This window comes from Micrasema longulum, unplaced genomic scaffold (assembly GCF_059751315.1).
Source record: "Micrasema longulum isolate JH-2025_06_02 unplaced genomic scaffold, ASM5975131v1 h1tg001573l, whole genome shotgun sequence".
Taxonomy (NCBI): Eukaryota; Metazoa; Arthropoda; class Insecta; order Trichoptera; family Brachycentridae; genus Micrasema; species Micrasema longulum.
Genome location: NW_028278756.1, coordinates 84,746 through 156,834, shown reverse-complemented (window position 1 = coordinate 156,834; position 72,089 = coordinate 84,746).

Below are 72,089 nucleotides of genomic sequence, written 5' to 3'. Positions count from 1 at the left end.
CTGAGGAACTGACCGTTGCCCGGCTCCATGTCCTGTGCTCCCGGTACGTCGTCGGCCTAACAAGACATGTCCCAAGACTGACAGTAGAAACGACAGCCGACACATCCATCAATTCCATAACTGGTAGCTCCCGCTCCGTAACCATATTTGAAATGTCACTTTATATTGTGTAATGTAAGTTTACTTTTGTAAAAACACATTATGCAATCTGCTACTTTTTGTTGTTGTAATGTAATGTTTTATAGTTTTTAAAAATATTTTTACAAACAATTCTATTATGACGTAATGATTCATTTTCATGTCCCGACTTACTAGAAAGTTCCACGTTAAGTTAGGATTTTTATGTACAATCGAGAAGTTCAGTCTTTCGAAAATGTATAAAACATCATCCTCATTCCTTTTCCGCACCTAATAGTGCATAGGGCACTGGATTGGCACACCAATCGCAGCGTATCTTGATCATTTTTATTTCATGAAGGTAAGATGAACAGTCTCACGCTTCAGGTGCCCGTCCAGGGACTGTTTTTAGTTTATATTTACACCTGATGATGGGTAATTCAGAATACCAGGGCCCCGATTACTATGGGAAGTTAACAAAGTTATCTTTGACTGAATAAAAAAAAACGGTATTTGTGTGCGAAAATGAGTATTAACAAATTACAACAGGGATGGAGAATACATTAAATAAGGGAATATGGAAGTCTAGGCATTTACAGGGGTTATGACCTGTCATTGGCTGGTTTAAGTGGCCACTTTACACACTGTGTAACATTCACCATTTTGCCTATGTTTGAACATCCATATTTCTTCAATTCTTCCATTTGTTGATTTTAGTGAAGTTAAAGAGCTGAAACCTTTATTGTTGTGAAAAGATTAATCTGACTGAAATATTTCACATACAAGGCAACGCCTGAAAACAATTTTCTAATTTTTAAACTTCTTCTCGGACCAGTTGGTTTCATTACAATAGTTGAGTTTTGTTTTTTTTTATCCCTCGGGGGTCATTAAGATTAATAAATTACAACAGGGGTGGAGACTACCTTAAAGAGTATATTTGCGTGAACATTTAAAGTATCTTCGTCGGTAACCATTGAACATGTTAAGAAGAAAAAAATGTATACTTATTCTGCTTTTCATACAGAAGACTTAATTTTACTTTATAGATAAAATTGAAGATAAATGTAAACTTCCAATTGTAATCGGGGCCCTGAAAATAGTTGTGTTTATAATATATTAAAAAGTGGTAAAAATTACAAAGTGTTTCATCTGAAATAAACCCTAAATATGTGTTATTACACGCCACAAATTACATGTAATTTTGTTATAAATCACATCTAGCGAGCTTTACAGTTTATGGTTAACCGTTCATCTACAAGAATTGCTGTCTTCTTAAATTATTTATAGTTTTTCTTTTTATATGTATTTTTAATATGCATAAAATATTTGTTTTAATTTTGATCCCATGGTAGTGTAAACTCCTGATAGAGGTTTGTTTATTAGGAACATTAGATATTTAAGAATAGTTGACAGTGAACTTTTATGTGTTAATAAAAAATTAAAACGCATTAAAAAAAACGGAAACCTGTTTAGAAACAAAAAATATTTTTATCGATTTTATTTTACATCAAAATATTCATGGATTTCTAGTGAAGACACTATCGATTTGCTTGCCATCGTGACATCAAACTGCTCTCATAAATATACCGTACCGGTAAAACCGGAAATGCTTTGTTTATAGATTCCAGTTACATTTATGAGCTAGCGAAAATAGTTAAGCTTTTTTCCTTCTCAAAATTCCAGCTGCTCAAAACTTGTTTTGATCCGGCGACCGAGAAATATATAATACGTATTTATGGAAATTCTCCTAAATCTTTCCTGCATTGCATACTAATTGAATTCCGAAAAATCTGTGTAAATATTTCAAAGTAAATACACCCTCCAAGGAAGTAAAACAAGAAATCAATACGAATGTCGGAACACTTGGCCATAAAATTAATCATCACTAACAAACTTCTAAATATACGCGTCACTTACGGATATTCTGTGCATAAAATATACATATTTTTATATCTCAATCGGAATCAGTGGAATGAATATACTTAATCATCGCTTTCGTAACGAATTTTGCGAAAATCACTCGATTAATCGATAATTTTATCATGATTTATCATTATCTTTCTTGAACATAGAGGTCACAAAATTATCGAAACAAATGAAAAGATATTTTTGTGATATTTTAATTTCATTATTTAAATAAATTTACATAAGGTATTATCTAATTATAATATTTAATGTACCTGCCTAAAAAATCCGGTTTATTTATAAATACTGTAGAATACTATTTTTGTTTTTCTCATAAGTATATATATATCACATGCTTTATTTTGTTTTTGGCAGGTAAAATAATATATTTAATAAAAAAATGAACAGGGTTACATTCTCTCGTCAGACAGTCGAAACAACGTGATATTAAATCATTCAACATTGATTTAATTTCTTTGTGAAAATTTTTTTTTGTAGGTTCAAATATTTCTATTACCAATTTTTTTTATCGAAATTTTTATAATTGTAAATATATTTTTTATACTTGTTTTTTTTTTAGACTTATTAATTTGTAAATAACTTTTAGAATATTAATTTGTTTTAAATACTCCCTCTTCGCTGGCGCTACAGCCCATATCGAGCTTTGACCTCCTGCAACTTTCGCCTCCAACTCTGTCGGTCCTCAGCCGCCGTCTTCCAATTTGCCACCTGGAGAAACTGCGCTGCATCCTTTCTCACTTCATCCTCCCATCTCAGCCTGGGTCTTCCCACTAATCTCTTTCCTCCCGGGTGTCCGCTCATTATTGTTTTAGGGACTCGTGAGTCAGGCATTCGCTGTACATGTCCGGCCCATCGTAATCTAAGCATCTTCATATGTGCCGAGATGCTCGGGGCCTGGTATATATTGTACAATAAATACTATCTTCTACTTTTAATGTTTTAACCTAACGCTACTTACATGTATGTATATAACTGTTATTGTAACTAATGTGTAAAAGGCTCTAAGTCTCGTTTATTTCAATAAATAAAAAGATATATCTTATGTAATTTTTATAAGACAACTAAATAAACATTTCGTGTTTCTATAAACAATTGTTTGACTTTTATCTACCTACTTATTTATTTTTTTAAAAAGTAAATCAAATATGTATTTTACATCACATCTTTCTAAAAATTTATAATTATACTTGATTTTGACTTATATTAAAGTAAAGAAAAAAGACTACCTAAAATTTACTCACTATCTGATCTACCTATTTTTGAAAAATACGAATCGTAGTTTTTTTTAAATTATTTTTACGTGATTTTTTTCCTGAATAAAAATGACGAATTTCTACAATTCAATGTCGTCACAAATATTGAAATAGTAAATTCTTCCTACTAGGAAGTTGTCTCACGAGACGTCAACTGTATGTCTATATTTAAACAGTTGGCTAAACTTCTCTTTCCTTTGCTCCTTGCCAACAAAATAAATATCATTTTTATCAGTAAGTAGGTAGTTGTTCGAATTCAAAGTGCATTGTTCGTATATAGACTAAACAAATATTATATTCGTTGTAGTTTTTAGTGTCAAACGTTTCGTATTGCGTGCTGTGTTTGACATCATTAATTTATTTCTACATTTCAACTGGACGTTTATATGCAAAAAAGATGCAACTCTCTATATATGTAAGATATTTGTAGAAATATATGATTATCTTTATATAAAATCACAGTTAGCTACCGGATTTCAAAAGTGATTATAAATCACGAAATGAGTATTTCTTTTACCGATGGCATTTAATTCATTCAAAATTGACATTCCACTAATGAGTTACATGCTTATTTATGGAGCTGGATCATTTTTAAATGACAATTATTGTTTAAACAGACTTTAATATAATAAATAAAAAACAATTTTGCTTTAAACAACTTATTTTTAATTTTTTCCTACCGACCAATTTCAAAGTTACACAATCTTCTTTATCACGGTATAATTAACAAATGAATTCCATCCTATTTTATTTAAACAGTGATTACTAAATATTACATCGATTATAGACCTAAAAAGTCATAAAAAAAAAGAAGATAAAAATCCTCTAGAAACTGAAGCCGTGTACAAACTAAGTTGCCAAGGATGTGATAAAGTGTATATTGGACAAACAGGGCGCACAGCAAAGAAGAGAATTGACGAACACAAAAGAGCGTGTAAACTTGGGCATCCAGACAAATCCGCAATAGCGGAACACTTTATAGACACAGGACATTTTTTCGCCTTTGAACCAAAAATTCTACATAAACCTAGTAATTATAGTGCACGAATAATAAAAGAGGCAATTGAAATACACAGACATCCAGATAATATAAACAATGACGACGGGCTTAAATTAAATTCAACATGGTTCCCAGCACTACATATGACAAAAACGAATAGATATGTGCCTACTGCCGGCTGCGACACAGTACAAATTACTAGTACATAAACACAATTATTCTTTCCTACAAAACTAGAAATGTGCCTACTGCTGACTGTGACACGGTACAAATTACTAGTACATAAACACATACATTTCTTTATAAAACACACAGTTTTCCCTGAAGATGGCTCCTGCAATGGTAGCCGAAACGTCGGATCAAATCCAACATACACGGTATCACCCAAAAAAGATACATAATATTGCTAAAAAGTCATGTTGGTAATGTCATTTTGCTCATACTGATTATTGTGGTTTCGGATGTGACAGGGTTTAAAGAACACCTGTACATTTGAGAATGACAAATGAATTAATAATAATTTCTACAAAGTTTTTAAAAGTCACAAAAATACGTTGCTCAGATTTTGCGCGTTTCGAATACCTAAACATACATATCTTACGCAAGTCTTAAATATTAATTAACTCTAAAATAAATCTTACTATGTAAATAAACAACTACATGATATCGAATGTTCTTTTATTTCGGAAACCTTTCTCGCTAACCACAACTGCTCTTGTACAAATAAGAAAAAAATATGACTCCAAATAAAAAAATTGTTAAATAATTATTGAATATGATGATCTGATACAAAAACATATTCTGATTTGTTATCCTACCATCCAAATTTCTTTAAAGATGTTGATGTTTTATTTCAATTACTTTAATTAATGATGTTAATGTACTTTGTTTCTCACAATATTTTACTATGAATTTTACGATTGAAAAAGTCCTTGAGACAACAACAGGATGCTTTTATCGATACGTGAAAAAATCTCCTTTTATATTATTGTCGACAAACATCTTTACCCCATTAACTTCTTCACGTAATCCGAAGTTCCTCTTGCAACGGAAGTTATTGACATTAATGTGGTTGCTTCCCACAATCATATCCAATAAAACGTCTGTAATATTATTATTGCGTTGAATAGATATGTAAGCGTAAAAACTATCAATTTTACGTCCACGGATTTCTAATAAAAAAAGACCATTAAAAATCTTAACAAGTGTGGTATTGGCGTCGATAAAGAGGTTGGATCTTGGATTCGTATATTACCCACATAATTCGCACATTACCCACAGATTCAATATATGTTAATTATTGATTATTTCTCATTCCAAGAAGAATTGAATAACTTATGAAATGTAAAACTGGTCTTATATACGGCATATTCGTTAATACCCGAAGCGTTATCCATTCGGGATGTTTCGGAATCCACCCGAAGTGGCGTCGTAAATAGCACACTTCGCAAAAAGCGGCAGGCGTGTCGGATGAAGATACCTGACGCGATATCCACCCTAATAATAAACGAAACTAATCAAATTATTTAAAGACACATCTATGCCGTAGCCTTTACACTACAATGAAGACGAGAATATTAAGGTTGAGTGACGTTAGCAGGCGCTACTGAGGGGCGATTTCGTGGCGTTGTGAAATTGAACAGTGCTTATAAATAACTAACGCCTAAGTGGTTCCGAAACATCCCGAACGCGAGACGTATTTCCGAGCGATGCCTAAGTATTTATTTATTTATTTTAAAGAAACAAACTGTCGACAACGATGTAATAACATTTTTCTTAAAATACGGTTGAAAGAAAGACCAGCGAAGTTTCTAAATAAAAATCATACATATTATTAAATTGTGTTACAAAAAAGGAGGTGTTTATGTATGAGAGTAAGTGTAGATGTGTGTTTATGTGTATTAGTGTGGGAGTAAGTGTTCAGGTGTGTGCATAATTAAATAGTAAGTTGGATCGTATCGCAGCCAGAAATAATAATTCTTAATTTATTTTTAAATAAATGAAGGGGCATGTAAAATATATCAATAGATGAAAAAAAACATTATAGTTAGAGCAAGAACGATAGAGGAAAGTGTGTTGCGCTTTGGGTATGTATTTTGTATTTACGAATATGCGTTCCACAGTATTGTGGCGAAAACAGGAATTAGAGGTCAGAGGTTTGAAATTTGAACCCCGCTCCACCACCACCGAATTTCACAATTAATAAAAACTAAAATTAATAATTATCTTCGACTTTTAAGAAATGACCTATTAATTAAGATATTTGGTAAAAAAATATATATAAACTAATAGTAATACGAAAATATTTTAATGAAGGAAAAATTTTCAAATAAAATCTAAAATGTTTAGGAAATAAGAAAATGGTTATTTCTTCATTCGAGTGGTCATACTGTGGGCAATGTTTCTCAACCGGAACTCAGCTCGACGTTAATAAATGGGCTTTGGAGCTTATAATAGGATACAACGGAGTCACCTGCGTACTTCCTCACCAATACTTATGTTGCTCTTAAGAAACTGTTACATCCGGACCTAACATCACTGTACGGGGAACTATGTTGAGTGCTGACCCCACAAGACGAGATCAAAATACCATTTAAAGTGGTAATAAAGAAATAAGAAATTTGTTTCGAAAACAAAATTATTCAAAAAAGACTTAACTAAATGTTAGTCTAAAGTTTTTGAATCCTTTTGGGAGTTTGTCAACGTTGAAAATTATTAAAATAAAAAAATAATACTTTTTTAAAAATAAAATATAAAAGTCTCAAATTGAACAGGGTGCAACAGAAATGGTTAAAAATATTGTCGACGATTTTGCAATACCGCGTGATATGTTTTTTTAACGAAAATTATTTACTGCGATAAATTCCTTATAGGGACCAACAGCCGCTAGTTTTAAATAATTGCTATTTATATTACAATTAATTCATCTTTCCCTAAAATTCAACTAAATTTAACAAAAACGTCACCTGAAATACATCACATTTTTTTGTGTGAAACTTTTCTTTGTTTTGTTTTTTTTTCTTTTGTCTGAAAAGTAGGACAGAGCATTTTAAGTAATAAAGGTCTATGAAATACTGTCCAGCAAAAATATATTTTTTGTTTCTTATTAGTTGCATAAAAAATATTTTTTAATTTGTAATTTTTAATACCTGCAAAAACGGTCAATCCATTGGCCACGCCCCTAATACGTCACAATTTATGTTTATTTGTTCCTGGCCATTGAAATTTGAACATGTCGCGATTTTCTAGCAACGTATTTTTATTAAATTTCTTTTTTACATTTCTCCACAATATCCATATTGATTTCAAAAATAAAATTCATTATTTTAAATCCATTTTATATATTTTTATCGATATTCGTAAAATGTGATATTTTCATTTTGCTTTAATTCCTAAATTGCCAAATTCACCATTGATTAAGAGTAAGAAGTTTTTTTTCTATCCAATATCTCACCATCGGGCAATGAATTGAGAAACTATATGCAGTATATCTCGAGCATGTGTTACAGGAACGAAAGGTGATTACTCTTACGCTTTACGAACCAGTCATGAGACAGTGAAATGTTGCAGAGTTTTACCACTTCATAAACAAATATTTCGTGTTGAAAATCTCTGGACCTCAAGCATGCCAGACGAACACGCCAACCACTACACTACGAGTAGGACTTTTCTCTAGTCGATTTCATTTTTCAAGATTTTTACCGGAGAGTAGTAGCCATTGAGTTGGATGTATCTATAGAACTTTGGATGTACGGATGAAAACATGATCCAAAATATATGCAACTCAATTTTTTCTGTGTGAAACTATTCTCATTTTTTTCCTTTTGTCTGAAGATATGACAGTTTATCTTAACGATTCGCAGCAATTTATTTAAAAATGCAATGCCAAATGAACGTAGTTATGCAGAAAGCAGCCAGCCATAGAAAAGTCTAACTGAGATAATAGCACCTTTATGAACGAGTGAATAATCAAATCTACACAACAGTTGGAATGTTTTTGACTTTAACAAATGACAAACAATGAATAAATAAAAAATAAAAAATATTATAAACAGGAATCTTATTATGTATTTGACCAGTTTAAATTAATTTTAAAGTACCGTCAGATTTTTCTAGTGCTGTGGGTGTTTTTTGCAAATTGAGAAATGCCGTTTTTGTGATCGACACTATGTTCAGAAAGTGATTATTACGTTTTTTTTATGAAAAATGTCCTGCTGTTTTCAACAGAATATGTAATTGACCTTACTACACCCGATAACACCAAAATCTATTTTTTCTAAACTACGGACTGTCTGCTTTCTGCATAACTACGTTGAAATGCACCTTCGTATAAGACTAAGTATATTTTTTTACACAATATCTCAATTACTAATGTACCAGTTTATGAAATGAGTCGTCGAGTACGTAAAATATAAAATCGCCGCAACGTATATGTGTAGAACATAATCGTGAATAAAAGCAATCTTAATATTAAATTTGTATCGCTTTATTGTTATTTAATGGGCCTTAAGTGGTACGCTGTTGTTCGTAGTTAGTATTCCAGTCGGAAGTGAAACCGGATACACTCAGGGTCGAGACACAAAGGTTCGTCTTCCTGTTTGGTAGTGCCGAGGAACTGTTCCTTGTCGGCTTAATTGTTTCCTTACAATGGTTCATTCAACGCCTATTTACATCTACCACATCATTTATTCGCTTATCTCGCAAAAGGCGCGATTATTTCACTGCAATATTTGTATCAGTTCTTGTATTATTTATTGTATTTTTACTTACAAATATTTTGTACGGAAATTTTGTTCACTGTCGCTAAGTCGGATACTGTAAGGCTTTAAAATTTCACATTTTTCCTCAAAATTCATTGAGAAATCCTAATTTTCATCAGCATTTTGATGACAACAAATTACCATAGTGTTTTAAATTGATCTGATAGCAAAATTTGGGTCTAAAATTAATTTAAATTGTCAAATAAACGAAAACGGGGTGATGGTTTGTTTGTTAATTTGTTTAAAAGAAACTACTACTACTACCATCACGCTATTTCTCCGTAGAGGTAGGCAGAGAGAATGGACCGCCACACACGTCTATCCTGGCATACATTCCTAGCTTCTTTCACATTCATACATCTTGTCATACATGCCCTTCGGTTCTGTCTGCTTTTGACATGACCAGACTTAAGATTTTGGATTATCTGATCATGCCACGTCTTCCTTGGCCGTCCTCGTCTCACGTTACCGTTTATTTTTGCCGTACATACTTGTTTTACTATTCTTTCGTCGTCCATTCGTTCTACGTGACCAAACCATCTCAGAGACCCTTAATCTTATCGATTATACTTGACTCAGATTTACACTCTCGCCTGGTTTCATCATTCGTAACCCTGTCATAAATTGATTTCCCACACATTCGTCTAAGAGATCGCATTGCAACTGCGTTTACTCGGCTTTCATCCTTTCTCTGCCAGTTCCATTCAAAAGACACTTGATCTGATAAAAACGGACAAAACACAAATATCTGTTTTTCTCAAAACGCTCTTTTTCGACTTAGGCAACTTTGAAAAATCACTCTTCAATTCATTATGGATGCTTTCCTAACGGTTCAAAAAAATTAATGTATTTTATCTTAAAATTAATTCAAGTAAAATTATTAAGTAAAACGCAAGGAAAATCAAAAGAAATATAAAATAGGTGTTTTACTGTTAACTTTGTGAGGAATGAGTAGCAATAAGAGACGCAGCAAACTCCGGTGACTACTGTTGTCGAGCAAAGGCGATACGGTTAGCCAAGCCATATACTGCAGACGCCTCCTGAGAGCCTTCAGGCTCAGGCACGAGAACTTGACTTAGGAGGATGAAAAGGAGTTGGCAGCCGATAGAGATCCATGAAGGCTCTTTTTGGATAACAAAAAAACATTTTCGAGAAGGTTATTTACCTTTGTTTTTTTGTTCACCTCGTGGTCTAATAGTCAGTGCGTTTGCCTGACATGCGAGAGGTCTCGGATTCAATTCCCGGCATGTTTGGCATGATATACTTTACAATTTTTAATTAATTTAGTTTAGTCCTAGGACTGGTACAATATATACCAGGCCCCGAGCATCTCGGCACATATGAAGATGCTTAGATTACGATGGGCCGGACATGTACAGCGAATGCCTGACTCACGAGTCCCTAAAACAATAATGAGCGGACACCCGGGAGGAAAGAGATTAGTTGGAAGACCCAGGATAAAATGGGAGGATGAAGTGAGAAAGGATGCAGCGCAGTTTCTCCAGGTGGTAAATTGGAAGACGGCGGCTGAGGACCGACAGAGTTGGAGGCGAAAGTTGCAGGAAGCCAAAGCTCGATATGGGCGGAGAGAGTCCTTGGACTGGCGCCCTAAAACTTATTATCTTACCTTCATATAACACAAATGATCAAATTACGCAACAATTGGTAAATCAATGCAGTGCCCTAGGAATGCGACTAATGAATGAATATTTCATTGTCTCAGAACTGCATCTGAAGCGTAATACTAATAATTTTACATTCGTGTCATAAAAATGTTAAAAATACTGCGGTTGATGTATGAATGTGTGCGTCTGACGACGGCCGATAAAACTAGGCGCTTTTCTTAATTTTTAGATGGTCCCAGTTCCCATTAGGAACAATTTATCAACCAAAAAAAAGCCAACAGAGACACCCAATGGTAAATATCTATATTGCGTAAAAAAACATTGCTCTTGTGCCATAATCCAAGGAGAAAATACGGGAATACGTTTGTATGGAGAAAAGTGAGACCGCGTTTCCTTTTAAAAACTCCCTATGAAATAAACAATTTCATATATTTAGGTTCTCTCATCAGTGATGGTGGTAGGTGTAAAGGTGAAATCTGACGACGTGTTGGTATTGCCAAAAGTGCTATTATGAGTCAGCGGGTGAAGATTTGGAAGAATCGCAGAATAACCATTTACTCCAAAAAGAGACTGGAGAAGGCCTTGGTTTTCTCAGTGTTTATATACGGTGTGATGTGTTGGACACAGAGAATCTGAAAAAAAAATCTAGGATTTCTAAATGTAGTGTTGGCGGCGAATGCTGCGGACTCCGTGGACAGCCAGACGTACAAATATATATACCCTCCAGAAAGTAGATATAAGAGAAAGACTTCCATCCATAGGTGAGAAAAGAATCCTGCAGTTCTTTGGACGAATTTCCAGGGAGAACTCTGATAGTTTGAAGAAAACTATCCTCCTGGGAAGTGTCGAAAGGACAAGGTCGCGTGGACGTCAACCGACAAGATCTGAATTATCAATTATCCTACAGAAGACTACAAGACCGTTCCAGATGGAAGGAGACTGTCCAAAGATGAGCCGTGGAGTCAGGCGTAATCACCACCCTCAGACATGAGGCACGGATTAAAGAGAGAGAGATATGGAATAAAATCCAGCCTTGTCCACAAAGATTTGGACATACTAAAAATGATGTAAAATAACTTAATTTTAGTGTTTATTTGTATGTTATATATTTCATTTAATAAAGCAGAGAGGGATAACATTTTGTAAGTAATTTACCCTAATTGTACCATCACATAAATATTTTGACAAAAATTACTTCAGGACTCTGAACGACCTCACTAGTTCTCCAAAATCAGCCAATGACAGAGTGTTGTGATGCATTTCCAGCTACCGGAAAGCCAATCCACCAATCAGGACAACTCACCGTAGAGAACTTGTGACGTCACAGGCGGAGTAATTTCAAAAACACAAAATTTAAAAAAATTATTACCCGGATAATACGATACATACTCGTTCATATATATATATATATATATATATTTAATTTGAAAAATATAAATAAATAAGTAAAAAACCATTGAACTTCCTTATTTTAAAGATATACAAAAATCATGGTAAAACATCACTCAATATCAAGATAGTTTTTCAATTCATGAAAACATGAATAATGTCTTTGGTTTTGGTTAAATTTCTGCATGTGTGTGTGCAGTAGTTGTATATAAAAGATACAATACATGTTGATTAGCGTAGCCGCATCCGGTGTTGCCACATTCTTCGTCAGCTAACCGGAACTGCCCGCCGCCGGAGAACCGGAAGGCGCGATGACTTGCAACTGGCAACGTCTTAGACATTCAAAATTACTCACGGAATGTTGTTATTTCCTTTACGAAATCGCACTAAGTAATGCAGTTGAGTTCGTGTTTCAGATATCAATGCGGTGCGCTCCAATTGAAAAATTCTGTCTGCTCTTTCGTCATATCAAATGTAATATGTTTTTCGAACGAAATTGGAAATGCGCAGGACGAATGCGTTCATAATATCAATGCACATAATATCAACTCATAACATTTAGTTACCGGGTATGGAATGCAACTTCGTTTTTTCTTCCGCGTGAATTTATTTTCAACTCTTCTGTGGCTGAATTCATAGGATACAAGACTTAATATATATCTGTCTTATTTATTAAAATAATGAAGTTGTATTTTTGGTAATCTTCATTAAGAAAGTAAAATTACATGAATATCCTGGATTTTAATTCAAAAAATATTTGTTGTTACTATGCGAAGAATAATTGAACGTAGTTATGCAGAAGGCAGTCAGTCCACAATTTAGAAAAAATGTGATATTGGTGTTTTCGTATTCAGGAAAGTCAATCCTTTTTTTTGTTTAAAACAGCCAGGCCTCGCACAAGAAACTGTAATAATCACCTTCTGAAAATTTTACGATGCCAAAATGTCATGAAAATAAATGTCACCTCATACATTTAGAGTTTGTATGAGGTATCATTCAATATTAGATTTGGCTGTCATTAAAATCATTAAATCTAGTCAAATATATATCTCAATTCTTTTTTGAACTATTAAAAAACGAAAGAATGCATTATTTATCATTTGCCAAAGTAAAACCATTACAATTGTTGGATAAATTTAATTACTTACTTTTTTCACTAAAGTGCTATTATCTCTGTTTCACTTTTCTATGGTTGGCTGCTTTTTGCATAACTACGTTCAATTGTACGAATGAAAGTGATGCCGAAACCACAACAAATCTGTTTTACTGGATAAGAATAGAACCTGAAGACAGAGACGCTGTTCTGTGGCCGGTGTTTGTGTGAAAGTGACAAAAACAGAAAAATAAATTCGTTTAATGAGTCGGTTATTGGCGGTCAGAAGAAGTGCACGCGAGTTACATGACCGGCGTATTTATGATTTTAAATTTAATCTGCTAGGTGTAATAAGCGTAAATTATATTACATTTTTATAAATTATTGAAAAGGATTTATTTAATAGTACGTCTCTATACTTTTTTTTGCAAATATCTGAACTTTTTTGAACGTTTTTTGTTTGAGGTAACACAAAGTTACATCACCGCGTATAAAGATTTTTTTTAGCACAGCATTTTAAGAGTAAAAAGACACCACGGACATAAAAACTCTTGCGCCTGTTACACATAAATAAAAATACGAGTATGTAGGACAGTAGATAAAATGCATATGGAGATAGTGATTCTCAGGAACTACAAACAGATCGTCCACATTATCATTTCCCTTTTCACACCCTGTGGTAAATAGGGCACTGCAAAAGATAACCAAATGCAGCGTATTTTAATCAACTGTTAAATAAGGGTAAAGTGATCAGTTCCACCCTTCATTTATTTTTTAAAATTCACTATTCGTGCATAATATATTATGTGCATTGGCGGGCTTTTTACCGAATTGCAGTTTCTTCCAACCAACCAACAAAATAAAAGTTTTATTTAAATGATTTTTAAACACGCATTGAATAGAAAATGAAAAATCTCAATATACAAATACCAGTATTTGTACCAATAAAAAATATCTTAAATTAATGTTAGTAATTAATGGGAAAAACAGGAAAGAGGAAAGGATGATAGATAAAGGAAGAGAAAGAAGATGTTTTTTCAGACTTAATTAGGTGCCAGACAATCTTTTAAATCAATATTTCACGGCCTGCTAGTAATCGAACCCGGGACCTCAAGCATGGTAAAAAAATGCCGCAACCACTACGCTACGGAGTGGCCTTATCTCCTCTAGATTATCCTTTTTTGTTTTTTTACCTGATCGAATCGAGAACACTTGATCGGAATTATGTTTCGATTTCACACACAGATCTGTATTTTTTCTTCTCGCAGACGCAGAGATATATAGAAATAGATAAAATGATCAAAACCACACCTCACAATTTTGCAATGTCGCATTTAAAGTGAAGTATGTGGCTGTTTTCATATTTTTTATCGTAAAAATAAAATTGTCTACTCGAGTTTGGGACTGATGCATCAGCAGTCACCAGCCACCGGTCACCAGTCACCGGTCACCAGTCAGTAGTCACCACACCTGAACTTCTCCGGTGATGGCATATGAAGGAAACCGGTCGAGCAAGAAGCGTCTGTCTAGCGCAGTGATAGATAACCTTTGTAACTCGGCGTGTCAAAATTCTGAAAAAAAAATCGGTTGACCGGGAAATAGAAGAAGACCGAGAAAGACATAGTATGACCAAATCTAATCTACCAACATTGTCGGCAGAATCAAGAAAGGGGCTCTGCGTTGATTTGGGCATGTAGAGCGAATGGACAGCGAAAGAACGGTTAAAAAAAATTACAATGCAAATGTTGATGGATTCAGAAATAGTGTGAAACCGAAACAGACATGGGATGACTGAATTTAACATTTACTTGAAGACGGACACGTCAAAAGTAGGAATAATCGGCGCGCGTGCATTAAAAGTTGTGTGAATATAATGTGTCATGGCGTTCTATCTCCAATTCCGTTATTGTCAATAGTTTATTCTGGGGATCATTATTGATTGAATCTTTTACCAAACTTATCTTGTAACGAGTTTACAATGTACTGATACTTTATATTCATGGGGTCCATTTCGTTTTTTAAAGTTGTGCCGGACACCTCGAATGACTTTTTTAAAAAGATACGTGTCACCCAAAATGTTTTGCCTGTCATAGGCAGCGTTGCCAACCCTACCGATTTTTCAGTAAATCTACCGATTTTGAGTAATTTTTAGTAAAACCTACCGAATTTGATCGAAATTATACCGATTTTTAAATGTTTTGTTTTTTTCTATGGATTTTTTGTTATTATTTATTCGTCCCCAATATAGGCAATCCACTTATAAATTAATAAAAAAAAGAATCTTTTTTTTCTGTTTAATCAGAAATCTACTTATTTTGCCATCTGTCTATTATTATAAATACTAGTTGTCTTTCGGTCGTACATAATACATACGTTGATTAGTTAATATTGATTAATAGCAATTCCCGGTTATTTTCAAAGTTGATTAATTAAAATTATGTCATTTCTCTTCATAATTTCATAGTTTCTATTTTCTTTAGTGGAATGTCTTTTTCTTATTCTTAGAGGTGGGGGTCAGTGCTATGCAAGCTCCTGACGTCACTGCGACCTGTGAAGATCTATTGTGACGGGTTCTCTATATCTAGAAGTTTCGTAAAGGTTATTTCCAGCAACGTGTTGGTTCAATCTGCAGTGCCCTGGGCGAGCTCTAGTGATAACCTTCACTTGATTTTGGCTGAGCTTTATTAGGTCGAAGGCAAATCTTTGCGAGCACCTACTCTTTATGTGGGACGTCAGCAGATCACAAAATAATAATGAAACGTTTTTGTCACCTGTAACTATTCCTGTTCAAATTGAGTAACCTATTTGAGCGATTAGCAGTTATTTATTTACCATTAAACTTGAAATTACGATAAACGTAAAAAAATATATATCTCACTGGAAATCAAATCCGGAACTCTCCGTGTTTCACGCAAGCGTCAGGTATTCTTCGGGTAGGCTTCAAGCTGCCCATGAGACGATGAAACTCCTCAAGGGATCACCCGTTGATGCATTGCCCCTTTTTCAGTTTTCAAAGACAACAGCTGGAGGCGCGATGCAGAAGCCTGGGTGAAAATCTTTGCGACATCCTATCGGTGATGGGTAATAAAGAACTTGCACGAGAGTTAGTAATATAGTGTAGGCAATTGGTAAAATAAACCAAAATAGGGAACAAAATGTCGAACACTCTTCTAGTGGAACGGAAGGCCGGTTGACAACTGTCAATAAGCCGGCTTCTCCTGAAGAGTTTTAAGTGGTTTCCTCTCCACATGAGCAAATGCTGAGAAGTTCCTGATTGGCCCACATTAGTATATCCATCCTGATCCCAACAGATTAGATAAATTAAAATAAATTTAATTGCAAAAAAATCCACTTTTGAAATATAAACCTTGTATATTATAAGCAAGGTAAATAATAGAGCAACTCCTATATAAAAATAAAATAAAAAAAGCGTCAGGTATTAGTCCACGGGAGCCGCCATTTGGTTTGATTTAAAAAAACCCTAGCATGTTAAGCGAAATTTTGTAATAAAAAAAGGTAGGTTAATTTTATTACATCTCCCTTCATCCACCTCCCCGGCCTATATAGGACAATAAATGTACCGAAATTTGTCGATTTTTTTTTCTGCATCTACCGATTTTCGCTTTTTGATGTTGGAGGTTGGCGACGCTGGTCATAGGTTACCTATCACTGGCCTTGCATCTAGTAAAGCGGAGACAAAGAGGACCGTCGAGTTCGGGTGCGGCGCCTGCGCCTGCGCCTAATGTATTCTCGGCGGTTGCGTATTTCGCCGGAGTCACGGGCAAGGTCAGCTGATCTACCTGTTATCTACACACTTCCTATTACCATACGTACCTCCGTATTCACACAGCCGCTGACGTCAACGGGATAAAGACAAAACTTGAACAGAGCCTTCTCGGGGCCTTTGTGTTTGTTACACTTTGCATTATGACCGCATATATTTTTATGTAATAATTCGAGTAGTTTTTTCAATGATGCGAAATTCAGAAAAAATATATATTTGCAGCAAATGATTAACTGAAATGTTAAAAGATCTAATAACAAAACTTTACCTAGAATAATGCACTGTGGGGGTGTTTCTGTTAGTGACGGCATGTCTATTTGCAATAAATTCAATAATTATTTTAATTCTGTATATATATATATACTCGACTTCAAAAAAAAAACTTTTTGAAACACTGTAAAATGAAATATTTGTCAGTGTGTAATAAGTTTATGTTCCTTTAATTATGTTTATTTTATTATAATATCAAAATTATGAATTGGTCAACTATATTATGAAAATCCCTCTCCTCCACTCTATATTCTCATCCCTTAACCTTCTTACGAGCTCTTTGTTTTTCTCATGTCTTATATAATATATTATTTTTCTCTTTACTGTGTAACATGTTCTCTCATTATATTTGTGAAAAACTTTAACTGGAGAAATGTACTATTTTTATGTTTTATATTCTTATATAATAACTGTTGTTTTTCCTTAATAAATAAAAAAAACAATAACAATTATAAGTAATGTAATCATCTGTATTTTGTACATCTGAATTCTAATTTCGAATCAATCAAAACAGTGGTTTTAATATTAATATTTAACATTTTCCTCACAAAGCATGAAAAAATACACATGATCCGAACGGGGGACCAAACGACCCCAGCGCCTACTTGTATATGGAGTCAGCAGAATAAAACGTTAGAAGTGTTTATTACGGTGTACTAATTTATTCATGTTTTCGCGTACTCATTCGTGTATTTTATTTATTTTTGTTAATTTGCCGAATACTTATATACATAAGGTGAAATTGACCCTTGTATTATTTATGCCTTTTTTTGTTTTAATATTTAAAAAAAAAAACAACTCTCAAAATTTAAAAACGAAAACAGGAAAATGCTGCTTTTTATTAATTTCACGAATACAAAAAATTTACGGCAAATAGCTTTTAAATTACTTGAGTTATTAAATTAAAATCGGTGTATGGAAGATTCGAATCCCCCCCCTTCGGTTCGGCTAGGTTAATCGCTTGTGAAATAAAATAAAAATTATATCTTTATTTTAGATTTTATTTCATTTGTAACTGCTGTGTTGAGGTCATGACATAAATCTGTATCTTACAGAATTTTTATTCTGTCGGGAGTCCACTTTTTGACATTTTGAAGTTAAAAATTCAGGAATTATCGCAATATGCTATTTTATACGTGAAAATTCGAAACCGAAATCCACTTTCGTTGTAAAAAAATGCTTTTTAAATTAAAATAAAAACCTGAAGTCCACTTTGTTTAATGCAAGAAACCCCAGTAGTCCCAGATAGGCTTTTTAAATATGTACTATTATTATATTTGTAAAAACATTATTTTACATTGAAAGTTCTTTTTAGGTTCAAATTATCTCATTTGGTTCAAAAGCTAAGATGTTTTGGAAATGGCACTTTCATAAAATCTTGTTTCCTAAACGTTTCGTTTAATGTGTCTCTCGTGGTTTACCCTTTAAGATGAAGAAATCATATCGATAAGATTGTAACCACCAAAATAGGTGCATACATTTATCAAGGTTTATTACATTTTTTGCCAGTCACCTAATTGTATATAGGACACTGCATTTGTACACTAACCGATGCGTATATTGATCATTTTTTATATGAAGTTGAGAATATCATTTATCAGTCTTACGCTTCAGCTGCTACTCCAAAGACAATGAAATATTCTCGTGCAAAAACACTCTTTAAACTAAATATACCGAGAACGCGCGCTGACCATTTGACCAGGAGTGTTATATATGAATAAAGCGAGTTTCAGTCGCGGTTTCGGTTTCGGACAAAAATTTACCGAAACAAGTCATCTGTCAAATGTGCACCGTTATAAGGCGCCCGCGATATGTAGATATAATTTACGTAGAATTAATATCATTGCAAGAAATGTTTTGAAATAAAAAAACCGTATTTATTTATTTGGGAAAAAAAACATAAATTTTTACATATATTACATACAGAAAATAAGAATATATTAAAACTAAAATTGTAAAAACAGTCAATATATTTTTTTTACGGTGATGTAAGCTATTGAATAAGTACATTATAGGTATCAAAATAAAAGCAATTTATAAATTGAGAAATGTTAGACACTTGGAAGTTGCAATTAAAAAATACATTAATATGTATATGTGATATATAGTCATAAAATAAAGTAAATAGAAATAAAATGAATTTAAATTTCAAGAATAAGTATTACAATAGATGGTAAAATTTTATTCTGGAAAATATGTTTTTTTACATTATTCGTACAATTTGTTTGTTATTTACATTATAGTCCGTATCTAAAATCTTAAGTGTGATCCCGATATTTCTCTACTAATTTTATTTGTACTGTGCTTTTTTATAGTCTTTGCTCTTTACATTATGTAAAGCTTTATAATTTTTTACAAAATTAATTAATATTTCGTCAATTTCAGTAGTCCACATCACGTTTGCACTCATTTTGACAGCTTTGACTGCCAAAAATAATCACCACTACACGATAAAAACCGTTCGAATACTGTTTGCCTAAGGCGGCCGTCCTGCAAATAGCGCCACCGATGTTTGACGTTCTGCTCACAATCAACGCTCTCTAAGAATTCAGCGGCATTGATTTGTGCAGACGACGTTTTAATGACGTCATCCACCGCCACATGACGGCCGCTAGATGACAGCATCGCTCTCCTAGAAAAGCATAGCTTAAGAGATGTTAAGAAGGCAACTACCTACGAATTAAAATGCCATTTATTATTTACGCACTTGTAAAGCGTCTATTTCATTGTTGGCCATCGCCTTGAATTTATATATTTTTGAAAAGCGAAAATCTTGTTACAGTCAAAATTTGAAAGTTAAGAAGAATTTCGCCCTATCGGCCCGTATTGTAATGGGGAGCTAAACAGATCTTCAATTGTCTATAAAAAAATAACGTACTTTATTAAAAATAGAATATTCATATAAAATATATTTTTAGACGTGTTCAATTACAGGTTTCCGACAATAAAACTCGAAATTTTCATAACCATACACATTTTCGTACAGGAAATTTGATGTTACTGTTTAGACAATTGAAATGACTGTTAAAACTTCCTATCGTAATCGAGGCCCTGATCAGTCTTCATTTTGGACAGCATTGCATCGTCCAACAATCTTGTTTGACAGTGCCAAATCTCACTCACAGTGAATTTTGCCACTTTGAAGATATGTTTTTGTACGTATTTATGGAAGTCAAGTCTCTCAGTCCTTGATGGACAGTCAATTATGGTCAGTAGAGTGAAAAGAACCATACTTGGTATGACGCGGTGTTAGATAAACCATCTGCTGTACACAGTTCACACCATATCTCGAATAACTAGCTGGTGTAAGGTGTGACAGGAAATTTCCACAATCGAATAACCGTGTAGTTCCAATAGTAATTTATCTAGTTTCCACGCTTTTGTAAACATTTTGATCGATGTTTTTCGAGATATATTTCTACAGGTCTTCTTCCGAACCAAAGTAATGCCTTATTTATTTCTATTTACAATATTTATGAGCCATTTCCAACTAGTCGAAAATTAACAATGTTAAAAAAAAAGTTCGAATCGAATTATACTAGTGCGGAGAGTGATCTTCGGACCACGAACCTTTGACCAGAAGTCCGTTACATCAGCATAAGACCACATCCTGATGTGGTGATAAAAATGATCGATATGTGGCTTAATTTATTAATAGTTGTTAAATCATGGAACGCAATTATTATTTAGTGTTGCACTTCCGTCCGTAAGTTACATATTTTTGGAGTTTGAAATTTATTTCAACAGAAAGGCGAAACATTTTTGAGAGGGTAATATGTAATTCTGGGCATAAACAGTGCTAATGTTCTGTCATTGGCTGATTTCAGTTTACCATTCTGCCTATGTTTCAAATCCACTTATCAACACATATTGCTCATTCTTTTTTGTATGTATTTTATTTTTTCTTGCGTACGTTATGAAACTAAAATTATTTAAACACCTTATTCAATTTTATTGATTGGTTCTAAGAAATTGTCACAATGCACAAATACATATGTAAAAAAAAACAAATAATTAAAGAGTGGACTTTTTTTTGAAAAGAAACAGAGTCAACAAACACCATCTCACCAAGGCAGTGAAAAAATGCGGAATTAAAAAAATGAATATATTTTTATCAATAAATAACTATTTCAAAACTCTTGTAGAAAGTTATAAAGCGTCCGTGTTGAGTTGTATTTTTAAAGGTTAAATTGGTTATCATATTGTCGGTTAAAATATTATATTCATTATTAAATATTACATTGCCAGTGATGCTGTATGGAGTGGAGTGCTGGACTCTTAGAGTCTCAACGATGAACAAAATTGAGGCCTTTGAACTTTGGTTGTATAGAAGAATGCTTCGAATCTCATAGGCTGATTGTATCTCTAATAAAGCGCTTTTAAGCATCATGAACAAAAAAAGAGAGTTACTGACCACTGTCAAAAGAAGAAAAGCTTCATACTTTGGTCCCATATTCCGCAATGAGAAGTATGCTCTTCTTCAACTTATTATGGAAGGAACGATAGTGGACAGGCGGGGTATGAGATAGTGGTTTGGTGTGTTGGATGCAGCAGCGCTGATTAGACTGGTCCAGGATCATGATGAGTTCAGAATGATGCCAACCTCCGGTGGGAGAGGCAAAAGAAGATATATGGAGATATAAAGATGAGATAGTTGGAGATATTTTGGTGGGTTCATGAGCTACCTGCATCGCTTTAAGCTCTCTGGGATTGACAGCTGCCCATGCGACGATAAAACTCCACAAGATGTTCCTCGCCTGTTGATACATTGCCCCCTTTTCAGCATTAAAATACAACAGCTGAAGGCGCGATGCAGAAGCCCGAGTGAAGATCTTAGCGACATCCCATCGGTGATAGATAATAAAGAACTCACACGAGAGGTCGTATTATCCATGGTCAATATAGTGCAGGCAATTGGTAAAATAAACTCAAGTAAGGAACAAAATGCCGAAAACCCTAGTGGAACGGAAGGCATGTTGACTACTGTCAACAGGCCAGCTTCTCCTGAAGAGTTTTAAGTGGTTTCCTCTCCACATGAACAAATGCCGAGAAGTTCCTGATTGGCCCTAGAATATCCTTCCTGATCTCAAAAATTTAACAAAAAATTTTGAGTAATTTAAATGCAGAAAAATAATTTTAAAAAAATATATAAACCTTTATTATAAGCAAGGTAAAAAATAATACAACTCCCATATAAAAAAATAAAAAAAGTTAGAGACATGAAGATTTATAGGGTGAATTTGTTTTATACATTTATTAAAATCTTTAAGGATATACTATTCAAAATTAAACAGAGTACGTCATTTTCATTTTTCTTCTAAAAATCTTGGACAGAATACAACATAGTACAAAATAATCCCACGCGTTCATAAAAAAATCAGTCGATTTCTTGTTATATTGCGTGAAATTAAAACAAGGATATCAATCAACGTAATTTATTCACTATTCAATTATATGATATTGATAGATAGTAAATTCCAAATAATAATTATTCTTACTTAGTATTTTTATCGATATCTCGCTATTTATAATAGTCACCTGCTAGTGACGGTATAATTAATTGTAACTTCGTAACATGTTGCTTCCTGTTAGTTCTTATCGTTTATCTCTGATAAGGAAAGGAATGTTATGAAAATAAACCTGGAAAATGTAAAAATCAGCAAACAATTTTATTTAGATCTGATATAAGATATAAGTCATCTTTTGATAAGATAAATGTTAGAAAATACGATGGAATCATCAAAATAACGTTGACGTTTTTTCATAAAACCATAAATTTTACTTTTATATTTTACGAGTTGAACCAGTCAATGCTTTGCTATTGATTTGAGTACATACTCCCATATATATATAATTTTTTTTTTTTTCATATATACAGGTTAAATTAACATAATAGAAAGTTTCGTATCAGTTATTATATTTAGTTAAAATTAGATATATACATTTTCATTATTATTCATATGTTTTGGATTACATAGTAAGGATATGCAGTGACAGGAAATATTAACAAATAGGTATTTAAACATTGTTTTCCTGTCACCGTTTCGAAGATGCCTTCCCGATGCTATGTGAAAAAGACAACTGTATTTTGGACCTTTTATGCCTGACTAATTCGACGTTTCGCTGTCCCATTTTCCGCTCCTCAAAACTGAACCAATTTTTTTTTTTCAAAAAAACGTATCAGAATAAAATTTTCTGTATTTACGCGTTTTACGTTTTTCAAAAATAGTTATCATATTTGTATACCGAGCGCCCAAAGACAGCACATAAAACTGATTTTTTACGGGTTTTGGTGGTTCTAGTTCCCATAATAAACTATTTTTATAAAAACCAAACAAAAGGACACGCCAATAGTATATATCTATAGTGTATAAAAAATCACCGCTTTGGCGCCATAATCCATAGAGAAGATACAGGAATACGCGTTTCCTCTTAAGATTAAACATTATTAAGTTTACTTACAAAACTTTACAAAAAAAAATATAGTGAAAACCGTTCGGATGAACGTAAGAAAGATGGTGTAACTTTTCATGGGTAATTGGGTACCTAGGTACTTTTTTATGATTGAATTCCAAAACATAAAAAAATTCGTTTTCAAATATTTTATTTAAGTAGGTACCTAGGTAGCTAGGTACTTGTTTATGGTTGAATTCCAAAACTGTAAATAATTCATTGTAAATATAAAATTATTTTTGCAAATGTCAAACTCTGCTCTTCTCACCAACAGGGGTGCACTGGATTTATTATTGTTATATTATTAAAAATCCAGTAAAAAGAAATAAATGGGTAGAAATTATAAAAAAAATAAGGAAGCAATCTGATGAGGATCCATAAAAAACGAATTTGGGTTTTAAACATTCAAAAGAAAACTTTTTTTATATGCTAGAAAATTACATCTTCCCTTTTTTCACATGCATTCACGTCGAATGCAGCACTGGTGATGGATAAAAAAAACACATATGCTTCTAGCTTTTTTTTAAATTTTTAAATCGAAGATTTTAATGGCTGTAAATGTGCTCGAGGCAATGATCTACGTTTCCCTGAAAACTGCACATGAATTGGTATAGTAGTTATTCAGTCCATCGAAAACACACATACAAACATTGTCTATTATATATATTTTATAAACTAAAAAAAGCCAAGGTTTTATTGAAATATTTCATTAATCACATTAATATATTATTAATCGTAAAAGAAAATTGAATTGATTTTTATAGTACTATTTATTTATTGGCTACTGGTTACCCTCTGCAAAAAAACCGAGTGGAATCAAGCTACATGGTGTTTTGGCTAGCGCGTTTAGGGAAACGGCATTATTTAATTATTATTTAATTTTTTGTCAGGGGCAATATGATATATATATGATAGCATGACATGGGCCTACCGTCTAACTTTACATTATAAATGTACAAGTTATCATTTAGTAAAGTCGCAATCTTATGATTTTTTACTTAACCTTTACATTACCTACATATTTTATCTAACAAAATAGTAACATATCTTAAATTTCATAAGACCAAAAGCACTGTGTCGAGTTGGAATACAACGTAATGGAAAGATTGAAAAGTAGAATTATAAATATTTTTTAAAATACGAAAATACAATTTTAAGATAAATAACAATTCCATATCACTATCTGAAATAAGGTTCATGAAATACGTATTTTATATAAGCATTTATTATTAATTATCGTAGTTATAATAATTATACTTAATTAAACTTGTTTTAGGGGAAAAGGTTGAGTTAGTTAGTTACATTTTTGTTTATCTATTACAAAGTATAGAATATATGAATTACATTTTCAGGAGGCTTCAGAGTAGCGCAGGACCGAGATGCTTTTGCTGTAGTGATCGCCAACGTCGGGGGCCCTAAAAAGGCACCGCAAGAATAAGAAGATTAAATATTTCTTTATAATCATTTACCGACTTTTCTGTGTCTGCCGATTTCGATGTGACCCGTCTCTTCGTCAGGATGCCCAAAAGTTGTTATAATTTAGTCAGATGAATCAATTTTACCCACATCAATAAAGGTTTCAGCCGTTAACTCCAGTAAAATCAAGAGATAAAAGAAGTGAAAAAATGTGTATGTTAAAACATAGGCAGAATGGTGAACGTTACACAGTGTGTAAAGTGGCCCTGAAATCCAACCAACGACAGATCATTTGCATAAATAAAATAAAGTTAAATAATTGTTGCGATTTCGTCAAAATGGGCAAATGAGTTCGCACGAAAAAATAAAATAATATAACTCATTTTCCACATTTTGGCAAAAACGCAACAGTTATTTGCCTATTTTTATGCAACTGGCTGTAGCTACCTAGATTTCAATATTCCTTCTCTAAAATGTTCTCCATTTCTGTTGTAATATGCTCATGTTCAATGATAAATGATTATCAGCTACGTCTGTTTTGGATGTTCCGTCCACCGGCACTGCCCGTGTGTCCGTCTGTGTTCTTGTTTCCTTTGAGTAGGTGTTTAGTTCAGCGTGTACTGTGTACTGTGTACAGAAGATCGTGTTTGTATTGGTTCGTTCTCCTCAACCCGGAACTAGAATAAATTATCGGTATACGACACTCCACTCGTGAATACTCACGTAAATACATCTTCATATAATATTTACGTAGGTATAGTCGTATAGTGTGTACCGGTTGCAGGTGTGGCAAATATAGTTTAATTTTATTAGTGCGTACTACGATGCATGCAAGGGAAGCGATTTGCTGATGAATGTTGATAAATCGAACGTGATGATTTTCGAAAGAAATGATTGTACTATGACTAAATGTGTATATCACTTATTTTTTGCTGCATGTCAATTTTTCTCTTTTAGTTTTAAATTATTTCCTTTTTTTCTTAGTCATAAATATATCTAGGTTATTTCTATTATTTATTGTTTAATCAGAGTAATAATTAGAGATGAAACGGATATCCAGCAACTTTCCGGTATCCGGACTATCCGGCCTAATTATACTACCCGGCCTGGGCCCTGATTACAATGGGAAGTTAACATATTATCTTCAATTTTATTTGCAAAGTAAAATTAAGTTTTCTGTATGAAATGCAGAATATGCATACATTTGTTTCTTCTAAACGTGTTTAATTATATGTTACCGACGAAGATACTGTAATTGTTGATGTAAATATATTCATTTTGGTACAAAAATATCGGTTTTTCTTTATAGAAGTCGAAGATAACTCTGTTAACTTCCCGTTGTAATCCTGGCCCTGATATCGGATAGTAGCTTAATATCCGGCCAGATCCCGGATAATAGCGGACACGTAATACACATTGGGAAAATTTCATGATTTAAACGCTACTTAATTGATTTATTGATATCGACTGTGTTTGGGAAAAGGGAAGTGATCCTCATTATTTGTCTTTAAAAATTGTCTTTTTCACATAAATACGTTCGTCAGTGTTCAGTATACACTTTAGAAAAATAATTTTATACGGAAATAACAAATCTTTAAGAAAAACGAGATTTTTTCATTAAAAATATTTTTGCCTTAAAAGAGATACAATTGGCTGTATATCCGGCTTAGGAGTTTGCCGGATATCCGGTATTCGACCAAACAACTATCCATTTCCTCACTAGTAATAAGTCATAATGAGCTACAGCTGTAGAGATGGCATTTCGCTTTATTGCATTTAACAAAAGCATTGCAAATATTTGGTTTGGTTTTCGATTTAACAACAGACGTTTAACGGACAGTTTCGTCGCTGCGCTTGCGATTCTTGACCTGAATACCTACGGCCCATTTTTTTGCTGTAAACTATAGTTTACTTTGTGATTGATAATCCTAGAAAAAAAATTGCTTGAATTGTGTTTAAGGTGCTTTCGGTAACCCAAGGATCTTCAAACAAAAATTAATAATTGTTAAATATATTTCAAATTAAAAAAGTTATTTACTACATATGAGACGTTTTGAATTTTCAAAACCACTAGTAAAATAAATTAATTAAAAAAGAAAATAAAAAAAAAACAATATTAGCATAATACCTTTATGATATTTTTTTAAAAATTATTTATAAAAATGGTGGTGGCAGTGCTTAGTTACGCCTATTATTTTAAAATAAATAATTTATAATTGGAGTGATTTTAAAAACGTAGGTAATATAAACGAAAAGTTAAAATCAGTAAAAACTTTACAGCATCATTAAAAACATCAACATAAATCATATTTGAAGCAATTCTGGAACAAGAATCAGCCGTTTACCATTTCTGATGCAGACGTGATCAGTATCTTGGAGATATGATTCACTATAATTTTTCTGAATTTTAAATACATGCGTACATTAAAGTTAACTGAGTTTTTAAATGGGTATTTTTCGAAGACCTAAAATGCGACAATACGAAGGAAAACTGTTTTTTTATGGGGTAAACAGCCTTATATATTCATCATTGTATCACCTAAAAGATCATTACTTGCCTTATAAATAATGCCTACTATTTGTTTAAGATAATTCTTTTTTTTTTTTTTTTTATGCCTCCACTCGTTTGCGAGTGATTTTGGAAGATAATTCTTATACATTCACAATTATTATACTACTGTCATACGAAGAAAGGCCGTAACTACATGGCAGGGGCGAACCGTGTACAGAAGCGATTATGCGCAGCTTACTATTATATTTGACTAACCATAATAATGTTTTATTGTAACGTTATTTACAGAAAAACAAATAAATAATTAAAATTTATTTAAAATCATTTCCACCGTTTGTATTTTTATCCTAATATAAATATAAATTTTAATAAAGCGCGCCCAGCGCCTGCGGTGAGCCAAGAAACTAGCCGATTATTCCAGCTTATTTTTTCATAAAAATAAGTATACCATATTTTGAAAGTATTAACCCCGGTGCGGGTTTTTTCTCCTGGATTAAACTTGCAGATTACACAAATTATTTGAAGATTCTTAATTTGGAAAACAGTATTTCAAACATTGTTTCTTAAGGACCATTTTTCTTTGAGATAGTACTTTTGACATATGACCATAATTACTTTTATGCGTCATATAGCAGGACATAAAGCGCTCCACGCGGCCGTTTTTAGCACTATTAATTACAAGAACAATTCGCCCAGTTGACATTTAAATTGAATACCCGATATCGACTGAATTCATAGTGGTATTTTTTTATTTATTTTTTAATGAATTATATATTAAAGTTATGCATAATATATATATATAATATAATATATCACAAAGTTACATAATTTGAGTTAATTTCATGGGCGAAAGTTGTTGTATCACACAGAACCACATAAAATTATCAATTTATAGTATATATTACTTACAATATATTATGTACCTCCTATGTAGGTACAAATATATATTATTTTTTATAGCTTACCTGTAAATAAAACCACCCTTCGCCATTGCTACATGGATAGGAATTCTGTGAAAACTAGCGTTTTGTTAATAGTCGGATTTGAGCTTATCGTAGCTTTATGGACAAAGATACCTTATTTGTTACACTTAAATGTTTTATTTTCAAAAATATGTATGTTTTGTTTTTTTAATAATATGTATTTTTGGCACATGATCCGTTGTTATTTTAAATATAAGTTTTGCCTTTCATTTTCGTAAAAACTATGAAGTCTATCAAATGAGGAAATTCAGTGCTACGGGAAAAAACACGCGGAAAAAATTAAAACATTTGATTGAATTGTGAAGTTTCTTGAAAATGTATGAAAAAATTCATAAAAGAGAAGCCAACTCACCAATCAGCTGAACTCTACGACGAAAACTTTTGACGTCACGAGCGGAATATTTCAAAACTACAAAACAAGAAATCATGGCGCTGATAATACGGAACATAATTTATTTTTCTTAACTTTGGCTCAGTTTTAATAGTAGTTTAATAGTATTTATATAAAAACCACTGAAATTCGTCATTGCGGAATTTGTCGGGTGAAAATGCATCCTTTTATCTTAAGGTATTTTTATTTTAATGTAACCGATTTGGACTTTGTTACATATAAATACCAATTGTTATATTTTCTTGCTGATTCCAGATATATACATAACTCATTTTAACTAAATAAATAAGTTACGGCCTTTCTCCATATACGACGGCAGTATGCGTCGTATAAGTTATAATTAACATGTTTGAATTATGTTTTTACGCATTGCGTCACGTCGGTAATTTCATAAATGTATTGTATTAAGATAGCTGGTAGTACAAATTTATGTATGGAATGTAATAATTACATAATATTCTAATTTTAACGTAAACCTTGTAATTTAAAAAATTTACTCGTATTATCTTAAAAATACTAAAGGAAATAAAATACGACGCGCCTGCTCGGCGACATTTTGGACAATTTTCAAGTTAAAGACACGAAGTTTAGGGTTTTTCCATCAAATGTGTATTTTCCAATGCATTATCTTCAAATCGTTTCAACAAATCTTACTTAAGTCCTTCGTCTGTATATGAGTACCATAGTCAGTCCAATTTTCAAGATATATAATCTGCCGATCATCGAAAATGATTGACTGTCGAAAAATAATTATATTTCAGTTACATAAATCTCTACTCGTCTAGGTCTTAATATAAATACCAAAAGACTGAAATTATGTGCAACGAATCCTGACCTGACCTTGATCAGTCTCTCTATAATAATAGAAAGAGGATCGAGAAAGTTGACCACTTTAAATACTTGGAAGTTATTCTGGAGCAACGTTTAACATGGTACGTGTTGTCTGAAACTCTAGCCTATACTCGGTCAAAACGAAATGTCGATTATTCAACTCTTGTGTGATGTCAGAATGGGTGCGAATCTTGGCACGTTACCAAAGCTCAGAAGCTTTTGAGAGTATGTGCTTGAGGAGGATGTTAGGCATAAGGTGGTTAGATTTAATAACTAACATTGAAGTCCGAGAACGGACGCAGAAGCCTCCTATGGCTGGCTTGACGTGCTGCGCATGCCTCGGGAGATCTAAAACCCAAGATGCCAGTTCTTTAACCCCGCGGGCTCACGCCGTCCTGCAGCTTAAACACAAATAACTATCGACGTGATAACAATTTCTCACCGTGGTTTTTTATCGTATTCGCGACCACAATGAAACATCTGTGGACACCTAATATTAAATGTCAAAATATTTACGTTTCGCAGCGTATAATCCTGCTGCGCAATCACATATTTGAATTTCACCGGTGTAAATATGGAAAATATTCCAAAACTGCTGTTTTTATTTATGTATTTATCATTTATAATGATATGTATTGCATTTAGCCGGCAGTTGGCAAGCCAAATGTCAAAAAAAGCAGTCGCCATAGTAATTGTAATTAAATTTTCACTTTTTTGTATTTGATACTTAAATGCAAATGCAAAATATTGCAATATTTTTTATAGTAATCCAAAAACTTAATTAAACCAAAAACCAATCGATACGAGCGTTGACTCAAGAGATTACACACGCGTCAACTTATGACTGCGATAACTTAAGCATGGTTATTATTGCTCATTGAGATCGCTCAAATGCTTTGCATGATTTTTAAGCACGTCGATAGTTATTTGTGATTGAGCTACTGGTGATGTCCACATGCTGTACTTAGGAGCGGATGTGGAAAAGAAGAAGAAAAGAAGTTACATAAAACATAAAGGTATATTTTTTTATCAGAAATACATGAGAAAACAATTGTTTTTATCTCATGTTTGTTTACTGTGATTTTTTAATAGCGCGACTTTAAATGAAAGTCCATTAAAATAGCAGAATTGTATGATTTATTCGCTTTTACCATGCTACGCTATTTTCGTTTCATTCGCACACCAGCGCAAAGAAATGAAAAAATAGCATAAATTTTCTTGTTGAAAACAGATTATATATATTTTTTATTTATTTTTAATATGTATTATAAAGTAATGCCTTGTAGCAGAAGACCCGTGCTGCTAAGGCAGACTATTTATATTGTGTGTATTCACTGACCACCTTGTGGTTAAATAGCGCGTTCGCCTACCTTGAACGAGGTCTCGGGTTCGATTCCCGACATGGTTGACACGTAATATTAATTAAAAAATAGTTTTACAGTAGCTCTGTGTCCCTGGACTGGCAACTGAACCGTATGACTGATCACGTAACTTCCATTTATTTTCGTTTAAACTTTATTGGATTTGTTTTGTGCTTTCATTTATACATATTTTGTAATCCTCTTTTATCGCCAATAAACAAAACAATGAAATTAAGAACATTTTTTATCAAGAGACGTTACAGTTGGTTTACCAATACACTAGTACCCTGTGCATAATTAAGGGTGGAAATAGAATGATAATGACAATAATGTAATTTTGAAAAGAATAGTAATTTTTTTTATTTGGTCAGTGTCTAAGAATTAATCGAATTTATTTTATTTTATCAAATTAGTAGATTAACTTGGGGAACTCTACAATGTTATCTTTAAAGGCATATACTCTAATGAATTATATTATGAGCATATGCATATTGATAAATATGCGTTTGCGTATATTAATGTGCATAAAAAACATAACAATAATTACAGAGCTGTTTATGCAGACGAATAATTACTTTTATATATATGTAGATGGATGAGTTAGATTGGTTAACATCACAATCTTCCTCTTGGCGTCAGATATGCGGAAGTCTATTTGTGTTGTGTTCACACACTCGTGTATCGTATAATCATCCGCACATATCATAATCTACTATACTTCTGTATCAAGCATTTAGCAAAATGGTAGCACATCAGATTTCAACTCATTTCGTCAAAAGCCCAATTTTAACGTACACTCAATAAAGGTTTCAGCTCTTGCATCTACAAAACTGAAGCATGAATAAGATAATTTTTAATGTTTGACTACATAATGAATTGTACATAAAGCCTCTTCTTTTAGGTTCTATTTCTCAGATGAAACATATTGTTTCTTTAGTTCGTTTTTGTCCAACAGACAATTTTTAAAGAAACTGAGAAAACTTTTATTCATAAAATTCAAATTAAAAAAAATATATATTTAAGGGGTTTTTAAACGAATTCTGTCTTAAGTTGTAGTCATTATTTATGCCTATTTCGTAAAAAAAATACTTTAAAGCTCTATTTCTGCAGATTTGCGTTTTTGTCTGTTGAATAAAAACGAACTGAAGCGACGGTATATACTAAAACTAAATAATGTAAAAATAAGGTATTTTAAAAGGAATCGGGTTGTAATCCCGTGGCTAGTGTTGCGAACTCACGGATCAAAGATCCGAAGTTTGAACCCCACTCCACCCCAACTTTTCAACATTTCCATTTTCTAATAGAAAGTTATTTACAACTCGTTGAAAATTGTCATCAAAATTAAAATATTTGGGTAAATTATAAGAACGCCTTTATATTTATTTTTTTTAAAAGTGTTTACGCACTTAGAAAATAAATTAGAAATCTTAGCAGTTCATAAAACTGATGAAAAAATCCATCTTTACTTGATTAAAATGAATATATTCTTTTATTTTTCATTCATTTGTTTAATTTAAAGTCCAATAAGATTATTTTTAACAAATCACGATTTTCTCTACATTTCCTTATTAAATATTTTTTGCCATGCGAATGTTCATGGATTTATTACAATTATATTTTGAGAGTAGCTATTGAGTCTAAAACATCCGTCAGAAATATTTATATTTCTATTTTACTGACAGAATTAGTAATTGTTTAACTTTTTTTTCTTAATAGAATATTTTTTAAATTATTAATTGACATTTTAGAAATGTAAAACAAAGACACATACAAATTAGATGGCTGACTCGATTGTTTATCGATTTTTCTTCAAAGATTTGTACGTATGAAAAATATTAGTGATAAACCAGTGTTTAATTGAGCCAATTTTACATTTAAGCTTAATTTTAAGATGTATTTTTCTAAAGTGTATTTTTGTAATTATATTTCTATGTAAATAATATGTATATTTAATCCCACATTTATTTATTTTATTTTATGAATTTATTGCGTAGATAAATATACATATTTAATACCAAGGAATCTATATAAAACAGGTGAATTAGAAATTGAATACCGAGCGTCCTCTGGTTAGGATAGTCTCCAGATATGATTATTATCATTCAAAATCTAATATTTGAAGACAAGTGCTAAACTCATTCATTTTAGATCAACATCTCACTGGATACGAAATTAATATAAAATAAAAAACTCCCAATGAAAGATCATAATCTATTTTATCATTTGTGATTCGTAATACTAGCTGCAGTCGATCTTTTTTAAACATAGATAAGAAATGAAATAAAATGAAGCAGGTGTTCAACATGGCATTTCCGATAGGATGTATTTGTTTTATTCGATTGACGCAAATCACAAGCGACTATAGCAACTGAAAATTATACCTATCATGTAATATAATACAGGTGTCTTGACAGTGAATCAGAAACCGGTTCCATCCGCTTATTATTATAATTTAAGTTGTTTAAGAATAAAGTATTTTTCACACACAACCGTAGCCAGCCATTTACATGGAAGTCCCATTAGCCAAGCAGATATTTTAAAAATAATATTATACAGAAGAAAATTAAATAAATAAATGTTTTTTCAACAATATTTTGGGTTAGTCTGAATTTTCGGATTCAACTCCCGCGAAACTGTTATTATTAACATATTCAAACAGAAATTATAAACCTTTTAGGGAATGTAATATAGAAGTCAAGGCATCTACGGGCCTTATGAGCTGTCATTGGCTGGTTTATTTGGACAAACTCAAAATATTGTTGATAAATCTACGTGGTTCATGAAGAAGTATAAAAATGAAAAAAAAAAAAAATTAGGCGTTGCCTAGTATTTAGGTGAAACAATTCAATTAGATTGATCTCACCCGTATAAATAAAAGTTTCAGCTCTTTAACTTCACAATCATTAATAGACGACAGAATTGAAGGAATATAGATGTTCAAATATGGGCAGGATGGTGAATGTTACACAGTGAGTAAAGTGGCCACTTAAACCAGCCAATGACAGGTCATTAGCACTGTAGATGCCTTGACTTCTGTATTACCTTCCCTAAAATGTTCGTAATCTCTGTTGTAATATGTTGATAAATGTTTTTTTGTATTATAATGCGCCGTTTTTTAAAAAAATTCAATTATTACCACCACAAATAAATGCCTTTAGCTTTGGATAATTTTTGCTTTCTGAGCATGATAGTTTGTTTATCAAGGATTTTTATATTGTTTTTGAGGCACAGCCATAGAAATGCATATTTCTACAAATTAATAATAGAATAATATAGTGTTACATATATTTTTAAGCCTACTATTCTACGATTTTTTAAACATTTCCCATATGCTAAAGCTATTTTTAAACCGTTTTATATTGTAAAAAACCCCGTGAATATTTTATACCCTGTTAAAGATACATACAGATATACATATTACATTTTAATTCACATTAATGAAAAATATTTCAACTGCATGTTTTAAACAACACACTTTCTCTGATAACAGGGAAATCCGAGACAATTGTACCAAGTTAAAGCACTTGGTGCACTATTTCGTTTGATCCCAAATTCCTTAATATTTTCTGAACATAGTCATTCGACCTTTACCTATGTTTTCTTGTCAAACACCTACTTGTAATTTTTAACGTTAAATCAAGAAACAAGTCAATTCTTGTTTATTATTGATTTCTCACTTCTAAACATGATCTGTATCCTAAGCTGTCATTTACATAAATAAATCAAAATTCACTGTAAAATTATTCGTTTAATTCAAACTAATCAACTCATAACAATACATGTGCCAGCCAGGATTTGTAGACAGTACCACCTGTTTCATATACCAATAAGTAAAGCATCGTGTGTTAAAAATGCTTTTTTTGTAGGACTTTTTCAGTGTACAATACAAAATTTAAAGACAGATTACACAAACATCACTCTGTCAGATTTAAAATTTACACTAAAAATGAATTATGTAACTTGGTAGAAATTATAAAAATAAATATGTACATCTCCCTTCCCCTCCTTATACTCTTTTCAAGCATCCTTGTTCTAATCCCGCCCAATATTCAATAACTTACTGTTCTTAAAAATATATAAATAAATTCTTTGATTATTGAAAAATATTTACGAGTACATGAAAATAACATTTTTATATGTATTTATTTATTATGTTATATATTTTTATTAAAATAATAAAAATACTATATAGTTTTATTCCACTTTTATTTATAACTTTTTTACCAGTGACCGGGTTTCGTCGTGACCGACATCGTCAGACTGGTGATGTCGGTCACGACGAAACCCGGTCACTGGTAAAAAAAAATATAAAATTATTATAAATAAAAGTGGAATAAAACTTGAAATTATTTTTATTATTATAATTAAAATGCAGCTCCACCGAGAAATGTCAGTAGAAAATTTTTAATATTTTCTTTACTAACTTTGTATACTTTGTGAAAATCTGTTATTAGTTCTGAGTTTATACACTATATCCGTTTTTTACTATAAATATGTATGTAGAACTGTTGGTTTCCCAAATAAAATAAAATAATAATGTGATATAAAATGATTAAATTTTGCCAGTCAGTTTGCAAAAATATTGGCAAATTGACGATTTACGTGGAAAGATTGGCAACGGAAAGTACCCAAACAAGACAAAAGTATCAGGAGATCAAACACAACGAAGAGGTGTTTGAGTTTCCCGTGGTTTTTAGCGTTGCTGTTTGGCTACATATCTACATAAACAACGTCGCGTCGGACTATTTGCATTTTCATTACCGGCGCAAACATCCCAGTCCGCATTTGCCCGAGTGTACTTACACCGCATCACTGAGAGATCGCGATCTCGCGAGCTTAGGTAAGACTCGAAATAAAAGTAATAGGTAATATCTCATTTGATAGGTTTTTTAAAACACAGTTGTTAAAAATATTAAGATCTAAGAAAAGCGGAACCTCCAAATTTATAAAAAACTAGCGGACCCGATAGACGTTGTCCTACCCGAACGTTGGCTTACCTGCTATTAGCTTGGAAAAAGACTTTTCATTGAAAAGTAGGTACTCAGATACTTGTTTGTGATTAAATCCCAAAACTAAAAATTGTCAACATTCAAATATTGCATTTAAGTAGGTACTTGCTTATAGTTGAATTCTAAAAAAAAAAATATTGTTTTTTTTTTCAAATATGGCATTCTTTTTTCAAACTTCAAACTTCGGTCTTCTCACCGACAGAAGGATGTACTTATGTAGAAAAACGATTTTTAAAAATGTGTTGAATTTAATATTATTTGAGTATTATCAAAAATCCAGTAAAAAGAAATAAATGGGTAGAAATTTTAGGGAATTTAGGGGAATGATCTGATTAAGATCCACAAAAAACAAAGGCTGTTCTCAAACATTCAAAAACAAACTTTTTTAATACACAAAAAACAACATCTTTCCATTTTTTTGTAAATGCATTCTCCTCGAATGCAACCCTGGTAGATCGATAAATAAAACATTTATGCTCCTTACTTATTTTTTACATATTATATTGAAGATTTTAATATCTACGAACACGCACAGCGCAAAGATCTATATTTCTCTGAAAACCGCACGTAAATCGGTTAAGCCGTTTAAGAGGAGTTCAGTGACATCACTTGTTCAGCGGAATTATATATATAAAGATAACAATAGAAGATAACGGGAATTAAAAACAAACTTTAAAAAAAGACCAAAATTACGAATGTTCAAGAGTAGGGCGAATGGCGAATGTTATACACGGTGTAAATTGACAATCAAAACCAGTAAATAGCCATTTATTTTTATATTTTCAGCTCTAAAAATAATTTCTACTCCTCTGTTGAAACATTTAATTTCTACATTTACTTAGTTATGGCTTTTTTGTTGTTTGGTACAGCAATAAAGGACATTATATTTTCTTACCAGATAAAATATAAAGTATAATTCATTCACACATTTTTACCCATTACCGAGTAAAAATAATTGTGTAAATATCACATAAAAATAACGCAAAATTCAATGTACTTTGATTATATTTTTAACCTAACTAAATTTAAAATGTATTGTCAACGATCGGTCGTGATAACTGTCGTACCTCAAATTTTCTAATATTAAAATTAACTTTATACGAATGTAAGTTTTTGAATTATTTATTTTTATCTAAATCGAAACTGGTATTTCCTTTTTACGCGAAGGTGATTTATAAATGTTTTTATGGTGCTTTTAAGTCGGACGTATTTCCCATATTAATTAAGCATCAATCTATTTTAATCACACCTGTTTTCATATCTGCTAAACGTTTCGTTAATAACTACTTGAGTATTAATCATTATTTAGTGGTTTAATTATCAAAAAGGAAAAACCTTAGATTATTTTGTTTTTGTCGATTTTGTCGATTTCGTCGATTTTAATCAGGCATAATCAGTCCGACGTGCAGTTGTCTATTTCGCACAGTATCGGAGAGTGACAGAAAAACAATGTTCAAATACCTATTCATCGAAATTGTCTGGCCCCGCGTATCCTAGTAACGGTTCACTACGTAATATTTTTTTTGATAAAAACGATATTTGCGTTTTTATAACTAACCCAATGATTGAGGGTGGTGAGTACTCAGAACAGGGTAAACGATACACAAAAAAGATCAACTTCGGCAAATAAATGTTTGTCGCAGGAGGCGAAATTAGCAATTCACAATGGAGTCCTGGTCCCGACCCTTATGTGTGTAAAAACAAGAATGAAAGTAAGCTAAATGCTGTTAAAATGCGATCTCTCGGGCGAATATGTGCTAAAACTGTATATGGTAGGTGCACAAATTAGAGATCCCTGAATCACGTAAGGCTGACTGACATAGGTATTTTTTTATATTTTCTTTTATTTAGGAAACATACAGTACAGTTACATAGTTTTATATTTTACACAGTTAGACTTAACTCTAATGGACCAGTGAAGTTTTCATATTATAAAGTAATTATATGTAAGGTTATTAATTAAAGTACAAAAAGAGAAGGAAAAAAAACATAAATAGAAGTTGTTTAAAAAATAAAATAAAAGTAAAAAAATTATGAAAAATTGTAAAAGTAATTAAAAGTTTAGAATGAAAATAAATAATAAAAAACATGCTCAGATGTAAAACTTAAATAAAATAATAATAACACTTTTTAAAAAGGAAAAACATAAATATCCACATTCATATTTTAAGGGATTCAAAGAAACGATGAGAAGAATCTTTAAATAAGACAATAAATTTAAGTCAATTTAAAAACATCTTAAAAATTAATGAAGGTATGTGTATGTAGTGATTATTGACAAAATCAAGAAAGCAGTTTTGCGTCATGTTAACATGTAAAGCGAACGAACGGCAAAATAACTGTTAAAAAGATCTACCATTCGAGTGTTCATGGATGCAGAAAATGAGGATGACTGAGAAAGACATAGCATGACTAAATCCAACAAATATTTGAAGATGGATATGTCATAAGTTGGACATGTCATAATCGGCGTGAAGCATTATAAGATGTATAAATGTAGAAGAAGCGAGGTATAGATGCAAAGACAGAATGATGTAGCGTTCTGTCTTCGAAAAAGGACGTGATGGTATGTTTGTTTTATTTTGGCGTAATTTTCTTTTAGTTGTAAATTATTTATCCATATTTATCCAGTTGTTTTGTGAGTATTTATTAATTCAACCTTTATTGATGTGGGTGAGTGAATTATACCACCTACTTAAAAACCTTTAGACAAAGCCGAAAGATACACAGTATGCAAAGTGATTACATGAACCAGCCAATGCTAGATGAGGAAACACTTAGATACATTATATGTGAAAGTGTCGCTTTTTATCATAAAAGAAGCTGCGTCCTCGGGCGTCCACTAGTTAAACCTGAGGATGTTAAAGAGCTCACCCCTTACCTTATAGCCGGATACTTTATGGATTTGGGCTTGGAGGGGGAGATTTAGTGAAATGAGAACTCTCGTCTTTCACACCTTTAAAGTTCTGGGCTTGGAGGGCGAGAGCTAATTCGTGAGGACCCGTCACATAGATCTTCATAGGTCGCAGTGACGTTAGGAGCTTGTAGCACTAACGCTCACTTCAAAGAATAAGAATAAACCAATGCCAAGCCAAGGCCTAATCGCCTAATCGTCAAAATTATCTTCTCGAAAAAGTTCTCCATTTATGTTGTAATATCTAACAAAAATACTATTTGATTACGTTTATTTCGTATAAATAGTGTTTTATATTTAACTATTATTTGATAAATAAAATGTAAAAAAGTCTATGTCCTGGGTTCTTTTCCAAAACTGACTATTCCCAAATTTAAATTTTATCAAGAATCGATAATTTTTTTTACGGATTGTTTGAAATAAAAAAATGATAACATGTGGATACAGCTAAGAAGGCATGAAGAGTATCTTTATTTCTTTTGAAGTTAGGCCGGTCTACCAAAATACAAAAAAAAAATAGATTTTACTCAAAACTGATTAATTTCTGGAACTAGGTTTGTGGAAATTTTATATTTACATTTTTTAGTCCGTTTTGGTGAAAATAAATACATGTATCAACATGTTTTGCGTGTTCAAATACTGTGATATAAATATACAATACACGTGATATAAAACTTGATTTTCCATATTTTGGAAATAGTCTACTTGGTAAAAGTACCCAATATTTATGATAGATGATCTCTATGTCTACTGGGTGCTTGTCAATAGTACTTATCAACTTGACTCGCGCTTGTTATCAAAAGGTTAACTGATAATAAGAGCTATTTTTATACGTTTTGCAAATCATAACAAACTTTGTACTTGGTACCTACTTATACAACCGCTTACGTCATATTTATGCCAGGTTTTCGTGTACGTAACGGTGCGTAGAGGAGCACATTAGTACAGTAATTACAGCGTATCAGTCTTATGATAAAGAAATAGCGACTTGAAAAAAATCATTTCAAAAATCTTTTTTTTTTTCAATTTCAGTGCTGCAGAGCAACGTTTGTTTTATAATTAAATAATACATACAAAAATTTGTTACCCACTAAGTCTGAAGACTTTTCGGTGTGACACATTTTTTTTATGATAGGTTTATATTACATTTATTTAATTTTATTTTACAAATTTATTTATGAACAGGCACTATAAAGTATCTAGAAGATACTTCTTCAGTTTTTTTTTTTATTTGAAGATCTTTCATGTCAACCTTTTCGGGAGTCGCACTCAGGATCTGGGATCTCTTGTATCGTAGCCATTAGCCATGTAGCCAGACGCGCTGATACTACACCGCGGGGCACACATAAGTTTTATATGATTTACCAAAAAAATAAAATCATAAAAATAATATACAACTTACCTTACAGGACTCTACGACTGTAGTTGTACTAACATATACATATATTTTGATGCAGCAATGTGAGTATGTAAATGAGGATTCGAGGTTTTCAAAATTAATAAAACAGAAACTGCAGATAGTAAAACTTCAGTAAATGTTATGATACCAGAGTCACCATTTCCCTCTAGTTACCATTAAGATTTAAAATATATACCTCAATGCTAGTTACTTAAATAGTCTTTAAAATGTTTAATGTGTGCCTGAAAAGCGAGTTGGTAATGAACAAAAGTAGGTCAAAAGTTATGGTATTTGAAAGAGGAAGTGAGGTTACTGAGCTCATAATAAAAATGAACAATGAATGTTTTGAACAAGTAGAAGAATTTGTGTATCAAAGCACGTTTTCTAGTGGTGGAAGAGTACAAAAAGTTGTTGAAAGGAGAGTGAATGCAACAAAATGAACGGCGCACTATGCGTAGTGGCTGCTAATAAAGATATGTCAATCGAAGCTATACTGGCTGTACACAGCGGGGTTTCAGTTCCAACACTCATGTATGGAAGTGAAACGTGGAATCGGCAGATGAAGGATGAAAGCGTGCCAAATGAATGTGTTGGAAATCAATGTATGAGAGTCATGTCAAAAGCAGACCCAACCGAAAAGCATGTTTGACTGGATTTATGAATGTGGAAAAAGCTAGGAATGTATTTCAGGATAGACGTGTGTGGCGGTCCATCCTCTTTGCTTACCCCTGCGGGAAATGACGCTATGGTAGTAGTGTTAGTAGGGTCACCAATTCTGCAAGGTTTTAACCCCTCACTGCTTATGCTTTCTGTTGATGTTAACTTTTATGTAGATAAGGAATAGGAACAGACATTTTTAAACTTTTAAATTTCGCAATTTACTTAAATTTAACAACATCAATATATTTTTGTATGTTATTCTCCATTGATCCATCCGTTCTTGGCCAGAGTATTGTACTACAATACAGATGTAAAACAGCTAGCCGTGTATATAATATGTATAATGTAATAATGTATAAGTTCAATTAGCACTCGGCTCAATCCCCGAGCTCAACCGTCTGGTGTATTTAGGTATTTACGAACTTCCTCAAGCCGAGTGTTCACATTACATACATATCTTCGTTGTGACGTCACCGCCTTCTGAGAAAATGGCCGCAGATCCGGCAGTGACATCATCTCACAACACAGGAACAAATCTCGAGATCTTGTGAACAACAAAACAACGCCTGACCGCGCCATGTTGCCGGGCGCGAACACAGTACACAGTACTAAGGTACGGACTAAGGACTCTGCGGTTGTACAAACTATCTACATATATGCAACGCTTGAGTATACTAATTACAACAAGAAGCATAAAATTATAACAATTATTGAAAACTTACGAAACGCCACTTTCCTAATATAATATTTCTAGGGTGATTAACAAAAGCGATTCTATACCGTTTTGAATTTAATTTAAAATGTGAAAGAGAAATATGCATGCGTAGGATCTGGCTAATAAAATGTGTCCCGGCAGATTTAGAATACAGTTATGTGTTTAAAATAGAACTAGAATCCTGGACGAGTGCTTTCAACTCGATAACTACTCTCAGGTAGAAATCCCAATGAAAAAAACCAAGTGGAGATAAGTCCGCATCGTAGTAAAGTAGTTGGCGCATTTCCCTATCCGGCCTGAGGTCCTAGGATCAATTCCTGGAAAAATCGACATGAAATATTGATCGAAATAGTGGTTCTATACTGCAATATTTCATGTTCCTTGACTGGCACCTGAATCGTAAGACTGATCATCTTACCTTCATGTAACAGGTGATAGATATACGCTGCATTTAGTATACCAATACATTGCTCTATGTAACATCGGGTGCGGACAGGGATATGATGACGATGATAAATATAGTGTACAGGTATTTTGTATTAATAAATTATGTTTTTTAAGTGAAAAAAATATATAATATATTGTATTTTTTACTTATTTATTTATTTCATTTGCAGTATACATATTTATGTTACATTTATTTCATTGAGATACAAATCCTAAATCCATGGAACTCAAGTCCTGTGTTGAGTTAGGACGAATATACAGATGTTCTTTAAACTCTGTCACATCTAAAACCACGATGATCAGTATGAGCTAGAAGACATATTATACATAGAAATTAACTTTTATAGGGGAGTAAAGCTTTTATGAATCTTAAAAATACACCTCATATGAGTGTGTTCCCAAACGTATACTTTCGAATCAGCATTTTCCAAGGTTTACAGGAGAGCCAAAACAAGGCTTAATATTTTTTTTTATAAGCCATCAGATACTGTAGAATTGTCAAACATATAACCCCGCAAAATGCAAATTCTATAGTGTACGTAGAAACCGTCAAAACTTTCCAATTTAAAAAAATAAGTTACCTTGTTTTTCCTATTTGCCTATCATTTGGTTAGATAGAAAATTATTTAGATAGAAAACCTCTTGGAGAAGCGAATTTAATGGAAGTCTTGACAATTACAATCTATTACCCGGTTTCAATGATAATTTTACAACTGTATAACATTGGCCATTCTTCCCATGCTTGAACATCCATTGGACTTGAATAATAAATTAAATAACTTTAGCAGAGCAGGTTGTGGTAGGTATTAGGTATCCGGAACCCATTAGATGGAGATATACACACAGATGTATTATTAGAAGATAAGCGTAAACACTCAAATCTATGACGTAGATATTGATGATAAAATTATTTTAGATCGGTATTTCTATTTTCTTATCGACTTGTCATTAATATTATCGATAATATTACTATCACAATTAGACAATTAAGTATTTTCTAATACAAAACTTTTAGATATAATACGAGTCGTAAAAAATCATATGTATCTAAGTAGAAGGCACATCTACATTTCTTTCACGATAACTTTATTTAAACTGTTAAATTTTATATTTCGTTTATTATTTATTTAATAACAATTTTTTATGTCTTTTTTCGGGTTGTGGTGCCGTGGGTAGCGTCGTAGACTCCGAATCAGAAGGTCCAACCCCGCTCTATCCCACTTTTTTCCCATTTTCTAACATGGTTCTTCTTCTTATTTTCCGCTCATGCTCCTAAGTGGAGCATATGGACATCACCAGACCCCTCAAGGAGCCCTATCGCCAGCCAGCACTCTCGGCTCCTACCACGTCAATCCCGCGTACCTTAGTTCCGCCGAAAGATCGTCATTGACGGCCTTGCAGGATGGCGGGAGACCGCAGGTGTAAAGAAGAGGCAACTTGGGTTTAGGTTCTCACGAGGGATGCGCAGCACGTCTCCAAAACAGGTCCATCGCCTCATCCTCGAGACGCTCGTTATAAAAGGCTGCTGTGTCCGTTCTCGGACTTAAATGCTAATTATGAAATCAAACCACCTGATGCCTAATATTCTACTCATGCACTTACTATTATTTTGATAACTTTATTATTTTTAATATTTGTTACGTTCGACTTATTATTAAATACCAGGCAAATTCACTTACTAGTACACCGTGCAATCCATTGATTTACACTCGATTTCTAATTTCACCTAAGAGTAGACACTAAATAAATAAATACTTATTTTTTTTATTCTAGTGGAAATCAATCCATCCACCTTAATTTTACCTTGTCACGACCGATCACGACCAGTGTGAGGTGTAAAATCGGCCTTAAAGTTACGTTGGGGCTTCTAATACTACATCAAATTAAAACAATTGATTAAATTGTATATCGGCATTCCATTTACTTCTATAATTAAATTCTTAAGTGCGTACCAGTGATTTAAAAAATAATTTTACGTCCTGTAAGTACTGTTACAAAAGATAATCATTGGCCAACATCTGAAAGACTACATAGATTGATGTTTCCGGTTCCTATCCTTTCTCTTTATCTTGATTATTTCCGGCGTCAAATCTTTCTCATCAATTATCCCGGAAACGGATGTATGTATGCTAATACACATATATTTTCTAGTACGAAGGTATAGAATTATCACTTGCTTTATTTAATTTGATCGGTGCCACAATGATACAATTTCAAATACTTCAATAATAAATTGTTTTTTCAAATTTTTGTAGACAGAGACTGGATTCAATTCCCTGGGGAGCTGTTTATATTAACATATTACAACAGAGATGAAGAACATTTGAGAGAAGGTAATATATTACCTATATAAATATATTATATTATAGATAAATTACCTAATCCATTAAGAAGTATAGAAATGGACATAATAAAATTTTCAGGCGTTGCCTAGTATGTAGGTGAAATTATTCAATTAGATGAATCTCACCCGTATAAATAAAAGTTTCAGCTCTTTAACTTCACAAACATCAACAAATGAAAGAATTGAAGGAATATAGATGTTCAAATATAGGCAGAATGGTGAATGTTACACAGTGTGTAAAGTGGCCACTTAAACCAGCCATTGACAGGTCATAAGCCCTGTAGATGCCTAGACTTCTATATTACCTTCTCTTAAATGTTCTTCATGTCTGTTGTAATATGTTAATAATAAATTGTTTTATTTACTATGTACATTGTCTCAGAACTATGACCAATTTTATATCACGAATAACAAATATATTACCGGTGTAATATTACCGGTGTAATATTTTTACGAACAGTGAGTTAAAACTTTGATAGTTTTTAATATGACTAATTTGCAGATAACGTAATCAAAAACACCGTAACGTTTTTTATAGAATAAAATTTATTAAAAATTCACCAATTCAGAAAAGATTGGCCGCGTGCGTTTAAGATTTTGCAATTTTTTTATTGTTTTTTTATTTATTTTATTTTATCCATTACATAAACGGATTAAATATGTTACACAGACACAGCTTATAGTGCTATATCCAGAAACGACATATGTCTGTGAACTTAATTGATCTTTAAATAAGCTTTAATTTTATCAACGATGACAAATTACCATCGGACTTCGATCTTCCATTTTATAAACAATTAATATCGTCTATAAGATGGATAAACAAAAGACAACATTTATATAATGGAGAGAAAAATATTTTCATTGAGTTTGCCAGTGCAATGATTTAAATTTTTGATATTTTTTTATTTTTTATTAACAAAGTTCATAAAAGGTACATTTTTTTTAAATCTATACAGATCTACTTTTATACTTCGAGTAAATGTTAACACTGTAACTGAGTTTATATAATTTACAATATACGAGTACACGAGAAACAAAATAAAAATATAGGATATATAAAGAAAAAAACATAAAACAATTATAAATTCATACTTATTAAAATTGAATGTAGTTTTTACACGTGTTCAAAAAATTTCTTTGGATTTACTTTAAATTTAATTATTGATATATTATTTTTAATAGTTTTTAGTTCATTGGAAGATTATTATAATTTTTTATACCTTTGAAGACAAAGCTATTTTGACCATGACTTGTGTGGAATTTAGAAATTTTAATATTATGTTGGTATCTGAGTGACTTATTCATCTTAATTTCTTTTATTTTTTCTTTATATATTTGTATAAAAGAATTTATTTTATAAAGAGTGTCTACTGTATGAACCTTAAATATTTTATATAGACTTTCCTAACTTGTTAACAGCACTTAGATCCGTGTTTTTATTTTTTTTAATCATTGGTTTCTAGCTTTAGGATAAAGCAGAAGATAATCGTTATTACTAGGTACAGGTATTCTGCATAATACGTACTCTTGCGTACCACTGTCATTGCTGTCAATTTTAAATAAGGTATACTCGAAGTATTAACGAAAATCGCATCAAAATAAGAACACTCATTGCTATAAATATAAAAATAATCTTAGATTAAACAGATCAAACAGTGATAAAAAATAATTGATTGGCAGGCAAAGGTAAGTAAGTACTTTAGTAACATTTTTCAAATTGATAATACCATTATGATAATGATTCTGGTATTTATTGAATGAAATTTATACACTGTCGTTTCCGATTAATACGAATAAATTTAGGTGCAAACGTGGAATCACGTGGAAAAATTCGTTTTATTTTTAAATATATTTATTTTTGTTTTCAACAGAATAACGTGAGAACAATTATCATTGAGTTTAAGTATATCCCATCTTGAAGTGAGATACAACACATTTTGTAATATGCCTGTAATTTAATACTGATTAATAAAATATTAATCGGCTACAAATATAAAAAAATCACACGAAGCTTTGTAATATTTATTTTCGAAACTAATCATTGGCGTTAAAATGAAAATAAAAACAACTTAGTTTTTAATAAATTATTTTTTTCTATTTTCGTTTTATTTAATTTACCGACCGGTATTGAAGCCCATACTAGCTTTCTTACCAATTTACACTTTACAAATAAATATTTTCCCAATTTATTTTTTACAACGCTATTAGTTTCAAAAAATATAAAATCGAAGCACAAAGAGGTTATAATTAAAGTTTTTTTTTTTTTTTTTTTAATAAAAGAAATATTTGCGTTCTTATGATTTACCCAAATATTTAATTTTGAGGGCCATTTTCAACGAGTTGTAAATAACTCACTATTAGAAAATGGGAATCAAGTTGGGGTAAAGTGGGATTCGAACCACAGACCTTTGGACCGTGAGTCCGAGACACTAGCCACAGGACCACAACCCGATTAAACGTCTTTTTGTCTTTTTGGGAGATGGATTATTTTTATAAATCTCAATTTTTCTGACCACTTAACATAAACTTTGCATTCTAAACTAATATAAAATAGGGACATTGTTAAAAAATTACGAAGATAATTAAAGTTGGCGTATACAAATTCAATTTTAATTATTGCGATTCAATTTAAATTGGAAAAACTAAATTAAACTTGGATATATAACGAGCGCCAGAAACACATAATGTCCCGCAATATTTTATTTTTTTATGAATTTGCAAACCATTTGATAGAAAAAAAATTATCAATTGATTAAAAAAAATAAGTTGAAGGTTCTACACGTTGAAAGTAAAATATTAAAATTAGGCAACTCATGAACATAAGAAATTAAAAAAGGGAAAAATAATAACAAAAATATAATATATTAAATAATCAAATAAACAGTATGTCATTTACAAGTAATACCACTGCTAAAATTGAATAGGAAAATATTCATGAGAAAAGTATACCTTGATATCGAAGCTCGTTCAACTTCGAAACCAGTCGGTAAAAATGTTTTTTTTTTTCATTAAGGGCTTAAAAATAAAGTGTTTTTTTTTATATTTTTGAATTATTATGAATAACCAAGGAAGTGTTTCAAATATAAAAATATAATTTTTATAAAACCTTGGAGACTTAGTTTAATAAAAGAAAAATTCTAATGGAGATTTAGCGTTATTCGTGAATCATCAAGTTACGGTACTGAAGTTAGTAAAGTATATTTAAAAACTAAACGAACAAAGTTGAAGAGATGTTTTTTTTATGAATATATCGTACACAAGAATCAAAATAAGAATATTTTATGATATCAGTTGTTTTTATTGCTTGTTGCCTGAAAATACTTTTTAATTATTTTATAATTCTGATTGGTTGAAATAAATAATTGCTTTAAAGCAAATGACTAGCCGAGTACTTTGTGCGAAAGTTATTTATTAAATAAATAAAAAAATATGCACTACGTCACTGTCATTGAACCTGTAACAGAAAAGTCATGTTTTCCAAAAGGGAGTTAGAACATTTTACAACATCGTCTCCATTATTTGCCTATCCGCACCTAGTGTTTCATATAGCACAGCATTTGAACGAGACAGAAGATAAATTTGAAGCGTATTTAGATCTTCTGTCACGCGAAGTTAAAGTGATCAGTCTTACGCCCCAAGTTCCAGTAAAAAAACAGTGAAATATTACAGAATAACCTTATTTAAAGCCAATATTTAACGTCCGCCTCCCAGAAATTAAAATCAGGACATTTTAAACATGTCGTTATAAGGAAATTAATCAAGTCATTTAATATCTTAACAAAGTGACAGTTTTGTTCCAAAATGCGTATTGCAAGTAGGATTTCCAACTAGGACATTGGAGTGACTTTATTTTCTTAACGTAACATCGTGACGTAGATAATATTTTCAGATTTCATGAATTACTGCCCTTAACGTTGAAAGCCTCCCACCCTGTTAACTTCCGCCACCCTTGTATGGAACTTCCGGTCCCCACTCCATTTGGCACTGAGTTCGTTTCATTTCCTTCTTACCTTTCCGTTCTCATTTCCGGTGCCCACATTATTCTTTATCCGATTCCGTAATGTTTCAGCAGTTTTAATTGCGCAGATAGCCTTTCTAAATAAAAAAACAAATTCAATGATACACGTTTTAATGCATTATTAAACTTTTTTAATTGAGACAAAGAAATTATAATTGTTGACAGTTATCTCAAAACTCAACAGAGACGAAGAAATTATTTATCGGAGAATACTGAAGTCAATGTATTACATACTAATTACTACTAACGTAGAGTCTAACGATAATCTACTCAAATGTACATTTTTTTAAAAATATTATTACGTAAAACAAAGTGGTTATAAAAACAGAGGTATAGTATACACATAAGGCTAAAGGTCCTGGATTAAGTCAAGTTAGAATTTGGGATATGTAATACTTAAAATCGAAATTGGAATCATATCGTTGGCCAAACTTGTAAAACTCGCAAATCCCAAACTTCCTTTTTTTCAGGGGAGAGTGAAATCAGTTTTTTTCTCGGGTTCAATTCCCGCCAGTTGCAAGAAAGAAATTTGAGAAAGATTTTTCCTCAATTGGTTGTTGTGGTATTTTTTTTAAATATGCTTTTTTTTCATTTATTTTTAAATTGGTACATTTTGTTTATGTACGTATGTGTGTATGTACGTATGTTTTAATGCATATATATATATGTATGTATGTTTATATATGTATGTACATTTGTAACATCTTAAAAATTTGTTATACGTCTTTTTTTTAAAATTTATATAACTTAAAATGGACTAAAAAAGTAAAACAGTGTAAGCCGCTCTCCAAGCACAAAATCATTTTTTTTTCTTGGAATGTTACAGCTTTAAGAAGATATATATATATAAATGTAAAAGTAGGTCGTAATAGGAAAAAAACATGTATCATTTTATGTAATCATATATAATAAATAAAAAAATAATCATTGCATTTTTAAGCAACCATATCTTCTGACAACTGTTAATAAATTAATATTACAAGTTGAATGAAGTAATGATGCCTAATGTTTATGGCTACAACATTTTTTTGTTTATGGTGAACGGAATCGGAATCTACGAGCGATTATAAATGCCAATCAATTTTATACATCCTGGTATGTTCGTTAAATAGCTAAATCACCAATACTGATACTTCCTCGTTGACCGAATATTAATAATTTAAACTTGACATTTGCATAGCTTCACAATTTAATCGTTGTTATTATTGTTTTTTTTTTTTTTTTTAATTCCCACTATCCATTCTAAAAATAATAATAATTAATAGTCCAGCAATCTATCTTTTTCCTCATCTTTTTTCAATGTTTTAATAGGTCATCAATAATTTAATCAATGATTATAAAAATACGCTTTCATCCATAAATGCTAGTTCAGAGATATCAACAAGTCACAAGGTATATACAGTGAGTTTAGTTTTTCCTGAATGACTCTCACAAAATCTTTTAGCAACACCCTTTAAAAATCCTTAGTGAGTCAATTAATAAATAAAAACAAAGCCATAGAGACACGCCAATTGTAAATACTCATAGTGTGTAAAAAAAAAACACTGTTTTGGTCCATAATCCAATGAGAAAATATGGAACACGTTCGTATGAAGAAGAGTCAGACCACGTTTCTTCTAATGATTGAACATTAGAGTGGACCGATGATGTATGAGGTTTTTTATTTTTTTAGACATCAAAGTGAAAGGGGTCTAAAAAGTTGCATTTTAAATCACATTGAACGTAAAAATTATTTAAAAAAATATTACATACTACTTTTGGCCCTCAACCGAGGTTTGAAGTTTATCACTGTCTGAACATTTTGTTAATTATCTATATTGATAAAATTATTTTTTGTCAGTAAATTGATAACTTAATTACATTGCAAATTCGAACACGCTTTAAAACTACCGAAATGCAAAAAGTTTACACTCCGCCAAACTGATTCCGTCGAGCGCCTGACGAAAATAATGGTCCATTAAAACATTGCTACCCATTTATTACAAAACAAAGTGTAACTCACGCCCTTAGATGCTTATTTAATAAGATTTAATGCACATTATAAAATTTAATTGGACTGATTTACTTACTCAAATTCGAAATGACAGCCGGCTTAGAGCAAAAAATCGACTTTTTTGAAAAAGTCAAGCTCTGGTTGAAGGCCAAAAGTAGAATCGAATATTTAAAAAAATATTGTTTGCATTCTGAGTAATCCAAAAGGCATCTTTTTAGACCCCTTTCATTTCTAAATTTAAAAAAAATATATCGACCCACCCTGTTGAACATTATTAAGTATACTAATAAAACTTTACTCGTGTAAATTTTCATTGGTTAGTGGGTACCTAGGTATTTGTTTATGATTGAATTCTTAAATTTGAAGTAATTCATTTTCAAATTAAGAATTATTTTTGCAAAAGTCGAACTCTGCTCTTCCTACCGACAGCGGTGCACTTTATGTAGAAATATGATTTTCAAAAAAAGATTGAATGTTTTATTAGTAGTACCAAAACTCCAGTAAAAAGAAACAAATGGGTAGAAAAAATAAGGAATTTTAGAAAAGCATATAATAATTAGGAGTCATAAAAAACAAAATAATTTTGTTTATAAATAAATGCAGCCCTGGTGAACGATGAATAAAACATTTTCACATTTACCTTTTTTCTACATAACAAATTATATAATAAAAGATTTTAAGAGTGAGGAAAATACCCATGGCAAAGCCCATCATATTATTAAAAACCGGACGTAAATCGGTCCAGTAGTTATTAAGACCATCGAGGACACACAATTTTGCAACAGATTTGATGTTTAATCATCAACGTAGCCATATATGAAGGAAAGCGTATTTTAATTTGTGCATTTGGTGTACCAATACAGTTTCCTATGCACTTATGGGTGTGGCTAAAGGAAATAATAATAATGATGATATTTCAAAGAAGTTTCACAGTACAAATTGAAGGTTCGTATTGTTTAGATGTTTAGAATATAACAGAATTAGAATCTGAACGAAATAAGAAAACGACATCAACACGTGATAAAAGGGAAGAACTAGAGTCACCGACCATATTTCTCAAACAACAATCAGTTAAATTAATTTAACTCTTTGTTTTGAGTAATGGAAGCGGGGGATATTTATTAATCTGCTGCTTAGATGTTTTATTTGAGAGCGAGGAACCGTCGTGTGGGATTGAAACAAAGCTGGCAGCCACAGTAGGTACTCAGGAAGTTATTTCTAGAACTTCCGCGTTAGGCCTAGGGACGCGATATTTTCGAATTATCGATACACTGTCGAAAACACCTAAAAAACAAAAAATGATAATATTTAAACTGTGTATTCGCGGGCGAATCATCCATATAAACGATTACGCGCAGCTTACTTTTATATTTGACCATCGATGGTAGTATTATTCATGGTAAAGAAACAAAAGACGAGTGATACTTAAAGTCACAAATTTGAAATATCCAGTGACCTGTTTTATCGCTTTCGCGACATCTTCTAAGGAGTTCAATGTACTTATACAAAACAGAGGTAATGATAGAGAATTCAAAATTATGTGAAAGTAAATTAAATGAAATTATTTTTATCTTAAGGATCATTAACATTTTTTTCCGGGTTAACTAATGCGTTGATATAATGCTATTTTATTTAGTAAGTATTGAATATATGTTTATTATTTTTAGTGTCCCATCCTTCGTGAATGTGATTTTTGTTAATTATGATTTCTGAAAAACAAAGGGTAAAAAGTCACTAGTAAAAATATTACAGTGGGTATAGTAATGATATTGCACGTGTGTTATCTGTTCATTAAGTAATTCTACGTCGGGTTTATTTTTTAATCTGTTAATTTCGAGAATTTTAAGTTTGTCAAGTTTATGGTCTTTAGGTGCAATATGAATTATTTTTACATTGGTAAATCAAAGAAATGTTGATTTTCTATTAAATGATTGACATTGATTGTTTCTTCAATAACAGTTCAATTAATTTTTGTTAAACTGTTCCAGCAGCGACTAATATTTGAATTTATTCAATGAAGTGCATATTATGTGCTTCTGGATTACCTTCTTTCAGCCCGAAGATACGAGGCTACCAGGTTACAGAAAGCTCCTTCGTGCAGCTTTTCTCGTTTGGCAACGAACAAATTTTCACCGCCAAGGAGACTTATGTCCTCAGATGCGATGTGCGGTATATGGGGGGCAAGCTGTATTTGATTTTATGCTTTCGCTGCTCTAAACTTTTATTTTAGTAACAGTTTCACAAAACAGTTGTATTGGCAAAACAGCAATTGTTGCTGCTACTTCTTTTAAATAAACAAAACGCCCATCCCTAGTTCAAAGTAGTAGTTTTTAAAAAAAACATTTTTATGATTTTTTTTCGAATTAAATGCTCAAGAAAACATTTTTTATATCCAATTTCTAGTAGCGCTTGACTTCCTCATTAGATGTTTGGTTTAAAATGTCTTAAATTTTTAGTATGTAAATGTCTTCCAGTTAAGGTGTAGATATATATGTTGGGTTCGAGAGACCAACTACTGCAATGAATTACAGTGTCTATTGGGATCTCACTAAGAATCGCTACAAAAATTCGCATACAAGACAAGCGTATTAGCTTTTACCCTCAACCGTTTTATGCGAAATGCCAAAGATTTTTTTTTAATTTCTTGGAATGTTGATACTTTAAAACATCGATGTCTCAATATATCGATATTTAGGTAGGCGGTGTTACATCACTAATAATTTGTCCGCCCCCCGACTGCCTCCAGCCCCCACCCGCCTCACCTACTCACCCATACGCACACAATCCCGTGTTGTGACACGTCCGGACGAACTAAAATACTCAACACTCTTAATATTCCTAGTCAAAACACGGGTAAATGAGGCGCCGATGAAAAGAGGGGCGATTAAATCAATCCATCACATCCACGTGCGTATCACCTAAAATCGCCTTTGATGACATGCTTTTATATTTCAGTTCACATGGAATTCTGAATTTTATGTCATATCTTTTATAAATATTCTACAAATAAGTATAAAAGGCACTTTTTTACTATGATACTAAATTGACAAGACCCTGGACCTAGTAAATACACCTACAAATTTATTAATTGATCTATTTGACTATTTTTGTATTAATTCATTCAGTGGAGTGTAACTACCAGTACATTTACTGCACAATTTATTACAAAATAATTATTTTAAGATATTCTAGGCGCTTCACAAAAATAGTTTGATAAAAAATATTTTAAAAAGCATTAATTTCGCCTACTTAATTACATCAATAAAAATTTGTAAAGGTGGAATTATAAAAGAAATGTACATTTTTAAGCAAATGGAGACAATATTCACAGTTCGTAAAGTAATCGCGTGATGCCTTTATATCGACCGTTAATTTTTTTTTCTATTTACCTGTGATGATATTTGTATACTTTTTAAAATGCATTTTACACACTCTCCGCCATATTTTCGCCACGCGGTCAAATGGTCAGCGCGTTTGTCTAGCATGCAAGAGGTCCCGGGTTCGATTCCTTACATTTTGGAAATGAAGCATTTATTTTTAACAAATTACAACAGGGATAAAGAACATTTTAGAGAAAGTAATAAGAAATTTTAAAAAAAAATTTACACCATTTTTTATTTATTGAACTTTTTGCACATATTGTGTTACATGATAACTGAAAATTGGCGAGTTTATTGCCAAATGGCAATCTTTTCCAATCTACCAATAAAAAAAAAATCATTTTTATTTTTCAAGTTAATACATATTCAATAGAAAATAAAGATAGAGCATTGTATTTGTATATAAATAACCTCAAACCAATACTATTACTCAATGGGAAAAAACAAAAAAGAGGAAAGAGGAAAGGGGGAGAGATTAAGGAAGAGAAAAGAGATGTTTCTTCAGAAGTGATTTAAGCAGAGATACTGTAATAACATCTTTGATGGTGGATGGGAGATGATTCCACAGTCGAGCGGCATGGACACTATATGAGTTAGAAAGAAAGAGGAATTTTGGAAATGTATTAAGAGAGTGTTTTGAGAATTAGAACGATGAGGTTTTTGTTCATTGTTTTTATTTTATTATAATGAACTGATAAGCATTGAAATTTTTCATGCGGGTATATAAGAGCGTTGGGACTATGAAGTACATTGAACAGAAGTGAGAGGGAATGATAGTCTCTCCGTTGTCTAATTTTGAGCCATTTCAGTTGCCTACGATAATCAGAAATGTGGTCATATTTCCTAAGACCAAAAATATACCTTATGAAAGTATTCTGAAGTTGTTCAAGTTTATCGACTTGCTCACGGATTAAATCAGTCATGGAACCATCAGCGTAATCAGGAATAGTGCATATCACTGATCGTCCTACGTTTATGTAAAAAAAATAATCAAGATGCACTGCAAAAATAATGAATTGACAAATGAATCAGATCCAAAATTAATCGTGTTCAAAGTTTTGGATAGCGGAGAGTGTATTTTTGTGTTAAGAGGAAACGCAGTCTGACTTTTTTCACACCAACGTATTCCGTATTTTCTCCATGGATAATGGCACTGATTTTTATACTCACTATAGATATTATCCATTGACGTGTTTCTGTTCTTTTGATATTTTGATAAATAATTTGTTATGGGAACTAGGACCATCCAAAACCGATTTATATTGATAACGATTTTTGTAAAACTAATAATTTACTAACAGCAAATTTTATTTTGACAATCTTTCTTTTAAAAGTCAGTAAAATCCGTGTAGTTTTGGGGTATGAAAAACGGGATTACGAAACGTCGATTTTGTCGATAGGCATTTTTGTATTTGTTACTTGCATAATCAGTCCTACGTGCGGTTGTCTTTTTCGAACAGTATCGAGGAGGCAATGTTTAAATTCATCTTCATCAAAACTCTCTGCTATCGCATATCATATCCTTTTGATACAAATTACAAATAGGCCTTTATTTTAGCCAGGAGCGATCTAAACCAGTACGGAATCAAAACAAAGTAAATACTACGGACGGTTGATACTTCATACTAAACACAAGTCGCCCACACTGCATACCCGCAGGAAAATCCCACAGAAACGGTTGACCGGAAATGACGATGACGCCCAATAGAGTGGCAACAAAAAAACCGCGAAATGTCGGCTTCTTCCGGTGAGTATGTCTTTGAGTCAGCCATTTGCTGACTGACGCTGATAATTGCAACAAATTATTGATTATTACCGAGAAGAAACGTTAGCCATTTTGTTCGGTATTTTATATCTGTCCTATTCAGTGTCAAAGAGTTATAATAACAGTATGAACCCCAAATCGACTCATGTAAAACATTCACATTTATTTCATAAAAATATATACAGACATGCCTATTTGAAAAATTAAAATAGTAGTGCATACTTGGCGTAAGCGTCATAAATCACATTTTACCCACATACATTTTTAAATGTTAAAATGTATTTTAACACATAATATGCGATTCCAGGCAATTTTGATGAAGAAGAATTTTTCTGTATTATTTTTCTGTCGCTCTCTCACAAATTCCTTTCCAATACCGTGCGAGAAAGACAACTGCCCGTCGGACTAATTTTGCCTAACTAAAATCGACGTTTAGTAGACCAGTTTTCCGTAACTTCCTCGACGGCAGCTCTCTCACGCCTTAGAAAGGTACAAATGCTGCACCTACTTTGCCGTTCAAGAGACTGCCAGCAGTGAAGATCCTCAACTCCACCTCCACTGCCTCAGACAGAGTCTGATCATCATAGCTATGGTCTATCAGGTAGCGTTCCGTGTATCTTGATTATCTATAGCTTGTTGAGGGCAACCCAATATTTGCTGAATCTGAAATGTATTATGTAAGGAAATGACGGGTTTATTCAAAATCTACGTCGATTATGAAAATATACAGAATAACCACAAAAAACATCTTCCTCGTGTGAACAAAGGATAAAATGTAGTCTTAGTCCGTCAATTATTATCATCAATTAATATTAACAAATATTAGTATTTATATCATCAATTTTATGGCATTATTGCTAATATATTATTATATACAATAAAAAACATTCTAATGATTTTGGTGTTAAACATAAGAGATGAAATTTACATATAAAAAAACAGGATATTGAAACATTCTAAAAGTTTGGTTAACATAGTAAATAACAATAATGTTCAGTGTATAATTAATTGTAACATTTAAGTATCGTTTGCATCTTCTTCGCAGTCTCATTCCTAGGGATTGATTTGCAGCAAAGTCCTGCATCTCGTCCTCCATTGGTCTCTATTTTCTGCAGTCCTCTTCAGCTCGACATATGAGGCGCAGTTTAAATCTTCGCTTCAAATATTTCCGTCGGGGGTGCCCTTTATAATTTGTCCCCTCATTTATGACAGATTAGATTTAAATTTAAATTTTAGAGTTATTTTATATCTTGTTTTGGTTGCATTTATGAGCACCCACAATTTTTTTCTCCAAAGTTTTAAAAGTGTGTATTTATTCTTTAATTTAATTGTTTTTTTTCTCTTTTTTGACCCTTTACTTATCTACTCTGTTGTGTCAATCAATATTTCTGCGTGCACAATAAAATTTTAGAGAAATAAACAGATTGATTTTATTTTACCTTACATTTGTGTTATATTTATATTTTTTTTCCACAGTGCAACATTACGCGGCGCCATCACGAATGCGTGCGAAAGTGAGGCATAGAGGGAGAATTATTGGACACAGTCCGATGTATTCAAATATGATTCTACGCTCCTTCTGGACTATTCTTAATTCTATGACTCTATATTTAAAAAAAAAACTGTTGTGTCCCAGCTCCGTGATCAGCCTCGACCACGCAGGGCAGAACGCGGAAACTATACAAAAATTCAGCCGTAGTTCAGACGTGAGCGCTATGAAAATGAAAACACCGCGACGTTTGGTACGAGCGAATTTACGAAAAATACTATTTATTTTATACCGAGATTTATTGTAATTGTTAAGAAATGAACTAAATAATAAAAAAATCGAGCGAATCGTTATTGTCATAAGGTCTTGTTGCGCGGTAGAAGGGGTAATCATCGTTCCGCGGAGATAGCCTGCTCTCTGTGACAATGTCTCTAAACGATGTTTTCCCCTACGAAACGCTGTTTACACGTAGACAATGGTCGATTTCTGGGAAAAAACCTCAGAGTAATAATACGTAACCTAGAGAGGAGCCCAAACGTAGGAAAACCATTCTATGACTATTGGGTATTAAGTTAGCTACAGTTCGCAGCAAAACAATAGGCCGTACTCAGGTCGAGAATTGCCAAATGGATATTAATTTGCATTGTAATTACTTTCAAATATGTACCTGTGTATTTATCATTGCAGGGTTATTCCAATCTATTTTTTATAATTCACCAATATTTATTTTATAAAACTGAAAATACATGTTTGTGTTGATTATTTTATTTATTTATTCATTTTATTCACAATATATTTATTGAGACATAAATCCCAACTCCATTGAACTAAAGTCCTGTGTTGAGTTTGTTTGTTTGTCCGTCACATCTTCGAAACGGCGAGTCGTAGCAGCCTGAAATTTGGACACGTCATTTTAGATGCGATTTTAAGGTTAACGTTGCTATTTTTGAATAAAATTTTAATCGACCTCTACTCGATAAAAACTCAAACTTTATATGGATGCCTAGTGCGGCCTTGACATATTGCCCATAATCAACTGTCATTATCAACAGTAAACATACTCTAAGTCACAAATTTATCCCCTAAATTCAAAAATATCGTATCTGAAGTAAATATGTTGATTTAAGGAACATAATTCATGTGTCGGGACAATAAATGCCAAAAATCAATGTAAATCACGGGAAAATATTCGGAATTAATTTTCGGATTTTTATTTATTATAACGTAAATATCCAAGTTATTTACAAACAAAGCAAAGCACAGCTACAAAAGCATCCGATCGACTCGTCATGTTTATGTTGTCAAATAAAACAAAATGGCCACCAATTGGTTGCTAACCAAGAAACCAACATTGCTTGCGTTTTATGAAACATAGTGATAGGGCTTCTTTCTAGGTTACGCATTATTACTCTGAGGAAAAAACCATTATGTATTGTCCACGTGTAAACGGCCTTTTAGAAAGCTGAGACAGGAAATTTCGTTATCATGCTTAAATCCATTAGATTGACGTTTTTCTCTAAAATAACGTCTTATCTAAATCCCCAATGATTTGTAATAAAAAAATTGGTTGGTTTATCTTTTATCTGAAAAGGTGTCGTAATTTTAATAATTAATTTATACTTGTAATTTGTAATGCTATGTGACGTGCGGATGAGCAAACAAGAAATGTTTTTCCAATGAAAACGCAGATATGTTTTGATAAGCTCAGATTAAATCTGATTAAGATTATAACACATACAATTCGAATTTTAAAAAAATGTACAATGAATTATCGTGTATCTGAAACATGTTATATGTAATGAAAGTTAAATCAAATACCAAGTATATGTATGATGTTTTTTTGCATTAAAATATATAATATGATTACGTCTACAAAGTATACTGAAAGTATCATAATCCAGAGAGAAAATACGGAAATACGTTTGTATGAAGAGAAGCGAGACCGCGTTTCCTCTAAAACATTGAGTCATCGTTTTATATTAGAAAAAAATAATTTATCCATTGGCATGCAAAATTAATCTGAAATGTTTAATTAAACATGATCTCCAATATCGTCTAAATCCTAAAGATGACCTTTTAAACTACCTGTTTTACAAAGTTCGAGAATGTATTTATTTTATGAAGATGTTTTAGTATTTTTATGATTTTCGGTTTTTTAATTACTGAATTTATGAACCAGTCAGAAAAAAAAAGTTTTTTGTTATCTTCTTCTAATGCCTGTTTATATTTAAATTTGCAATGCTTTATGAAAACTGGAAAAATCATAAAAAATCAAACCACTTATATTATATCGATTATAATTTTGCATGGGTATTATTTGACTGAATCGTTGATCTGTGTTCAATTACGTTTGCACAATGATGGCAGATGCGGAAAAGAACAGTGTGCGGCCAAACAAACTACAGCAGACAAAAATCCTACTTTTAGGAAGCCAGGAAAGAGAATCAGGGACAGGAATCCGGATGCTATCTTTAAGTCCTGGCTTCTGGGTAGTTTTTCCCTTTTTCGGTGAACGTTATTTGGAAAATATAAAGATGAATGTGGCGGCGCGGCGGTCAGAAAATGTAAAGGTGTTTAGATGCAGGCAGATGATTAAAGGACGAGCAGATGCGGGCAGATAAAAATATGAACATGCGGCGGTTGACAAAAATGATCAAGAAGAAAAATGGTGATTGTTGATGTTGGTTACTATGGATACAGAAAATTGTTCTCATAGCAACCGTACCTACCCATGGCCATAGAGATGAGGAGAATAGACAAACATTGAAAGTTGGGAAATCACAGGATGGGTAGGATAGGTGGACCTTCACAACCCTACCAACCACTCGTTCAACCAATAAGTACACGCTGAAAAACAACTTGTAACCCTATGCACTCACAAAGATCTGTTCCTGATAATGGTCTGTATTTCTTAAATATGTGGGGTATTTCTCAAATATTGTTGACATTATTAATTTGCGCATTTTCGAAAAAAGAAACTAATCTTTTCATATCCATCACATTATCTGCCTGTCAAATCAAAGAGAATTCTATTTTTTTTATTTTTTGTGCATACCTAATGTACTTTTACAATACTCAAATACCTACATAATAGTAATATAAAAGTATTTCTTCAGCACACTTTATTGACATATAAAACATAGACGTGGTATTTATTTACTAAACGCATCTCAGTTTCTGCATAAATTGCGTTGCTTTCACAGATATAAGAGTTGCCCACAACAATTTGAAAAAAATATGTAAAAAATCACTTTATAAATGCAAAAGTTTATATGAAATCGACATACAAAGGAGGCATCTAATACGCGCTTATAACGTGCTATTGGTTATAATTATCTAACATTCCTTTATAATTTATCATTTTTATTACAATGAGGAAGTTCGGTGTTTTTTGAATATGTTTTTATTCGTTAATAATTTAACTAAGCCAAAAAAATAAAAATATTTTTATGTATCGTTATATTAACACTATGATTTTTTTAAGTTTTGTATTTCTGAAATACCGCCGCGGTGATGTCAGAAGTTCTTCTCTGTCAGTTCTCCAGATAAGATCGTTTACAGTACGCACGCCGGATATCCTTCACACCTCTCATATCATTGGTTGGTTGATATGAACCAGTGACGTCGTTCAAAGAAGTGCGTTTTTATTAAAATATTTTATTTTTCGCGTACATCCTGAAGAGACTTTGCCGTATAATTTAATGATTTAATTTTTACCGCGCGTAAGAAAACATTTTTTGTATCCAATATCCCGTAGGGCTGAAGTACCTCATTGTGAATTGTGATGTAACTCTTTACAATGGCTGAAGATAAATATTTGTGGTGTGCTTCCCATTAAACCTCTTTTTTCCAAAGGTTCTAATGAGCGTATACATTTTTTTGGTAAATTGGCACCCGTACCGTACCCCCAGACCTCATTTCTAACCACAAATAGTGTTAAAAATAATAGATTACAAAATTCATAAAATTTCCGAATCGTCTCAACTTAGCAACATTGTTAGCGAATTTAGACATTAAGCCCATCATTTAAAGTCGTTAAAGTAAATTTATATTATTCGCAATGAGTAATTTCTAACAACGCGCAACGGTCCTCGGGAATTCTTGGCTGGTGATATATAACTGTAGTAAATAGATGGTGCAATAATTAGGGGGCTAAGATCTGGTTCTCTTTGCAAACCAAGCGTCCGAATACAAATGCGAAATGTCGCACAGACAGGAGGAAGGAAGCGCGCAAGATTCCTCAGGTCTGTAAAAATGGCGCGCCGAGCGAAATAGGCGGGAAAAATGCCCGCGAAAATGGGCGCAGGGCCAATTCGCGTACGGTGAAAAACTTTGCCCGCCACAACAAATACATAAGAAAATCAACCGCTAAATCGAACACATGTTACAAAAAAAACATAATTTCTAACATAACACGAATCTATAATGTCATTAACATCCGTTACTTTTTTATTTGGCGCCTGGGACTTTACTTCGGAATTTATTGACGCATTATTCTTATACCTGGATCATAGCGGTAGCCATCTTTTTCAAGAATGACGTTTGATCCGCATCAACTTTTATAAACCTCTGATTATTTATTTGTTATTGTGGTAAACAGTTATCGTACTGCGCTACATTTCTGCATTAATTAAACGTCCGTGCAATGTTGTGTTAAGAATACCCGTGCAGGTTTTATTCTCGGAGGACAGTTATAAAGTGCGCCAGAAAGATTAATTATTATTGCAAGATCATGTACATGTACTCGCGCCTTGTTTATGGATGTTTTTTAAAGAAAGAAATTCCTTTATTTATGTATCGCTTATTTTCCGAATTCATATGTACAAAGGTTATATTTACTACAACAATTAGAGGTATTATTGTTATTCTTAGTGGTGGGGGTCAGTTCTGTGCAAGATTCTTACGTCACTGCGACCTATGAAGATCTATTGTGACGGGTCCCCGTGAATAGTTCTCGCCGTCCAAGCCCAGGTCTATAAAGAGCCTGGCTACTGTGTGGAAGGCGAGAGTTTATTTGTTGTTATAGTTGTATTTTGCTAAATCTCCCCCTCCCAGCCAAGATCTGTAAAGTATCGGGCTATTAGGTAGGGGGTCGAACTCATGCACATCCTCAGGTTTAACGAGTGGTCCCCTGAGGATGAGACTCCTTTTATGATGCAAAGCATCACATTCACATATATTGTGTTTAGGTGTTTCCTCATCTGCACAGCAGAACCTACATCTAGAAGTTTCGGAAAGGTTCATTCTAGCAAGGTGTTTGTTCAATCTGCAGTGCCCTGTAAGGGCTCTAGTTGTAATAATAGAAAATAATATAATTGGAGGTATGTACTTCCTATTTCGTTTTGTTTTGACTGTTGTGTAATGTGTAAACGGGATAGTCACATTCGCCTGGGGTGGTTATTTTTCAACATATGTTTTTCATGCACTCGATTTTTTTTACAGCTTTTGATTGAAACTTTTCCCGTCTTACAGGGGCACATTAACCGTTCTAAGCCAGGCAATTCCATTTTAATAATTATTTATTAACATAAAAATTTACTAAAAGAAAAAGCAAAAAAATAATTAAAAATGCATTAACATAAATAATACGCATTTTCAAGATTGTTTTGGGTATGTTCAAATGTTTGCAGACAGACTGGATTTCTTCCCTAGAGAGTTATTTCGATCTAAATTTGTTGCAACAGACAGGGAAAACATTTTTGAGAGGGGAATGTGGAAGTCTAGGCATTTACAGGGCCACTTAATCCTACCAATGATATGCCATAAGTCCTGTAAATGCTTAGACTTACATATTACCTTCTCAAAATGTTTTCCCTCTCTGCAACAAATTTTAAATACAAAATTCGTTTTATTTTAATTTCCATCAGAACGTAAAATTCCAATTCACCACATACATGACCAATGTCATGAAAGAGCGAGGTCAACAAATTCTTCAACTAACAATACTAAAAAAAATCTACTATTAGGTCAGCATTTGATTCAGGAAGAGGAAAACTTTTCGAAATCCGGCGCTCCCAAACACTGGATTTGAAGATCGTGCTTTTGCCGTTGCCGGCCCCTCTGTCTGGAACCAATTGCCGTCCCAGTCAGTTCAGATCCTTACTAAAATCTCACTCCGGATATCATACCCTCAATTTCAAATCGGAAAATATAATATCTCGCTTTAGTTAAGTAAGTTTTAGTATACAATTGTAAAGCGCTCTTGAGGTGATCTTTCACAAAAATAGCGCTATATAAATCAGCCAAATATTATTTTTACTATTACCACTTTTCCACAATGAGGAAGTTCAGTGTTTTTTTTTTTTTTTAATTGTGAATAGACTATTAAACTAAGCCAAAAAAATTTTTCTTCAATTTTTATAAATCGTATTATCAGCGCTACGATTTCTGAAATAACTCCGCGTTCGACGTCAGGGGTTTTTTTCCGCTTATTCTCATTCTGTTCTTCCCATTGGTTCATCCATGGCATGCAAACCGGAAATCTTCCATAGCTCTCATATCATAGGTTGATTAATCTGAACCAGTGACGTCATTCAAAGTAGTCCGTTTTTATTTAAATGTTTTTTTTCATACATTTTCATGAAACTTTTATTAAATTTAAAAACATTTACTGTATATAATTTCCCGTAGGGCTGAAGTTCCTCTTTCCGGCAAAGGATCATAAACCCTTTTACCAACGTAATAGTGCTGTTCTTGTACTAAAGCAGTTCAACCCTTTTTCCTAATATTTGTTTACTTGGGAACATTCTTCCGATTGCTTTTTGGAGGAAAATCTGACATTTTAGTTTCTAGCGCCACACTTAAAGAATTTTTGACCGACGCGACGCGACGGCTTAGTTGATAACGGCCGCGCTTTATCCAAAAGTATTTATTAAATTTATTGTAAACTGAAAAAATGGCGACATGTTGATCGATCAAGCAAAACCAGATATGCACTCGTTTTATGTTGTGATATATTCGTGCAGAACAAACGACATGAGTCACGATTTATCATCCATTAGTATTAGTGGTTTCGCACATTCACAGTAGGTACAAATATTATTGTATCATACGCGGTGACGGGATTGCGCAAGCGCAGACGGCAGGATTTATAACTAATTACCAGTGTTACGAATAAGTTTTTTTTAAATCTTAGGACAATATTTGGTATGGCAAATCTCTATCATTTTGCCAATAAAATATTAGGCGCCTAGTAGCTAATAGGTACTTTATAGTTTAGTGCCGATAAACGGCGTTTATTGGCAACATAAATAGTAACTAGTAATAAATAAAAACAAGTGATAGTATAAAACTAACTAAATAACTATGCACGACATTCTCCGATTCCGCGTTTACATTCCTTAGCCAACAAATTTATTTGTGAGATAGACATTTTTAATAAAACAATTATTCATTTATTTATTTTTTTAATATTTGCGTTCTTATGATATACCCAAATATTTAATTTTGAGGGCCATTTTCAACGAGTTGTAAATAACTCACTATTAGAAAATGGGAATCAACTTGGGGTAGAGTGGGATTTGAACCACGGACCTATGAGCCGTGAGTCCGAGACACTAGCCACGGACCACAACCCGATTCTAAAACGTTCTTAAATACATTGTTTAAAGCATTGAGATATAAAAAATAGAGATGACACTCCATACGAATCCGGGCTAAAAAGTCGTTCCCAAAAGGAAATGGAAAGCGGAGGGAACAAGTATCGTCATGTCATATCACGTCGGCTTTCACAAGCAAAACGTTCGAAATATGGTCCCTCAACCTGCGGCCAAATGGCATATGTTTGAAAGAACGGATTTTATTCTGTTGTGAGCGGTCTCCGGCTACTTTTCAGCGTTAGTCTCCTTCCAATTAGTAAAATGCCTTTATATACTTACGCTAAGATACGCTAAACAGATCTGGACAAGCGATGGTATACCTTTTTACCGGTAATCGTGTTTTTATCTTAATCAATACTTGTTTTAAATAACTATTTGAATCTTAAAAAAACTGTGATTAATATTTTACCAGTACTTATACCTCATGTCTCTGTCCTGCTCAGTTAGCCGGGCGTAAAGTGAAACGATAAACAAAATGACGCGTATGGACGGAAGGGAGCGACATACTGAATAGAACATACAGTAAACCGTTGTAAACAGTCCGTACTTTTTACTGTACTACGTATTTTACTTGCCAAAGTCGACGTGACGACACTTGCTCTCTCTGCTGGGCATTCCCTTTTCTTTGAGGACGACTTTTTAGCCTGGATTTGTATGGAGTGTCATCTCAATATATTATATCTCATTAGCCGGTCGCATAAAAAAAAGTTAGAAAAAATAAAGTGTAAAGTTAAATAATAATAATAATAATTGTTGCGTTTTCGTCTAAACGGACAAACGAGTTCGAACGAAAAAGTCAAATAAAATACATTTTACACATTTGGACAAAAATTCAACAATTATTTCAATAATATTTTTTTTTATGCAACTGGCTCTTAGACAAAGGAAATAATAAATTAATAGCAATTTTACGAATTTAATTTTTATATTGGTTAAGAAATAATCGTTGAGATGAGCGGTTTTTGTGTTTTTTCCAGTTATGAAAATACATGCAAATTAAAAAAGTAAATACCCGATTATTCCCAAATCCTTCGCGTAAACCAATCAATTATTTTAACCATAACTACGAACAATTTTTTTTATTCCCATCAATTGGTTATCCGCAAAGAATTACTCCTGGAGACAGTGGTGACAGTTGTGGCTGGCGACTAGTGACTGGAGATTGGCGATCACAATGCCGCCATGACAAATCATAACTTCCTTCTTGTGATAAACTCAGCACCGGAACTTTCATATTATGTTTGTTGTTCAATCTACGAATAAACCGTCACCGCGATAAAACGGTTACTTCTGCCTCCAGTTTCACATGCATTTTTCCCTGTGTCCGGGCGGATTAAAAATACAATTCTGTTTGTGAAATAGAACCAGAATCCTGGAAAAGTGGTTTTGACTCGATGGCTTTCAGATAAAAATCCCGACCGAGAAAATCGGAAGGGGATAAATCCGTCTCGTACTGCAGTGGTTAAGGCGTCCGCCAACCATGCTTGAAGTCCCGAGTTCGATTCCTAGGAAGGTCAATATGACATTTATATTAACAAGTGGTTCTATTGCAGTATTTGTTAAAATATTTCTACGCAAAGATGCTATATTTCATGTTCTTGGACTGGCACCTGAAGCATAAGGATGATCACCTTACCTTCATGTAACAGATAATCTATATACGCTACTTTTAGTGTGCCTTATGCAGTATTAAGTGCCGCAGGAATACGATGATATCAAACACTACAAACGGCGGTCTCCGTGGTGTAGTGGTCAAGACGCTTGACTCACGCTCGGAAGGTTCCGGGTTCGATTCCCGGTGAGAACACAAAAATCAAAATGAATTCTTCTCAAGCCTGGGTGTTCTGTGATGTAATTCACCACTGTAATTAGGCCTACTGGCCTGTAGTGGTGCAAAAATAAATTAAATGAAAATGAAATATATATTTTTTTTCATTTTATTTGTTGACTTATCAAAAACATACAAAAAGTAAAATGCAAATTATCAAGTCCTATTGAACTGCATAAAACGCAGTTCGTCAGCAGGAGTGCTTATAGTTAAGTTCTAATATATAAATACATAATCTTATAAAAAAACTCTTATTACTATGGAAAAAAAGAAAATATATATTAAGAAGTATCGTATATAAAAATATGACATCATTAATATTTTTTCTAGAAGTCACTGGAAACGGATGATGGTACACCACAATATTTATACTTTGAACATTACCGTCCATTTTGAATCACATTGTATAGAAATAATTTCACGGTGCGCATAATTATTGTATAAATGTACTAAATACGTACTATTTGCGAAAACGATGAGTAGCCTACAAATGTTATAAAACGTCGGTTTAATAATATTAATTTAGTTGCAATTGAACGTAGTCATGCAGAAAGCAGCCAGCCATAGAAAAGTTAAACTGAGATAATGGCACCTTTATGAAACGAGTGAATTATCAAATCTTCACGGCAGTTGGAATGTTTTTGATTTTGTCAAATGATAAACAATGAATACATTTTTTTTTTACATTACAAACGAGAAAATAAATATGTATTTAACCAGTTTTAATGATTTTTGAAGTACCGTCAGATTTTTCTAGTGCTGTGGGTGTTTTTTGCAAATTGAGAAATGCCGAACAATATCCAATTTTTTCGAAGTTGTGGACTGGCTGCTTTCTGCATAACTACGTACAATTATTGTTAACAACAACAAACCATCACGTCGTTTCCCCGCGTAAGGGTAGGCAGAGATGATAGAATGCCACATCACCCTATCTTTGCGTACATATCTCGCTTCCTCTACATTCATACATCTTCTCATGCACGCGCGCCGATGATAGACTTTTGACATGTCCATTGTCCATCTTCAAGTATTTGTTGGATTTGGTCATGCCATGTCTTTCTCGGTCTTTCTCTATTTCTGCATTCATCAACGTTCGCATTGTAAATATTCTTAGACGTTCTTTCGCTGTCCATTCGCTCTACATGTCCAAACCAGCGCAGAGCTCCTTTCTTGATTTTATCGATAATGCTTATCTCAGTCTTACATAATGCACGAATCTTAACACTTACTCTCAATACGTAATAATAATAATTATTATTATTATGGATAACTTATATAGCGCCATTTTCGTAATATAATACCTCAAGGACGCTTTACAAAGTGATATAAAGATATAAATTTAATTTTAACTTTTTAATTTAAGAAAAATAATGTACTTTTTCATACTTCTTTTCCACCACATGCTAAGAATTTATTCAAATGATTTAGAGAACAAGTGGGTTTTAAGTTTCTTCCGAAACATCACTTCACTCTCACAGTTTCGGATTCCTGCTGGGAGACCATTCCATGCCGTAGGGCCTGCGACCGCAGATGCACGTTCGCCGAGTTTAGTGCGCTGTTTGCGTAGAGGTATAATAACTTTTTCTTTCGACGTAGATGTAGCTGATCTAAGCGTAAGACGTCTGTCAGCTAGTTCATCTGGAATGCAGAGTTCCCTTAGATATTCTGGAGCAGAGTTGTGCATTGACTTATACATAAGCCAATAGAGTTTGTATTCCACCCTCTGTGGAAAACGTAGCCAGTGCAATTCCTTGTGCATGTATCGTACATATGTTTACCACACATTTGTGTGAGATGCATTCCGACAGCATTCATCTCTGTTTTTCGTTATATATTTTTTTTAAATAAAATTATTATGTCAACTAAATTCATTAAAAAAAACAGACGTTTGTGATTGGCGAACTAATTTGCGAATGATATTAAAATAAGTCTTAAGTTTTTATAATTTGTTCGTTCATTTGATTCCAATCAAATATTAGCGTTTTTGTTATGAGCAACAACACGTCATTTAAAAATACGTATTTCCCGAATGATACACTTTACTAAATGTTATTAAATATTTGTAAATAACCACTTACCGACTTTTCTATGCCTACCGGTTTCGAGACGTACCCGTCTCTTCGTCAGGACACCAATTAAACCAACATGCAAACTAACATGCAAAACCCACTATACACCTTCTAACAAATATTTAATAACATTTAGTAAAATGTTTGACCACAAAGTTAATGCTTTAAATATTAATAATATTTTATCAGCGGATACACTTTATATAACCAATCTAATACTAGAATGACTAATTTAGTGCATAAGTGCATATAGGTAAGCCTTTACTCATCACTTTTTAAATTACATAATATAAATATTTTAAAATATTGAGCAGATTTTAACCTCTAGAGACGTGGAAACAAAAACGCAAGTGACAGTATTATTATTTGTTAAGCTTATCGCCCTTGTGACCGATAAGGAATGGGGAATGGTAGTCGGTAACTCGTTATTTGTTATACTTTAGCTTATCATCTCCTCGTAATTACTCTATGTGAGAGGTAATGGAGGAACTTACACAGAATTCATAACATACCGTTATCTTATTTTGAATTTATCCGCTGCAATGACTCCCCGCAAATGATATGCTGTTCAAATTGTCACTACATTGTTTTTGTAATAACTAAATATTAGGTTAACATATTACAACAAAAGAACATTTAAAAGAAGGTAATATATAAGTCTAGGCATCTACAGGGCTTATGACCTGTCAATAGCTGGTTTAAGTGGCCACTTTACACACTGTGTAACATTCACCATTCTGCCCATATTTGAAAATCTATATTCCTTCAATTCTTTAATATGTTGATGTTTGTGAAGTTGTATAGTGGGTTTTGCATGTTGGTCAAATTGTTGTCCTGGCGAAGAGACGGGTACGTTTTGTAGACATAGAAAAGAGGGTAAGTGGTTAGGTATATACAAATATTTAATAACATTTAATTCAATATAAGTAGGATATTTCATTGTACCTTTCATAGTCCTAATAGTCGTGTAGTCCCACGGTGATACTTGGACTGGTTTCTGAAGTCTGAAGCGTAATAATGAGCATCTTGACTTCATGTAACAAATGACCGAGATTCGCTAAATTGGTTACCCGAAATACCATACGGTCCGTTTACAGTTTACGTACAAATATTTTTAAAATTTGAACATTGTAGTTACGTAACGTACAAAGTGCCAGTTTAAATTCTTAATAATTTATTATTTTTAAAATGACACCGTAATTATTTGAATAATTATCCGTTTGTAAACCCTTATCCAAATAACAATTTGTAAATTCTCTGTCAATAAGTAGCTCGCTACAAATCTTTAAGAACAGCTTTGTAAAAAGTCGGCAAGCTTTCAAAAGATCATTAAGGGCATTAAGTTTCCATACCATTTCCGTGGCCTATTAATGTGCTACCGAACACATTGGAGATAATTGCGTCACCGTCCTCTTTATAATTCGTGCGGAAACATTTCCATAATACATTCCTCCCTAATAAAACAAATGTGTCCTCAGATCCTTCGAACAAAATATCCGAGCAAGTCACAACGGGAGTAATTTGGTACGAAATTTGTCATTTTTGTTTCACAAGTGTTCGGATATTTAGTCCCACAAAAAGTTGCCATTTTTTGCTAGATATTTTAAAATACTTTTGATTTTTGCCGCTTCTTCAAGTTCCGGATTATTTATGTCAAGTAGATCACAATTTGGTAGTCTTCGTTTTTATCATCTTGTTTTAAGTAAGTGCCGTTTTTTTTATAAAAACTCATACGCCCTTCTTTCATAGAGTATTGCACAAAAATCCATAATTAAAATAATACTCAAGAGTCCCGATACAGACATCTACTGAAGAAATATTCCATAAATCACAACTTATGACACCAAAACAATTATACGCTAAAACAATACTCACTATATTTTCAAAAACTACTCTTACTCAAATGAAAGACATAACCCCTATAATACATCACATACAAATAATATAATAACTTTATCCTCAACACATAGACAACTTAAACAAATACAAACTAATACCACTTTTGGACAAAGGGATTTGGAGTATTATTCAATTAAAATCTATAACCTACTTCCACTATCTATAAAAACAATTAGTAACGAGAAAATGTTTAAAAATACTATAAAAAATGGATAGTGGAGCTAGGTAAAACTAAAATGGATTGTCTCATTCGCCCAAACCAATATTGAATCAACTACTCCACAAGTGTATAGCTTATGTTAGGTTTTTGTTATTTTCATTGTGTGTTGTAATATAAATAATATAGATGTACATAAATACCTTGTTTTTAAAACTGTCTAAATATTTGTTAATTATCTCTGTTTTTTAAATTAGTCTTCTTTGTTTATTCTCAAATGTAATTTCACAAAGGTATATTGTTAAGTGTCCTCAGCACGGGAAACCCTAGTGAGGTCACATTATTTTTATTATTAGTTTTAGTTTGTAAGCGAAAAATATGAATAAATAAATAAAATTAATTATTTATCTTGTTCTTAATTGTTGTATGTCATTTTAGTTCCTAGATCAAAAGCCATTTAGGTGGGCATATAAATCATAATAATCAGATATGATGTGTATATTATGTTCTACAAAGTTAGTATGCATAACATAATATTTACTATATTCATAACTCCTATACATAAATACATCATTCCTTTTTTAGTTTCATTACTTTTCCAGGTTATGTTTGGCTACAACAGTTTAGAGACTAAATGTAATCTGTTTTTAGTGCAGCAGCAAGGCTAATTACAGGAGAAAAAAATTTTTTTTTCACATCTGACAACATCTCCGAGATTTGCCCAGAGAAAATAAAATACAAGCTTTGTTGGACAGTATTCAAATCCCCTCATGAAATTGCTCCAAGATACTAATCGGACATTGCATTAGGGGAAATACATGTCAAAGAAAAACTACTCATAGATCAGCATTCAATTCAGACATGGGAAAAATTGTCGAAATCCGACGCTCCCCGTACAGTGTGTAAAGTAGCCACATAAACCAGCCAATGACAGATCATAAGCCCTGTGAATGCCTATATATCTATGTTTCCTTCTCAAAAATGTTTTTCGGTTCTATTGCAACGAATTTAGATCTTATAACTTTCTACGGAGAAAATCTAGCATGTCTACAAATATTTGGACGTACTCAAAACATAGGTGAGTTCCGTTATATTTATAAGTTCATTTCAATGTCTAAGAGGTTTGAAGACTTCAAAAGAAGAGTCAAAAGTGTAGCCAGCCATTTCTCAAAACGAGTAAGTTCTAGTTATTGCTTTATGGAACTGAGTCATCGAATTGAGTTAAGTATTATTATTAT